This window comes from Choloepus didactylus, chromosome 5, assembly GCF_015220235.1.
Source record: "Choloepus didactylus isolate mChoDid1 chromosome 5, mChoDid1.pri, whole genome shotgun sequence".
Classification (NCBI taxonomy): Eukaryota; Metazoa; Chordata; class Mammalia; order Pilosa; family Megalonychidae; genus Choloepus; species Choloepus didactylus.
This window is the reverse complement of record NC_051311.1, coordinates 38,786,663-38,840,107: the sequence shown is the minus strand read 5'-3', so window position 1 is coordinate 38,840,107 and position 53,445 is coordinate 38,786,663. Positions and strand designations below refer to the sequence as shown.

Below are 53,445 nucleotides of genomic sequence, written 5' to 3'. Positions count from 1 at the left end.
AGTTTGAAACTGTTATGTACCCCAAGAAAGACTATGTTCTTTAATGCAATCTTGTGGGGGCAGACTTATTATGGATGGGAGCTTTTGATTAGGTTGTTTCCATGGAGATGTGACCCACCCAACTGTGGGTGAGACTTTTTAATTGGATTATTTCCATGGAGGTGTGAACCCACCCATTCATGGTTTACTGGAGTCCTTCAAGAGAGCTCACAGAGAGAAGGAGCTCAGAGAAGCTGAAAGAGACATTTTGGAGAAAAGCTAAGATTTGTAATCCAGAGTTTGCCCTCAGGAGAAGCTAAGTGCCAACATAGACCGAGACGTTGGAGACACTTGGAGGTGCAGACAGAAAGACATTTGGAGATGCTAAGGTAAGAGATGAAGGCCCAGAATTTGCCCTGGAGAAGCTAAGAGAGGACCCCCAAACACTTAGACAGAAATGCCCTGGGAGAACAAGCAAGGATGCACAGGAGCTGAGAGAGAAAAGCTAAGAGAGACAGAACCCAGAGACATTTTGGAGAAAGCCACTTTGAAACCAGAACCTGGTAACAAAGGACCAGCAGACACCAGCCATGTGCCTTCCCTTTCTTCAGTGAAGGTATCCTCTTGTTGATGCCTTAGTTTGGACACTTTTATGGCCTTAGAACTGTAAATTTGTAATTTAATAAATCTCCTTTATAAAAGCCAATCCATTTCTGGTATTTTGCATTCCAGCAGCTTTAGCAAACCAGAACAGGGCATATATGAAAAACCTACAGCTAATATCATACTTAATGGTGAAAGTCTAAAAGCTCAGGTCAAGAAAACCAAGATAAGGAAGCCTACTTTAAGAACTGCTAATTCAACTCGTACAGGAAGCCTTATATGGAGCAATTAAGAAAGAAAAATAAATAAAATGCATCTAAATTAGCAAGGAAGAAATGAAACTATCTCTATTCACAGATGGTATTATTCTATATACAGAAAATTGCGAAGAATCCACAAGAAAGCTACCAGAGCTAATAAATGAATTTGGTAAAGTGGCAGACTACAAGGTCAATGAATAAAAATCAGCTGTGTTTCTACACACCAGCAGTGAACAAGCCAAAAAATAAATCAGGAAAACAATTCCATTTAAAATAGCACCTAAAAGAATAAAATGGCCAGATTAAATTTAAGCAAGGATGTGAAAGATTTGTACCTGAAAACTACAAAAAAAAAAAAAAAATTGCTGAAGGAGATTAAAGAAGACCTAAGAAAATGGAAAGACATCCAATGTTCATGAATTGGAAGACTTAATATTGTTAAGATTTCTATACTACTCAAAGTGAGCTACAGATGCAATGCCATCCCAATCAAAATCCCGGCAGCAACTTGAAAGGTGAAATCACTGCCCTCCCCCCTACGTGGGATCAGACACCCAGGGAAGTGAATCTCCCTGGCAACGTGGAATATGACTCCCGGGGAGGAATGTAGACCTGGCATCGTGGGACGGAGAACATCTTCTTGACCAAAAGGGGGATGTGAAAGGAAATGAAATAAGCTTCAGTGGCAGAGAGATTCCAAAAGGAGCCGAGAGGTCACTCTAGTGGGCACTCTTACGCACACTTTAGACAACCCTTTTTAGGTTCTAAAGAATTGGGGTAGCTGGTGGTGGATACCTGAAACTATCAAACTACAACCCAGAACCCATGAATCTCGAAGACAGTTGTATAAAAATGTAGCTTATGAGGGGTGACAATGGGATTGGGAAAGCCATAAGGACCACACTCCACTTTGTCTAGTTTATGGATGGATGAGTAGAAAAATAGGGGAAGGAAACAAATAGACAAAGGTACCCAGTGTTCTTTTTTACTTCAATTGCTCTTTTTCACTCTAATTATTATTCTTGTTATTTTTGTGTGTGTGCTAATGAAGGTGCCAGGGATTGATTTGGGTGATGAATGTACCACTATGTAATGGTACTGTAAACAATTGAAAGTACGATTTGTTTTGTATGACTGCGTGGTATGTGAATATATCTCAATAAAATGAAGATTAAAAAAAAAAAAGATTAAATGACAAGTTCCATAGCTACTTGCTAAATTGTAATCTGAAAGTTATACCTTTTTGTATATATGTTAGATTTTATAATAAGGAAATAACTGAAACTATGGTACTATAACTCAATAACTTTGGAAGTTTCCTGTATATCTACTTGTTAAATCATACTTTGAAAGATATTACCTTTTTGCATATGTTATATTTCATAATAAGGAAATAACTGAAACTGTGGAATTGTAACCTATAGTATTCTTTGAAATTTGCTCTCTAACTACTTGTTAAATTGCACTTGGAAAGTTATTACTTTTATGTATATATGCTATATTCTACAATAAAAAATATGATAAAAAAAAAAAATCCCGGCAGCACTTTTGCAGAAATGGGAAATTCGATCCTCATATTCATATAGAATTGCAAGGGGGCCCAAATAGCCAAAATAGTCTTGAAAAAGAAGGAAAAAGTTGGAGGATTCATACTTCCTGACTTCAGAATTTGGTACAAATCAAAGCAGTGTGGTACTAGAATAAGGATAGACATATAGACTTATGGAATAGAATTGAGTGTCCTAGATAAACCTTCACATCTATGACCAATTCATTTTTGACAAGGTGCCAACTCCTATCAAAGGGGAAAGAATAGTCTCTTCAAAAAATTGTGGTGGGGACCAAAAGGGGGATGTGAAATGAAATGAAATAAGCTTCAGTGGCAGAGAGATTCCAAAAAGAGCCAAGAGGTCACTCTGACGGGCACTCTTATGCACAATATAGATAACCCTTTTTAGATTCCAGTGAATTGGAATAGCTAGCAGTAAATACCTGAAATTATCAAACTACAATTCAGAACCCTTGAATCTTGAAGATGACTGTATAAAAATGTAGCTTATGAGGGGTGACAATATGATTGGGGAAGCCATATGGACCACACTCCTCTATGTCCAGTGTATGGATGGATGAGTAGAAAAATGGGGACAAAAAAAAAAAGGCACCCAGTGTTCTTTTTTACTTTAATTGTTCTTTTTCACTTTAATTTTTATTCTTATTATTTTTGTGTGTGTGTTAATGAAAATGTTCAAAAATTAATTTTGGTAATGAACGCACAACTATATAATGGTACTGTGCACAACTGATTGTACACTTTGTACGACTACATGGTATGTGAACATATCTCAATAAAACTGAATTAAAAAAATTGTGGTGGGAAAACTGGATGCCCACATGCAAAAGAATAAAAGTGGATCCCACATCATTTACAAAAATTAACTCAAAACAAATCAATGAGCAAAATATAAGAGCTAAAACTAAACTCTTAGAAGAAAAAATAGGGGGACCTTGTATTTGGCATGGATTCTCAGATATGACACAAAGAATATAAGTAACAAGAGAAAAAATAGTTTTGGAGCTCTCATTAAAATTAAAATGTGCATGAAAGAACATTATCAAGACAGTGAAAAGACAACCAACAAAATATGAAAAAATAGTTAAAATCAAATATATGATAAGGGTTTAATATCCAGAATATATAAAGAACTACTACAACTCAACAAAAAAGACAAGCAACCCAATTTAAAAATGGTCAAAGGACTTAACAGACTTTTCTTCAGAAAAGATACACAAATGCCAATAAGCACATAAAAAGATGCTCAATATCATCAGCTGTTAGGGAAATTCAAATCAAAACCACAATGGGATACTACTTCACATGTCCTAGGATGGCTATTATTAAAAAAAAAAAAAGGAAAATAACAAGCGTTGATGAGAATGTTAAGAAAATGGAGCCTTCATGCATTGATGGTGGGAGTGTAATATGGTGCAGCTGCTGAAGAAAACAGTTTGGCAGATCCTCAAAAAGTTAAACATAGAATTACCATATGACCCAGCAATTCTACTCCTAGGTATATACCCAAAATACTGTAAGCAGGGACTCAAACAGATACTTTCATACCAATGTTATTATTCACAATATCCAAAATGTGGAAGCTATCCAAGTGTCCATCCACCAGCTTCATGGATTCAGATGTGAACAACCTCAGTCAGTTACTCTTTTACTTGCTGCTACCTTCAACATCCTCACCCCACCAAACAACAGTGATTTCTGTCCACCAAACCTCACTCATTAATGTAAGTAACCATTTTTAAAATTGCTTTATAATTTATATTAAAAATATGATTTATAATTTTCTGTTTTTGGCCTCTTGGAATTTGGTTATCTTGATAGGGTTCTTTTAGGATATGCAGGATTATTTAAACATTTATCTATAATTTGACAGAGCCTACAACTTGGTGGAGTCACTTTCCCTGACCTACCAGCAGATGGAGCACTTGAACCACCTCTTCCCCTCAAGCCAGTTCACCCCCAACTTTTTCTATGCACTGAGAAGGGGTCCAAACCATGTGGAAGTCCAACCAATGCACCAATTTTCCATGTGCACTGGGGACTGCCAGCCCTGTGGGTGAGGGGCATGCCCTGTGCAGTTGGCAGGTAGTCCGCTCCAGGACACAGTGGTCCTGGCCATTCCCTGGGCTGTGGGTGGAGTACTCTGGCTGCAGAGCTGTGCATCTCACCTTGCAGCTCAAATGCCCTACAGTCCGTCTGCTGTGTGCCCCCGAGGCACTTCCATGCAGCACCCTCACCGCTAGGCTGTGCACACCGTGGGCTTCCGTGGAGGAAGACTAGACACCATCACAAGCCCGCCGAATCCTGAATTCCCTCAAGGAAGCTCTTGGCAGCGGGGCTGTGAGGGGGTGTCTCTCCAGCCAACTGCAAAGATGGCTGCACAGGGCGTGGAAAACTGCCCCCTTCTGCACTCGTCTGCCTGCTCCAACCACCAGTCCCTGGCACGAGGGCTCCTGGCCACCGGTCTGCAAAGGGTTATCAACTGAGCCAAGTGCTGAGGAAGGTGCCTGGGGCGTGAAAGTCTGCTCACTTCTGCTCTTGTCAGCCAGTTCCAACTACCCATTCCCTGCGCAGGCAAAGACTCACCAGTCTTAAAGGCAGTCTCTTGGTTTCTCCAAGTCCATACTCACTCTGGGTGTAGAAGTCCCTGCCCAACCAGTGGAACTCTGCAACTGCTCTTCTGGAGCACTTTCTGTCCTTTATCTAGTGTTTTTCACGAAGGAGAGTTTTGCTCTCTCTCTCCTAATCTGCCATCTTCCCGGAAGCCCTGATAGGCTTTTCTTATCTTCTTGGGTTTTCTAAATTTAGCTTTTGTTAGCTTCGGAGTCATTTAAGGATCCACACAATGCAGCTACATGGAAACTTGAATGACTATGTAGTTCAGAGAATGGAGTCGACTGGAAGGCTGCCCCATTACCCTGAGGGGCTGGGAAACTTAAATTTTAGTTGGTCCTCCAAACGGGGTTGACTGAGAGGCTGTCCCATTGCCCCTAAGGGGCCCAAGACAAGCCTCAGTCGAACTTCCGATATGAGTCACGGCACCAGATGTTAGGTCGGAGTCATTCAAGAATCCACACAACGCAGTTGAGTCAGTTTTAAGTAGAAAGTTTAAGATTTATTAGAAGAAAGCAGGTGGGAGCCAGTGAAAAGAGAGAAAATGGCTCCGGCTCTCTTTCTGAGCGCTGAATTTTTAAAGAAAAAAACCACGTTGGGAGGGAAGAGTGTCAGCTGAGTGGTGGTCTGTGTCTGAGGGCTTATCATCTTTTAAGCTGATTGGTTGCTAGGGTTCTGATGCACTACTCTTCTTTGAAGTGTAGCTACATTATGTATTTGGAGGGAGCAGGCCTTTTGTGGGTTGAGGCGCCACCATGACTGGAGTTTCTAAAACAGCCTTCAACCGGTACTTTATGGCCCATCTGGTTTCTATGAGATAAGCTGCAGGGCCCCTGGGTCAGAAATTCCTTCTATATGGTAGATTCTTTTCTGGGATCTGACAGCTTTGTTTGCTTATTTTATTTTGTTAGGTACTATTTTCATTAAACATAATTCCTTAAAATATTATTTCATTATCTAATCACAATGTAATATATTTCACTACAGTACAGAAGCAAATCATAATCTGTATTTGGTTCTGTACAGTACCACTGCATACTACACACTAATATACCCACTAATAAATTCATGGTTGTTAACTAATTAGGTAACTGACGCCTTAACATGGTTTGTATTTTGCTGAAATCCTTGGTAGATTGTTATGTCAGTGTTCAAGTGTTTTAGAGGTATTTGAGGGAAATGGTTGAAACTTTTGGTTGTGAAAGGGACAACTTATTATTATTATTTCCATTTAAAATAACAGGTTCCCACTATCTGAAAATCTACTATCCAACATGTTGTTTTGAAATTCATTAAATTTGGATAACAAGGAATGTCTCTCCCTCTCTGTTTCTCTCCCTCCAAATATATATATATTTCCCATTTGCTGGCCAGAAGCAGTTCAGTTAACTAAACACAAACTTTTTTAAAACAACTGGTCAGCCAGACAAGAACCAAAGTTGCACAATTTGTAAAAATTCAAGGAAAACTTCAGCTATATGATGCAACAAATTGAGAGGGTCAATATGAATAAGCTCAGGTCACATGCCCTCTTCAGCCCCAGGGTAACAGAAGGAAAAATCTGGTGGGAAGACCCCACAGGGTTCTTTTTTTTCTTTTTCTTTTTGCCTTCTACAAGGGGAGGCAGGTACCTGGATTTACTTCTCCCACCAAAATTGCACATAATAGGAAATTAGGATGATTTCAAAAAGGATGATTGGATGCCCGATAGCCAAAAAATGAGAGTTAATTATACCACCATTCAATCCCTATCACATTACTTCATTTATTTCTTTCATAGCATTTTACCAAAATCTGTAGTTATTTTATTCACTTCTTGTTTGTGGGTGTCATCCCTACTAGTGTAGACAGTAACCTCTTTAAGAGCAGACACTATGTCAATTTCATTTGGAACAGTGCTTGGTGCTCAATAAATATTTACCAAATGAATGAATAAACTAATGTCACCACCATCCACCCAGTCATCACTAAGATAGAAACCTGGGAATCAATCTTGGCTCTTCCCTCTCTTTAGATGTCCACATAAAACCATCAAGTCCTGTCACTTTTTATTTCTAAATACAGTACCTTTCAATTCTCTCCCCTTCTCCCCTTATGAATGCTTCCATGATATTATTTCTCAGTCAGACAACTGCAAAAGTCTCCTCATTGGTCATCTTTCTTCTAGTCTTTTTTTGCCTTAAATTTATCCTCTACTCTGCAATAGGATGGATCCAATGAAAGTGCAAATTTGCCCACATCATTCACCACCTTAAAACTCATTTTAAACTCTTTAAGGTAGCATACAATGACTTCCACATCTAGCCTCTGTGTATCTCCCCCAGCGTCATTTCCCATCACTTCTTGCCTGCACACACAGTCCCCACACACCACTTTCTCACCTCCCCACCTCTGCTCATGCTATTTCATGCTATGCTCGATTGCCTTTCCTAGCAACACCCCTCTTCCCCTCCTTGTTTTAATTCAGCTCGGGAACCACCTCCTTAGGAAATCCTTGACCAAACACCCCAAATCCCACCACCTCCTCATTCTAAGGTGACAAACCGTGCTCTAATAGTTCTTTTTGCTTACTTCTGTCATTGCACTTGTCTCTTTGTTTCTGTGTCTTTTTCCCCCAACAGACTGTAATTCCCTTACGGGCAAGGGCTTTGACTCACTCAACTGTGCATTCCCAAAACCTAGCATAGTGCCTGGCACGTTGTAGGCAACCAACGATGCTTTTCGAATACATCTAAGAAAAAGTATTGTCTTCCTTGGTTAAATAAAATCTGGAACCTTCAAGTCCAAGATGGCTAGAAATGCGAGGGAGCAGGGACAAGGACAAGGAATCCCATATCCCAATATGAGAGCTAAGTTCAATTTGCCCATACTGCAGGTGTGGGAAAACGCCTGTGGGGATGTTACGTAGCAACCTTCGCCAGGGAAGAAGGCAAGAAGGGCACAAAGCAACCAGAACGCCACATTCCGGTAGCTAATAAAGACCTTGAGAGCCGCTTACCAGCACTACGCCTCCCGAGGGGCCCCGCCGTCTCGGAGCTAGGCGGCTGCCGTAAAGCTGTTCATTCGGCACGACGCTAGTCCCACTCCGCTCCTTTCAGGGCTCGACGAAAGCTCCCGCCTCCCGGGTCTGGGAGAGCGAAGCGAAGTTCCCGGGCCGCGCTCCCTCCCCGCCAGGACGCCCTCCCCGTCCCGGGACCCTAGTTTCCAAGGTGGTCGCGGTGGCGGCATCCTCAGACCAGGTCGCGGGGGGAGAGGGCGACCTGGAGGCAGTCGGGGTCAGCACAGGCCACCGAATGCGGGGTCATGGAGCCCAGGGAATCGGGGAAGGTAGGACTGGAAGGGCCCTCGGGTCGCCCATCCCCTCCCTTTGATCCCTGATCTGGGCTCTGGCGAGGCGGTGCCGGACAAGCGGAGTCCCCTCAGATGAGCCTTGCAGGAAGGGAGTCGCCCGTCCGTGCCCCTCTCTTCCTCCGTACTTTTGTGGCCGCCTTTAGGCCGGTGTCAAGGGGAGAAGCGGACGCACCAACTCCGACTCTCGCGCATCCTCCCGGGTCCCCTTCCTATCCGCGGTCCTCTGGCAAGTGGCCGCTCTGTTGATGCTGGGCTGGGTGACCCGCTAAGTGGAGTGATGCCAGAGTGCTTCCTGTTTCCTTGCCACCACCGTTGGTGTTTCGAAGAGGTCGGGACTGCTTTAAGGCTTTGAGGCTGAATGGGATGCCAGTGGGAACCAAAGGATAGGGATCGCCAAGAGACAAGGATGAGGGCTTGGATCTGCCTTTATCCAAGAAAGGGCCGAAACCAAAAAAAGAGGTCATCTGGCATGTTTTTTTGTTGTTGTTGTGTTTTTGTTTTTGTCGTCTTCTGTTTCTAGCTTATTTACAATTGTTTCTAGCCATATAGGCATTGCTAAGAAGCGTATTCCATAAATTTGCTTTAAGCCTTGGGCGTGAGGCTTTGAGTTGGAGGAAAATGTGGTGTGGAAGTGCTTGCGAGTAGTGTTAAATGGGTTTGACAGGACAGCTAGAGGCCTGAGGCAGTGTCAGCCAACCAACAGGGTTGTAGACACGTTGATTTGGATACAATGGCAGCCTCTTGGTACTAAGATCTTTCTGGATGTTTTTTGCTGCCAATTCTTGAGCAGTTGTTTCTTCTTTGGCACAGAAGGGATTCCCTCAACAAACACTTTTGAGTATTTGTGGAGTCCCTACTTTAAAAAAAATTGTTCATTTAATAAACGTGTGGCCTGTGATTTACATTGAACTGGATGCTGGAAGTACAAGGATAAATATGAACTGTCCACTTTCCTCATATAATTCACATGGAATTTTCGCTGCGACAACTTGGACAAATCTGGAAGCCACTAGCCCACAGGCAAAAGAGAAAAGATCATGAGTTTATTTTAATGCTGTAGTTTTTCATGGAAAAACAGGGAAAGTATCTGGATTACAAAAGAAGTTTTTACTTGCTTAAACATCTCTTCCATCCTCCCTCCCCTCCACAAGCTACAGCAATGTATTATCTAGATGAAACAACCTACAGAATACATAGTCCAAGCTCAAAAGAACCTAACTAAAGAAAGATTAAGGTGAACTATGCCCCATATTAGTTTCTACTGACCCTGATTTTGGAAAAGGGGGGACAAAATGTAGTCAAGAAGAAGGATTATTAAAAAAAAGAAAAAATAGCAACAAGAATTTGAATTAGATTTGCAAATTTGGGCCCTTCTACTTCTGAGAGTGATTTGAGGTTGATTTCTAAGCTGTTCTGCCTAGATCTAGGCTTTATTAGCCTTTAATAGGAGAAGAGAGAAGTACAAACATTTTGGGAGATCAAGGAGTAATTCAATGTCCTTTTCAGGCCCAACCATTAATTCCTGAGGAATTAAACCCTTAATACTGGAAATTTCACCCTTGATACTGCTAATCTTGACTGCAGAGTGTCTCAGAAGTCTCTCACCCATTCCAAGTGCATCCATTTTCTAACCTTGGAAATGAAAAATTTTTTCAAAGATAATGAAATAAAGTGATTGCAAAACAAACTGCTAGCGTAAGATGTATTGCAAACAAGTAACAATAATTAAAGCCTGAGTGGAATAGCTGTGCTATTCAGCTCCATTCTGATTATCGATTTTTGGATGAGAGACCAGGAGTCCAGTTAAGATGGTGGCTTTGTCTATTATTAAAGTTTTTCTTTGGTGGTATTTAGCAATATTTATTAACTAAAAGCAATCTTGGGCCATTGGGTTGGGTGTCATTGTCAGAATAATGGATAGAGGTCAAAGACTTCCCCATCATACTCTATCCCATTATCTAGTTTTATTTTCTTCCCAGCCCATATCACTATACAAAATTATCACATTAATTTATTTATTTACATATTTATTGCCTTTACTGTTCCCTATATTTCCAGCCAGTACAGTGTAGTAGTGCCTTGTATTTAATAGGTTCTCAGAAAGTATTTTTAGAATGAATGAGCCATAAAATAGCATCACCACAGAGGCCCTTATGCTACAGGGAGTGGGCTTTATGAAGGACACTGCAATCTAATACCTCATGTCCCCTCTTGAGAGACTGTACTGATGATGCTGCCAAAGAGGAGTCTGTATATGTATTTATTGCCTCAACGTTTCTGTTTCCTAGCCCTCTCTGTCTCCCATAGAAGTGGTCATGCCTCTTTTTTTTCCTTTGGACACAATTCTTTTATTGTACTTACGTAACAGTTGTCTGTCACCTCTTGATAGATTTTAACCTCCTTGAGAATAGAAAGTATCTTTCATATCTTTCTATCACCATGCACCAAGCACATAGAGACACTTAAATAATAAATGTATGTGAGTGAAAAAAGAAATTAATTGCCTAGAAATACCTTCTGTATAATATGGTGCCAAGGTGAGGAATGGTATTGGTGAGGGGAGCTGTAGTTATAAAATGAACCAATCATCATCTGCTTCCTAAGGGCCAGGCTTTGTGAGTAATAAAGTCTTCCTTGCTCGGGGAAAGGAGATGCTTGGGCAAAGTGTTTAGAATAAGCTCCATGAAAGAGGTGGAATGTGAATAGGAACTTGACTGGTGGGTAGACTGTAAGTAGGGGGAGGGAAATGGTTAGGGGATCTAAAGATTGGATGTATAGAGGTAGGAAAGGTGCAAGATATGTTGAATGACTGCAATTATACTAATCTGGCTGGAGTAGAGATTTTAGGTGGGTCAATAAGTAGAGCTAAGCTTGGGAAGGTGGGTTAGATTCTTATTGAGGGGACCTTGGTGCTGAACTGAGAAATCAGAACTTTACCCTGTAGACAGTAGGAACCATTAAAGTAGAACATCCACAGATATTCCTTGCATTAAGCATAGATAAGGAATTCCACTTATTCAAGCAGATTTGTGTTTTCTTTAGAGTGCAGTCAACTGCAGTTAGAAGGCTCTTGCCATAATGCTGGTTACAAGAGATACAAGTGTTAGTATAACCACTCTTTTAAGGAAGTCACTTCTTTATTATCTAACCATTCAGTTCTGACCATATTCATCATCATTGTGGAGCTCATCAGCCAAAGTAAGATGTCTCCTGGTTTTTGCTATGCCCACCTGTTCACTCTAGAGGAAAGGGTTGGTATAAATAGGGAGCCCTACATTGTACACATATTTTTTTTCCTGCCCCAATCTGAAGAGGTTGCACTCTAGGCCTGGTGTACAACAGTCACCCCAGGATTTCCCTTCAGGATCATCTTGAGGATTCTGTTCATCTCTTCCCAATGTTGGATCTCCTTTGGCTATATCCTGTGCACACTCCTTTCCTGTTTTCCTGCTTTGTTTTAGTGAAGCACACCCCCCAATAAGCTTTTGGAAATATAATTACATTTTTCTGTGGAAGACACTCTGAGGGCAAAATGTTGTTTAAAACATGCACTTTTGGCAGTACAATTCCATTTTTGTTTTTAAAACTGTTCATTGATTCATATTCATAAACAAAAGGCTAGAATATTAGATGCCAAATATTATTAGTAATTATTTTTGAGTGAGGGGATTGTGGGTGATCATAAAACATTTTTATGCTCGCTTCTATTGTCTAAATTTTCTGCAGTGAACATGTATTGATTCATCATAAGAAAAATACTCCAATTACTTTTTAAATTTACAATTCAATAGCCACTAACAGTTATCTATGTTATTCTTCTCAAGAAGCTTCTACTATTTAAGTTAAAATAGGTATTTCATGTGCTTGAAATTTGAGTGTAAAGTTACAGGCAATTTTAAAGAAATGTACTAGAATTTATAAATGGAAATGAATACCGCCTCCTTCAGATTTGTCACCTTGGAAAGATTTATACTTATTCCAGGGATGCTGCCATTTCCATAAATGTTGTTTTACTTAGGAATGGGGGAATTATTTATTTGTTTGTTTATAATTTATTTACTTTTTTTTCTAATTTTATTGAGATATATTCTCATACCATGCAGTCATACAAAGCATACAATCAGTTCACAGTACAACCATATAGTTGTGCATCCATCACCAAAATTAATTTTTGAACATTTTCATTACCACACACACAAAAGTAATAAGAATAAAAATTAAAATGAAAAAGAACAATTAAAGTGAAAAAGAACAATTAAAGTAAAAAAGAACACTGGATGCTTTTTTTTTTTTTTTTTGCCCCTGTTTTTCTACTCATCCATCCATACACTGGACAAAGGGGAGTGTTATCCACATGGCTTTCCCAATCACATTGTCACCTTTCATAGTCTACATTGTTATAATCGTCTTCAAGGTTCAGGGGTTCTGGGCTGTAGTTTGATACTTTCAGGTATTTACTGCTAGCTGTTCCAATTCATTAGAACCTAAAAAGGGTTGTCTATATTGTGCGTAAGAGTGCCCACCAGAGGGACCTCTCAGCTCCTTTTGGAATCTCTCAGCCACTGAAACTTATTTCGTTTCCTTTCAAATCCCCCTTTTGGTCAAGAAGATGTTCTCCATCCCATGATGCCAGGTCCAGATTCCTCCCCGGCAGTCATATTCCATGTTGCCAGGGGTATTTACACCCCTGGGTGTCAGATCCCATGTAGGGGGGAGGGCAGTGATTTCATCTGCCAAGCTGGCTTAGCTAGAGAGAGAGGGCCACATCTGAGCAACAAAGAGGCATTCAGGAGGAGACACTTAGGCACAATTATAGGCAGGCCTAGACTCTCCTTTGCAGTAACAGTCTTCCCAAGGGCAAGTCCTGTGATTGAGGACTCAGCCCATCAAACCACCAGTCCCCAGTGTCTGAGCACATCAGCAACAATCAAGGTGGGGAAGCCCAACACCCCTGCATTCTCCCCCAGCAATGTTCACATTAGTGGTAGCATATAATATTTCCCTTTTTGAGCCTGGCTTATTTAGCTCAGCATTATGTCTTCAAGGTTCATCCAAGTTGTCATATGTTTCACAACATCATTCCTTCTTATTGCTGCATAGTATTCGATTGTGTGTGTACACCACATTTTATTTAACCACTTATCTGTTGAAGGACATTTGGGTTGTTTCCATCTCTTGGCAATTGTGAATAATGCTGCTATGAATGTTGGCATGCAGATATCTGTTCGCGTCACTGCTTTCAGATCTTCCGGGTTTATACCCAGAAGTGCAATTGCTGGATCGAAGGGTAACTCTATATCTAGTTTTCTAAGGAAATGCCAGACTGTCTTCCAGAGTGGCTGAACCATTATACAGTCCCACCAACAAAGAATAAGAGTCCCAATTTCTCCACATCCTCTCCAGCATTTGTAGTTTTCTGTTTGTTTAATGGCAGCCATTCTAATTGGTGTGAGATGGTATCTTGTAGTCTTAATTTGCGTCTCTCTAATAGCTCGTGAAGCTGAACATTTTTTCATGTGTTTCTTGGCCATTTGTATTTCCTCTTCAGAGAACTGTCTCTTCATATCTTTTGCCCATTTTATAATTGGGCTGTCTGTACTATTGTCATTGAGTTGTAGGATTTCTTTATATATGCAAGATAGCAGTCTTTTGTCAGATACATGGTTTCCAAAAATTTTTTCCCATTGAGTTGGCTTCCTCTTCACCTTTTTGACAAATTTCTTTAAGGTACAGAAACTTCTAAGCTTGAGGATTTCCCTTTTATCTATTTTTTCCTTTGTTGCTTGAGCTTTGGGTGTAAGGTCTAGGAAGTGACCTCTTAATACAAGGTCTTGAAAATGTCTCCCTACATTATCTTCTAGGAGTTTTATGGTATTGTCTTTTATATTGAGGTCTTTGATCCACTTTGAGTTAATTTTTGTGTAGGGGTGAGGTAGCGGTCCTCTTTCATTCTTTTGGATATGGATATCCAACTCTCCCAGCCCCATTTGTTGAAAAGACTTATGCTTCAGTTCATTGGCTTTGGGGGCCTTATCAAAGATCAGTCAGCCATAGATCTGGGGGTCTATCTCTGAATTCTCAATTCGATTCCATTGATCGATAATATCTATCTTTGTGCCAGTACCATGCTGTTTTGACTACTGTGGCTTTATAGTAAGCGTCAAAGTCAGGGAGTGTAAGTCCTCCCACTTCATTTTTCTTTTTTAGAGTGTTTTCAGCAATTTGAGGCATCTTTTCTTTCCAAATAAATTTGGTAACTAGCTTTTCCAAGTCTGCAAAGTAGGTTGTTGGAATTTTGATTGGGATTGCATTATTGCATTGAATCTGTAGATGAGTTTGGGTAGAATTCACATCTTAATGACATTTAGCCTTCCTATCCATGAACATGGACTATTTTTCCATATTTTAAAGTCCCTTTCTATTTCTTAGTAGAGTTATGTAGTTTTCTTTGTATAGGTCTTTTACATCTTTGGTTAAGTTTATCCCTAGGTACTTGGTTTTTTTAGTTGCTGTTGAAAATGCTATCTTTTTCTTGAGTGTTTCTTCACTTCTTTCATTTCTAGCATATAGAAACATTACTGACTTATGTAGATTAATCTTGTATCCCACTACTTTGCTAAATTTGTTCATTAGCTCCAGTAGCTGTATCATCGATTTCTCAGGGTTTTCCAGATATAAGATCATATCATCTGCAAATAATGACAGTTTTACTTCTTCCTTTCCAATTTGGATGCCTTTTATTTCTTTGTCTTGCCGGATTGCCCTGGCTAGCACTTATAGCACAATGTTGAATAACAGTGGTGACAGTGGACATCCTTGTCTTGTTCCTGATCTTAGAGGGAAGGCTTTCAGTCTCTCACCATTGAGTACTATGCTGGCTGTGGGTTTTTCATATATGCTCTTTATCATATTGAGGAAGTTTCCTTCAATTCCTACCTTTTGAAGTGTTTTTATCAAAAAGCGATGTTGGATTTTGTCAAATGCTTTTTCAGCATCTATTGAGATGATCATTTGATTTTTCTCTTTTGATTTGTTAATGTGTTGTATTACCTTGATTGATTTTCTTATGGTGAACCATCCTTGTGTGCCTGGAATGAACCCCACTTGGTCATGGTGTATGATTTTTATAATGTGTCTTTGGATTTGATTTGCAAGTATTTTGTTCAGAATTTTTGCATCTATATTCATTAGGGAGATTGGCCTGTAGTTTTTCTTTTTTGAGGCATCTGTGCCTGGTTTTGGTATTAGATTGATGTTAGCTTCATAAAATGTGTTAGGTAGTGTTCCATTGTCTTCAGTGTTTTGAAATAATTAAGTATGATTGGTGTCAGTTCTTTTTGGAAAGTTTGGTAGAATTCCCCTATGAAGCCATCTGGCCCTGGGCATTTATTTGTGTGAAGTTTTTTGATGACTGACTGGATCTCTTTGCTTGTGATTGGTTGGTTGAGGTCTTCTATTTCTTCTCTGGTCAGTCTAGGTTGTTCATATGTTTCCAGGAAATTGTCCATTTCCTCTATATTATCCAGTTTGTTGGCATACAGTTGTTCATAGTAATCCTCTTATAATTTTTTTAATTTCTTTGGTATCTGTGGTAATGTCACCTTTCTCATTCATTATTTTGTTTATATGGGTCTTCTTTCTTTTTGATTTTGTCAGTCTAGCTAGGGGCTTGTCAATCTTGTTGATCTTCTCAAAGAACCAACTCTTGGTGTTATTTATTCTTTCTATTGTTTTTTTGTTCTCTATGTCATTTATTTCTGCTTTAGTCCTTGTTATTTCTTTTCTTCTACTTGGTTTGGATTAGTTTGCTGTTCATTTTCTAGCTTCTTCAGTTGCACCATTAGTTCTGTGATTTTAGGTGTTTCTTCCTTTTTGATGTATGCATTTAGTGCTATAAACTTCCCCCTCAGTACCGCTTTTGCTGCATCCCATAGGTTTTGATATGTTGTGTTCTCATTTTCATTTGTTTCTATATATTTAGCAATTTCTCTTGCTATTTCTTCTTTAACCCACTGATTGTTTAAGAGTGTGTTGTTTAACCTCTAGGTATTTTTTAATTTTCTAAGTCTCTGATGCTTATTGACTTCTAATTATATTCCATTGTGGTCAGAGAATGTGCTTTGAAAAATTCCAATTTTTTTTTTAATTTATTGAGGCTTGTTTCATGTCCCAGAATATGGTCTATTCTGGAGAAAGTTCCGTGGGCACTAGAGAAGAATGTGTATCCTGATGATTTGGGATGTAATGTTCTATATATGTCTTTTAAATCAAATTCATTTATCAGATTGTTTAGGTTTTCAATTTCCTTATTGGTCTTCTGTCTAGTTGTTCTATCTATAGGAGAGAGTGATGTGTTGAGGTCTCCCACAATTATTTTGGAAACATCAGTTGCTTCCTTTAGTTTTGCCAGTATTTGTCTCATGTATTTTGTGGCACCACGATTGGGTGCATAAACATTTATGATTGTTATTTCTTCTTGTTGAATTGCCCCTTTTATTAGTATGTGGTGGCTTTCTTTGTCCCTCTTAACGTCCTTGCATTTAAAGTCTATTTTATCTGAGGTTAATATTGCTACACCTGCTTTCTTTTGGCTGTAGCATGCATGAAATATTTTTTTCCATCCCTTCACTTTCAATTTCTTTGTGTCCCTGTGTCTAAGATGAGTCTCTTGTATGCAAGATATTGATGGTTCATATTTTTTGATCCATTCTGCCAATCTATATCTTTTAATTGGGGAGTTTAATCCATTTACATTCAACGTTATTACTGTGAAGGCATTTCTTGAATCAGCTATCCTATCCTTTGGTTTATGTTTGTCAGATATATTTTTCCCCTCTCTCTCTTATTGTCCTTTAATGAACCAATATTGAATCTCTTTGTGCTGAACCTTTCTCCATCTTTCTCTCTCCTTTCTTTGTTTCTCTGTCGGTAGGGCCCTCTTTAGTGTCTCAAGTAGGGCACATTTTAATAGCAAAGTCTCTCAGCATTTGTTTGTCTGTGAAAAATTTAAGCTCTCCCTCAAATTTGAAGGAGAGCTTTGCTGGATAAAGAATTCTTGGTTGGAAATTTTTCTCTCTCAGAATTTTAAATATGTCATGCCACTGCCTCCTCACCTCCATGGTGGCTGTTGAGTAGTCACTACTTAGTCTTATATTGTTTCCTTTGTATGTGGTGGATTGCTTTTCTCTTGCTGCTTTCTGAACTTGCTCCTTCTCTTCAGTATTTGACAGTCTAATCAGAATCTGTCTTGGAGTGGGTTTATTTGGATTTATTCTATTTGGAGTTCACTGGGCATTTATGCTTTGTGTATTTATGTTGTGTAGAAGGTTTGGGAAGTTTTCCCCAACAATTTCTTTGAATACTCTTTCTAGACCTTTACCCTTCTCTTCCCCTTCTGGGACACCAATGATTCTTCTATTTGGATGTTTTATTTTATCTATCATATCCCTGAGGTCCATTTCGATTTTTTTTATTTTTTTCTCCACTCTTTCTTTTGTTCTTTCATTTTCCATTTTGTTGTCCTCCAGGTCACTGATTTGTTGTTCAGCTTCCTCTAGTCTTATACTGTGAGTATCCAGAATCTTTTTAATTTGGTTGACAGTTTCTTTTATTTCCATAAGATCATCTATTTTTTTTTACTCTTGCAATTTCTTCTTTATGCTCTTCTGGGGTCTTCTTCATGTCCTTTATATCCTGTGCCATGCTCTCATTGTTTGTCTTTAGTTCTTTGATTAATTGCTACAAGTACTGCGTCTCTTCTGATCTTTTGATTTGGGTGTTTGGGTTTGGGTTATCCATATTATCTGCTTTTTTCATATGCTTTAAAATTGTCTGTTGTTTTTGGCCTCTTGGCATTTGCTTAACTTGATAGGGTTCTTTTAGGATATGTAGGCTAATTCAAAGTCTAATCTCTAATTTCTCAGATCTACAGCTTGGTGGCATACACTTTCTCTAACTAACCAGCAGGTGGCGTCCGTGAGCCACTGTTCTAGTTTGCTAATGCCAGAATGCAAAACACCAGAGATGGATTGGCTTTTGTAAAAGGGGTTTATTTGGTTACACAGTTAACAGTCTTAAGGCCATAAAGTGTCCAAGGTAACGCATCAACAATCGGGTACCTTCACTGGAGTATGGCCAATGGCGTCCGGAAAACCTCTGTTAGCTGGGAAGGCATGTGCCTGGCGTCTGCTCCAAGTTCTGGTTTCAAAATGGCTTTCTCCCAGGATGTTCCTCTCTAGGCTGCAGTTCCTCAAAAATGTCACTCTTAGTTGCACTTGGGGTATTTGTCCTCTCTTAGCTTCTCCAGAGCAAGAGGCTTTCAATGGCCATCTTCAAACTTTCTCTCATCTGCAGCTCCTGTGCTTTCTTCAAAGTGTCCCTCTTGTCTGTAGGTCCCCTTCAAAACATCCCTCACAGCTGCACTGAGTTCCCTCTGCCTGTCAGCTCATTTATATGGCTCCACTGATCAAGGCCCACCCAATGGGCAGGCCAGCACTCCATGGAAATTATCCAATTAGAGTCATCACCCACAGTTGGGTGGGGCACATCTCCACAGAAACACTCAAAGAATTACAATCTAATCAACACTGATAATGTCTGCCCACACAAGATTACATCAAAGATAATGGCGTTTGGGGGACACAATATATTCAAACTGGCACAGCCACCTATTCTCCTCAAGCCAGTTCTCCCCAACTTTGTCTTTGTGGTGTGTGGGGGTCTGATTCTTGTGGGAATCCAATTGTTGCACTAAGTTTGGGTGTGTTGTTGGTGCTGTCAGCCCTGAATGTGGGGTGTGTGTCTGAGCTGTTAGGGAGGGAGGGCAGCTTTAATAATCAATCCTCCCAGGTGTTTCTGGAGATTTGAGGCTGTTGTAAGAGTCTAAACCTTCAGTTCAGTCTCACCACAGATTGTCTCTGCCGCTGACCCACAAGTCCTTGGTATTGGCATATGGTCCCTGGGATTTCCGACTGGGTCCCTCTTCCAAGCCATGCCCTTCTAGGGCCTCTGCTGAGGGAAGGCTGTGCTACGTCACAAATGCATGCCATCCCTCAAGGGAAGTTCTGGGCTGCCGGGCCGCGTAGGGGCATTCCCAGCCTGCTGAAAGGATGGGGCGTGTTAATTTCTCCCTTTTCGCAGAGCTCCGCCTTCTTAGCTTCGGGACTATTAGCTGTGGATGCGCAACAGGCTGTTGTCCACTCCCGATGTTGTGGTGTGTGTGCGTGATGCTGGAAACACTTCCCATCACACTGGGTTTTTTGGTACGGCTCTGGGCTGTGGCGCCAGCGCCAGGTAGGAGCATTCCCAGCCCGCAGGGAAGATGGCTGTAAGAGGTGTGGTTTTTTTCCCCTTTTGGCTCACCTCTGCCTTCCTCACTCCGAGACAATTAGCAGTGGGTGTGTGAAAGGCTATCTTCCATGCCAGATATTGAGGAGAGCCCACAGCCCGTTCCTGCCCCGCTTCACTGTGCGATTCTCGCTGCCATATCCGCACCCGCTTTTGGGTTTCTTTTAAAAAAGGACTAGTCCAACTCCAAACACCAACCCACGGTTTCCCCACACCACAGTGTGGCTGCTGGATATTCAGTGGCTTACTCACTCGTTTCAGAATGCAGCCTCCCAGTTTCACCAAGTGCACGGTCCCTGTGGATTTAGCAGACTTTGTCCAGCTGGTGCATCACTGGAACTGGTGTTCTGGGTCACTTTCTAGCTTTTATCTAGTATTTTTCATGGAGGTGTTTTTTTGCCTGTCTCTCCTAACTGCCGTCTTCTGGAAGTCCCCTATTTACTTTTATTTCTTTGATGAGGTGATACATTTTCATAGTACAAAATTAAAAAGGATAAACAGAGAATAGTTTCTATTTCCTTTTGATTATTTCTTTTGTAACTCTTCTTGTTTTCCAGCTGCAATATCTTACCTATCTGACACTACTGATGATAGTTGCTTTTTAAAAATTTTCTTCTTCATGCTTCATCTCCATTTCTTCAGTTCTTCAGTTCCTTTTTTTTTTTTTTTAATTTTTATTTTCTCTGTCTGTTTTGAGCTCTGTCATCCCTGTTAGGGCCTTTCCTCATATGTCTGGAAGTCCAGTTGTTTACCAGTGAAGGACCAAAAATCTTAAGTGGGAGCTTTTTTGAGCACATGGAGAGCAGGGGGTGGGAGTGGGGGGTTGTCAACTTGGAGCCGCCATGGAAGGGAATCTAGGTAGGCACTTGTGGAGAACAGCTTTCCTCCAACTGATCATTTTAGCTTACCTGCCTTTACTCTCAGGACAGAGTTTTCTGGTGCTGCCAGATCCTGAGCCTTTTGAGGACTTAGCGGTATAAATTGGGTTTTTTTCTCAGCTGTGCCCACTGCCAGATGAGGATTCAGTTTTCTTGGATCTGCCCAGTTACTTTTTCATCTGCTTTCCAAGTTTCCGAAATTGTATTGCTACTGTCTCCCCTCTTGTGCTCCCCGTTCTTGAGGGTTTTGGGTTTTAGTCTTCTTTTAAATTCACAGAGAGGGAACAAGATTAAATATACCTTTTCAGTCCGCCATCTTAATCCAGAACTCCCCCAAAGGTTTTCTGAAACACCCTCCCCTTTTTGGTGGAATAGATCTACTTTACAGGCTCCACAGATTGTAGTTCTCAGCTCTAAAGCATTCCCTATTTTGATCATCGACTTCATTTAGTCACAGTTCTAAATAACTTGATTATTTCTGGAAATCAGATAAATCCTCCTAGATGAGGATTTACCATATTCAAAATCATGCAAAAGAATGTGCTATAAGTGGTTGTTTAGGGTACAGGCTGAGAAGTAATGGGTCATAAGATGAAGAGCATACAGGGAAAGGATCATGAAATTTTTGACACTAGTTGTCACCATTCTTTATGACTCTATTTTGTTCAATGTGTAGCAATTCCCAGAAGAAGGAGTCTCGTTCACACTGTCATTTGCATGAGAGAGATGGGGTGTGGAGGTCATGTATGTAGATTGGCTGTGCCCTCTTCCTTTGTCTGGTACAGTCCCAGTGTATGGGTGCCCCTCAGGTTGTCCTGAAAACTGGTATGGAAGATAACTCTATGGAAGAAGTTGGTGCTTAGAGGGTGTTATTTTTCCTTTCAGGCTCCTGTGACGTTTGACGACATCACAGTATACTTGCTTCAGGAGGAATGGATGCTGCTAAGTCAGCAACAGAAGGAGATCTGTGGTTCTGACAAGCTAGTGGCACCACTGGGTATGGATTCCTGTTGGCTTCCCCACCACCGTGAAAACAGATCAGGATTTCTAACCCTATCCAGGCCAGGACATACTTGAGAATTTTCTGGGATCTTACCATTTTTTTCAGCCATCTTTATACTACCCATTTGCTCAGTCCCATATCTTAGTAGCACATGAATTCACACACCACCCTTTCTCTTTTAATTGGTTAAGAGAGGTTGGAAATCCAACATGTCAAGGCTAGATCTTGAAGTCTGTTTCCTTGATGACTCAAGATATTCCAAGGAACCTTCCTGTGGATCTGGGAAGCTGCAAGGTGAACTTCATTTCAGGTTCCCATAGAACACTGGAGGTGGTTAAACTGTGGTAGAAAGAGCATCAGATTTGGCATTTGAAAGTCTGTTCTCAGTCCCAATTCTACCACTTAATACTTGTGTGACTTTGACCAAGTCCTTTAACCTTTTTTAAGTCTCAGTTTCCTTCCTCATAGGGTTGTTGTAGAGATTTGATGAGAAAAAATAATTAAAAACTTTTTTGCAGATGTGGGTATTTTTAATCCTTTCTATTTTCTGAATGTTGTCTTCCCTCTGCTGATATGGGTAGACTGTGAGGACAAAGGTATTGTATTTCAACATGTCTGTACATGCATGTGCACTATTTTCTGATTTCAAATTCATGGCTAACTACCATTCCTTTCTTTTCTTATTTTCATCTTGGTCCCTGGCTAAAGGTTATGGGAGCAACAGTTTGCTCTCTGTGGGTAAAGGATTGTAGCTGGGTTGGCTCTCCCGGTACCTGCTAAAAAAAAGGGTTTAAAAATCATTGGCTATGACTGCGTGGTATGTGAATATATCTCAATAAAATGAAGATTAAAAAAAAAAAATCATTGGCTCTTCTAAATCAGAAGTTGCAAAGTTGTAGCTCATGGGCCAGATTTGGCCCACACATTGTTTTGTTTTGTTTTGTTTTGTTTTTTTACTTTCACTGGTTTTGTTTGGCTTCTTAAAATATTTAAATAAGTTGCCAATATTAACCATTGGGAATTTCCACATAAATATATGGGTTTCTGGCTTCTCTTTAAAAATGGGAAAGTCTGGCAGTGCTGAGTCTGCATTACTGCCTGGCAGCCTGGGGTTGAGTAGCAGCTTCCCCTGCCCCCACCTCAAGGTCTGAGTCTTCTAGATTGCCATTTCCCCAACCCCGGCCTGATTTCCTCAGTTATCTGACTGGTATGACCCCTCTCAGCATTTCAGTTTGTGTGCCTCTGTTCTGACCAGTTTTTTCTATACCTCTTTAGTCTCAAAGAGGTGCACAGAGCCTTGCTTGTGCCCCTCATTGCTTTTACAGTCCCGCATTCTTGTAGGACCCTCACAAATATCTGAGTTCCTAAAACACTACCCTAAAGCATCAGGATTCATACTCTTCATCCTTAACCAGTTATCTTACATGCCTGGAGGATGCACAGACAGATCTTTCCTTAATGTTGAAATCTGGAGCCAGGACCTCATAGTGTTTTTCTCTGTTCCTGAATCAGGATCAACTATTGCCAGCCCAGACCTGTTCTATAAGTTTGAGCAAGGGGTGGAGCCATGGCTAGGAAATGTTCAAAGCCAGAGAAATCTCCTGAACCATCACCCAGGTAAATGTGGGCCTGCACTGGAAGGAGGGGTGCTTAGGTGGGGAGAGGGAACAGGAACCTGGGTACAGAACTCCTATCTCCTTCTCCACTTCTCTTTTCTACAAACTTACAAACTAATGCTACTCTTCCCCAATTGACACCTCATCTAAAATATACACACCTCTCCCACCATTGTTCTCCAACCTCTTATCTCCCTTTGTTTTGTTTCTACCTGAAAGTATATGTTTAATTATAATTATATATTATAATATAAGCTCCATGAGGACATGGCTTTGAATTATAGTTTATTTCTGTAACACAATCTAGCCCTAGACTTCTTTTTGATTCTATAAGTATTACAGATGCTGATTTGTTTTGTTTTGTTTTTCCTTGTTTGGCTCTTAATTTTCAACCTACTATCTGTTCATTAACAGCTTTATGCTCAGATTTAGCTACACTTTTGTAGACAGGTCTGTTGGCCCAGGACAAACAATGTTGATTCCTTTGCCACTGGGCATCTGAATTTATGTTAATACATAAGAAATGCTAATAGAGTTGTATAAGCTGACTTTCAACTAAGGAGTGAATAAAGAAACTCCAAGTTTAACTTGAAGAAGAAAACTTTTAGTGAGCTCATGAGAGTTTTCACCTCTTCGAAGGGTTGCAGTGTGAGAGAGGAATTAGACTTGTGTTCCTCTTGACAGATGGATCTGAATCACCGGATAGAAGATACTAAAGGATGGATTGCAGCTTAGGGAAATCTGGAGACCAAAACTGTCTACCCTGGGAGATAGATAGCTGTCTTCCCCTGAAAAGTACTTAAGTAAAATGCCCATGCCTCTCTGTCATGGTACTGCAGAAGGGGTTTCCTGTGGAGTATAGAGCTGTATTATCTGGCTTTAATTATCTTTTTTAAACTAAACTTCTATTGCTTCATTGTTCTTATCTGTAAATAAGTTTTTTGGATCCCTGAAGGTTGTGGATAAATCAAATTGTAAAGATTTCCTTTTTGGTATGTATATCTATCCTTTAAATTAAAGAAAGAAAGAAAGAAAAAGCTTGCTTAAAGCCCATTTAATTTTCTGCTGGATTAGGTAAAGTGAGCTGAGGAATTGTAGGGACTGAAAGGAGGGAATTCAAGTACAGGCCATGTCACTTTTGGCTAAATGTGTGCTTTACATCTTTCATATTTGATGTCTCTGAGTGCCTCTGTGAGTTGCAACAGCTCTAACTACAGGATTCTAAACAAATTCCATTTGTCTCTTTCCTCTAAAGGAAAAAACAAAATGGGCTACATGGAAGATATAGATGTGCAAGGTTCAGCCAGAGAAACTGGACTGTACTTGCCACCCCAGAAGAAAGCCTGTCTTTCTCACTTCAGTACAGAAAGTGAAAACATAGAAGAAGACTGTACAGAAAAAAGCAGAAAGCCTTTAAAACCCCGATCTATCCAGAAGTCATGGTTTGCACAGTTTCCATGGTTGATCATGAATGAGGAGCAGACAGCTCTATTTTGTTCTGCTTGCCGCGAATACTCATCTGTCAGGGACAAGCGATCAAGATTAATAGAAGGTTATACAGGACCATTCAAGGTGGAGACTCTCAAATATCATGCCAAAAGCAAAGCTCACATGTTCTGTGTCAGTGCCTTGGCTGCAAGGGATCCCGTCTGGGCAGCCCGTTTCCAGAGCATCAGAGGGACATCTGGAGATGTACTAACCAGCCCGGAACACCTCTTCAATACAGATTATCACATATTGTACCCTCCGGGTCCTCTGGGAGACTGTGATAACACAGCTGAGCTCTTGCCAAGCTCTGGAGCTGAACTGGAGGGTCCTGGGGGGAATGGAGCAATTTCTGCATTATATCTAGACTGCATTTCAGATTTGAGGCAGAAAGAAATTGCTGATGACATCCACAATTCCTCAGACATTAACATTTTATTTAATGACTTTCCTGATTCCTGCAGTCAGGTAATATGTTTATGATGAATGCTGTATCTTAAAGGGAAGGATTCCTTACTGAGAACAACATACGTTGCATCATGATGATGAAGAAATGATAATAGTGATACTTGCTACTAACATTTTGATGTTATAAGCTAACATGCTTATAATGTAGTAAGCATTGTTTTAAGTACCTTACATGTATTAACTCATTTGAATAAGACAACAGTCCTATTATCTCCTTTGGCAGATTAAAAAACCTAAGAATAGGACAGAGCATTCTAACTATTGTTTTAAAGGGAGTACTTGCCCTCAGAATAATACTCTATATCCAGAATCCAAAATAACCACAGTACTCAATAAGTAATCCACAACCATAGAACCACAGAGCTTTTAAATAATCAAAAATTAAAAAAAAATTTTAACAGTACCCTTGTAATCATTAGAACTTTAAATACTGCAGTTTTTCATATACCTTATTTTATGTAATGTGCTTCTATGAGGCTGGTAGAACAATTATATCACTGGTAGAGTTATTAACTCATCTTGTTAGGAGAAAACTGACGCTCACTGGAGGGAAATGACATATCCCGAGTTAAAAGAGCTATTATGGTACATCCAGGACCTACAACCCAGAGCTCTTGATTGCCAGTTCCATGCTTTCCTTCCATATCCTCAGCACTGTTGGATCCTAAAATACTCTAGTTTTCAACTTAGATTTATTTTGATATTATATAATTCTTTGAAAAGTTGGCCTGTAAGGAAACTATATTAACTGGAATCTTTGATTAACTAGAAACTTCCCCACTTCTCAGCTATTCCATATTAGTAGGATTTTACTACAAATCATTTTTAGTATCCCCTCCAGGATTTCAGTTAGAATAGCTAGATGTTCCTCAGAGCTAACATAGGGGACCAAGCTGAAGTTTAGTAAGTTTGAATTTTTTTTAGAATTGAGCAAAATAACAAAGCTCAATTCTCATCATATTCCCTACTATTCTATGGTATTAGAAACTAATAAACAGGTCTAATCTTTTATAATCTGAATTCATTTAGCAGGAAAGTGTATATAAACCAAGTCACTGAATATAAGCATCTTTAGTTCTTTTTGACTGCTTCTTCTTCTTTCTCATCCCATTGGGGAGTCTAAGGTGCTCCTAGAGGCAGCTGGTTACCTTTATCGTCATCGCTGAGTAGGAGAAACTCCTCTGAGGACTCTAAAAGAATGGGTGCAGTCATAAGGCTCTAGCCATACAGCTGTTTTTTCAATGAGCTTTTATTTTCTCCCAGGAGACTCCAGGTTCTAACTCTACGGTCGTTTGTTTTTTACTTACCAATTCTTACTAATTCAGAGAATTCTACAATTCTCTGAGTTTGTGTTTTGTTTTCATTTTTTTTTTTTTACTTTATATGGATTAATTAATTCCTCAGAGTATATCTGAGCCCTTTGGTGAACTTCCCAGGAGAAATGGGCCCTGAGAAGGACACTGGAAGTGTCACACTGGGTGTCTGACTTCAAAGGCGTGCTGAGTGACTGATGCTCTTCGTTGCAGGATCCTTCTGAAGAGGGGCTGTTTGAGGAGGTTCCTGTGGTGTTTGAGGAGCTCCCTGTGGTGTTTGAGGATGTGGCGGTATATTTCACCCGGGAGGAGTGGGGCATGCTAGACAAGCGGCAGAAGGAACTGTACAGAGACGTGATGCGGATGAATTATGAGCTCTTGGCATCACTGGGTAAAGATTCATGTAGACTTTTGTTCACCTCCATCATTTGACACGGAAACTCCACAAGGACAGCTGTGACTTGTGGTCATCTCATTTCCTATGCATGGCAAAGAATTATTATATTTCACACCTCAGAGCTCTTCCTGCTTTGGGATCTGTACTTATCAACCTATCATCATCCATCGTCATCCATCTTTCTCTCTACCAAACATGTATTAAGTACCTACTACATCCCAGATGAACATGAATGAGGCTTTCAGGGGACTAACAGGTTATGGGAGAGAAGAGACCTGTAATAAGAAACTATAAAATAACACATGTTCTATGAAGAAGTTCAGAAAGTACCCTGGAACTACTGAAGAAGAGTGATTTAATGTTGCTGGGCATTGGAGGGAGGGATCAGGGAAGTCTTTAGGGAGTATGAAATGTTTTACAGCCGGGGGACAAGAAGGAGGAAGGGCATGCTAGATGTGATAGGGTGGACAGCTGAGCAAAGGCATCATGGTAAGGAAGCTTGTCAAGGTGTATTCTGCCCTCTACTTTGTGCAGTTCAGTGCTCAGGCTACTCTGTCTTGCCCAGGTGCCAGCAAGGGTTGGCGGTCTTTGGCATAAATGTCACTTTGGGCATTGGAAAATTATCAAGTCAATCATTTTTATTACCTTCTCAGAATATTATTCTTATCTCCTGCATCTGCTTCCTTGTCTTTTTTTTGATTGTCCCCTTTTTCTATCAGACACCCACGGTTCTCATGCAGCATGGCCTCTTTTATAAAGATGTAAAAACTTCATCTTAGAAAGCTTTTATTTTTGTTTACTAACATATTATAACTGCAACCTTGCAGAACAGGCTGCTGTTTATAACTTAGGAATTTCAGCAGCTACCTGTGTCATGACTTTTGCAGAGTAAGAGTATTATGACTTAATTTATGCTATATCCCTTTATTTACGCTACCCTTTAGTGTGCAGCTAAGATATAGGTAATAGTTTAAACATTTTTTACTTATGTACTTGTTTTTATTGTTCATCATTTGTAAATGCCTCCCCAAACATTCAGAAATGACTTAAATAATGATTTATTTTGTGATGATAGAGATTTTGTAACTATGTCCTAGGTCCAGGATACTTTTATGTAGTATACATTCAAAGAGCATCAGTACCACCTACTGTAATGAGAAAGAGGGTGGGAAATACATATTTTAAAAATGCATGCACACTTGCATATAATCCCAAGTTTGTTATTCCTTTAAGGTGTTCAGTGTACTGATATACTTTGCTTTCCAGTGTCTTCTAGGATCCTCTGTGAAAAGTTGTGGTGAAAGTGATAAGTGATCAGTTATCAGTACTGAAAATCATGCTCCTCCTACGTATGTCTGACTTGGATTGTTTAGCTTGTAATTTGTTCCCTCAAGTTTTGTGTTTTCACAGAGCATGGTCTAAGCATTTTATCATTTTCTTTTTTAACTTATGAAAGTTAGGAAATGAGGAGATCTTAGCTGACTGGGAGAAATTAAAACACAATTCAGTATTAGTTAAGTTTTCTTTGCATGAACAAAAGTATAAACGAAAGAAAATGATTAATTTTGCTCTTGAGGGTTGGGGGAAGGAATAAGGGAAGGCTTTATAGAGGATGGAATTTGTCTTTTTCAGTTGTTTGTGAAATTAAAATGGGTACAGGGGTCTAGAAACTCAATTGCATGTATATGATTCTTTTTAGTTACTTTAATTAGGTCTCCAGTGATTGTCATTTAACTATCCCCCAATTTAAACCATTTTTTATGTTTGAGTTAAAAAAACATTTTAAGGAGCCTTGAGAATATATTCTGGGCTGAACATAAGTAATTGGTATGTTCAGTGACCTTTTAAAGGGCATCAAGTCAATAATGGGAATATAAAACAGTGTTGAAACATAGATTCCCTAATTATTATTTTTGCTTTGGCTAGTTTTTTTTAATCTCCCATTTACCCATTTACCCCCGCTGTGACAAATGCTTTAAGGGTTGAAAAACCAAATATCATTTTCATTATCTTTAATTATTTTTGTAAATTTGACCTTCTCTTTGCAGTGAACTCAATTTTTGAAAAAGAAAACCTTAGTCATAATTTTTGCAACCAAGAAAAGTTCTATTAGCCTTTTTAAAAAATTTCCCATCCATATATATATAATGATATAATGTATAATGTTTCTTACATTTTATCTTGATATACTGTGATCTTCTTATACTGGGTATTATAGGAATCTTCTATGTTTTTCTTTTGGTAGTTTTTTTTTTTCTTCTCATGTTTGAAAATAATAACGGTGACTTTTGCTATTTATTGAACATCTACCGAGTCCTGTGTCGTGTTGTACATGTATTCTCTCTAATCCTTAAACCAAATCTGTAAGGGAGATAGTAGTAGTATTCTCCGGGTAAGAAAATAGCCTTGAGAATCCAAGTGATTTCGCTGGTAAGTGGCTAAACTAAGATTCTTACTGTTCTGCCCATTGAGCATGCAGTGGGCTCAGATAAAATTCCTGCTTTATTTATGTTATTACCAATTGGAATCATCTTTGTTTCATTTCAAGATTTCATGCTAATTACATTGATGTTAAAATAATAATAAAAATAAGATTATTTAAAAATCCAAACAGTATAAGAATAAAGGAAAAGAGAGAAGAATCTTCACTCCCATCCCTCTTATTCCCCAATCTCATTTGCAAGGGGGTTAATAGTTTGGTCTGTGTTCTTTCAGACGTTCTCTTTAGGTCACTATCACTTCTCTCGCTTCAGTGAGAACAGCAGTGGAGAATGGTGACAGGACTGCCCAGAGGTATTCAGGTTGTACTGTCTAGAACTCAGGTTGGGTTGTCAGTTTTTGTGGTCCAGTGTTCATGATACCACATTGCAGTACTTTCTATGCCATTTATTTTCTTTTGCTCTTAGAATTTGAAGAAATCCAGTTAATTTTTACATTGCTTCTTATCAGAGTTTACAACTGGTAGGTTTGTTCTTTCTGATTTTATAATTGTACCTCTTTTTTTGAAAAGACTTTTAAAAGTCTCAATTTGATGCTGTTGAATTTAATATTAATTTCTGTTAGTTGTTTAGCAGTTAAATTGCATAATCACTGAAGCCTTTCAACAGATGTACTTTTCCAAATTATATCTGTTCTCATACTATAACCTCCTTAGCCTCACCAGCTGTCTTATCAATCAATATTGTTAAACTTGTAGAAGACAATCATTTTTATTATAGAGAAAGGAATGCTTTTTAATGCTTTCCTATCTCCTTTTGTGGACTTGCTCATTTAGAACAATTTTATTTATCACTCTGTAGAGTTTTTGGCTGTTCTTTTATTCTGATACTTTCACTCTGGCTTGTCTTTGGCCATATTTGATGAAGTTTCTTGCTTTCCCCCAAAAAGCATCTGGAAAACACAATTACATTCAGCTGTTAAGAAACTAATATTTTTCTGAAATGAAATAAAGCTTCAGTGGCTGAGAGATTTCAAATGGAGTCAACAGGTCACTCTGATGGACATTCTTATGCACTATATAGATAACACCTCTTAGGTTTTAATGTATTGGAATAGCTAGAAGTAAATACCTGAAACTATCAAACTCCAACCAGTAGTTTGGCCTCCTGAAGATGACTATATAACAATGTAGATTACAAGGAGTGACATTGTGATTGTGAAAACCTTGTGGATCATGCTCCCTTTATCTAGTGTATGGATGGATGAGTAGAAAAATGGGGACAGAAACTGAATGAAAAATGGAGTGGGATGGGGGGGATGGTTTGGGTGTTCTTTTTTACTTTTATTTTTTATTCTGATTCTGATTCTTTCTGATATAAGGAAAATGTTCAAAAATAGATTGGGGTGATGAATGCACAGCTATATGATGGTGCTGTGAACAGTTGATTGTACACCAGTACACCATGGATGATTGTATGGTATGTGAATATATTTCAATAAAACTGAATTTAATAAAAAAAAAAAAGAAACTAATATTTTTCACTAACAGAAACAGACATTCCATAAGGGGAATAAGTGGCTAGTTCTTGTTTTTATTAATGAAAGTGTTACCATATGCTAAGTGACCAGGTCATTCTTTTTAGGTAGGCAGTGCCTTGTCTACCAGTGAGGTCATTAATTACAGCTAGACCTCACATAGCTGGGGGAAGAAGTTTGTGTCATTAAGTGGAAACCAGAACTGAATAGGAGAGTCCTAAATGAGCTGGCGAGTTAGAATTGCCAGCTTCTCTATGACAGATCAAATGATTATGGCCTCCAAGTGAGGACACAACAGGAGCTAGAAAGAGAAAAACCATGGCTAGGTGCCAGAGTGGCCAATTCAGAACCTGTATCATGGGATAGAACCTGCACGCCCTTGGATGAAATTAGCCATGGAAGGATCAGAAGTCTGTATTTTTTTTTTTATTAAATTCAGTTTTATTGAAATACATTCACACACCATACAATCATCCATGATATACAATCCACTGTCCACAGTATGATAACATAGTTATGCGTTCATCACCACAATCTATCTCTGAACATTTTCCTTACATCAGAAAGAACCAGAACAAGAATAAAAAATAAAAGTGAAAAAAGAACACCCAAATCATCCCCCCATCCCACCCCATTTGTCCTTTAGTTTTTATTCCCATTCCTCCACTCATCCATACACTAGATAAAGGGGGTGTGATCCACAAGGTCTTCACAATCACACTGTCACCCCTTGTAATCTACATTATTATATAATTATCTTCAAGAGTCCAGACTGCTGGGTTAGAGTTTGGTAGTTTCAGATATTTACTTCTAGCTATTCCAATACATTAAAGCCTAAGAGGTGTTATCTATATAGTGCATAAGAATGTCCACCAGGGTGACCTCTCAACTCCATTTGGAATCTCTCAGCCACTGAAACTATTTTGTCTCATTTTGCATCCCCCTTTTGGTTAAGAAGATACTCTCAGTCCCACGATGCCAGGTCCACATTCATCCCCGGGAGTCATACTCTGCATTGCCAGGGAGATTTACACCCCTGGGAGTCGGGTCCCACGTAGTGGGGAGGGCAGCGAGTTCACCTGTCGAGATGGCTCAGTTAGAGAGAGAGGGCCACATCTGAGCAACAAAGAGGTACTCAGGGGGAGACTCTTAGGCACCATTACATACAAGTTTAGACTCTCCTTTGTGGTAATGAGCTTCATAAGGGCAAGTCCCATGCTCGAGGGCTCAGCACATCAAACCGCCAGTCCCAATGTTTGTGACAACATCAACACCGGTCCAGGTGAGGATGTCCAGCACATCCGCACCTTCCCCCAGATCCTCGGGGCTAGGGAGGGGGAGGCTGTAAATATATTTTTTATTATCTGCCCAAATTACTCTAGGATGTGTCACTATTTCACTCCAGCCTATACTAACCTGCCGTATCTCAAGAAGTCTGTATTTTTAAAGTCAAACTACTTTTATGGATTTTTATGGATTGTGAGTGTTGGTATGTGTGTGTGTGTGTTCATGTACTGGATAGAGATTTGGCCCCTTAATAATTTTCCATCACTAAGGTATAGAAAAAGAAGAGATTTTGAACATTTCAGCCACAACTTTAAAGAAGTATAATCTACATACAGTACTCCTGAGGCAAGTGTGGTTGTGTTTGGAGCAATCAAATTGGAAAATCTCCAAGGGGAATATAAACTGAGGCAAGCTGGTCTGCAGTATTTGGTCCCTGTTTGTTTTCAGTGGTTCTTTTAAAATATTTTTCTTAATGATGTGATTTTTTAAATCAAAGTAACCGAAATAAGACTTATAATAAAAAAATGACAGTCGCCTGCCCCACCTTGCTGCATCCCCAAAATCTTTGAACTGTTTCTTCTTGCAACTTATCTCCATATTTCTAAATAATATATGTAGATATTGTTTTTAAAAAGAGTGAAATTCAATACATTTCACTCATAAAACAGTTTTATTCTTTTCTATCTTCTTTGTTGAGATCAGCTCTGTGGGGCTTTTCTTTCTCACCCTTTGGGTAAAGTCTGGGGCAGGTCCTGTGACTTTTTCTGATCACACTTAGATAACAGGAAGTCCTTCAATCACTTTTTAATCACATTGATGGTCTAATTTCAATGAGCAAAATGTCCACTATAATACTCTATAAAAATGTCATGATCAAGAAAGATAAAGAAATGCTGACACTCTGTTCCAAAGTAAAGGAGACTAAAGAGGCATGACAACTAGGCACTGTGTAATCCTGGATTAGATCTTGGACTGGGAAAAATAGAGAGAGAGGTATAAATGACATGTTGGGGATAATTGAAGAAATTTAAATGTGGACTATGGATTAGATAATAGTATTGTATTGATGTTAAATTTTCTGATTTCGATCATTATACTTTGCTTATGTAAGATGTATTAGTTTTCTATTACTGCATAACAAATTAACACATACTTACTGGTTTAAAAAATACCCATTTATTTTCTCACAGTTCTGTAGGTCACTGGACCAGGTGGGCTCAACTGGGGTCTCTAGTTAGGGTCTTAAATGGCAGAAATCATGGTGTTGGCCAGACTGACCTCTTGTCTGGATGCTCTGGGGAAGAATCACTTCCAAGCTCATGTAGATTATTGGCAGAATCCAGCTCCTTGCAGTTGTAGAACTGAGGCCCCCTTTTTCTTGCTGCCTACCAACCAGCAGTCACTCTCAGCAATTCAAGGCCATTCTCAGGTCCTTTCTACCTGGCCCCCTTGACCTTCAAGCCAGCTACAGTGCATCAAAGGCTCTTCATGTGCCAGAAGTTCTGACTTCCTCTTCTGCTACCAGCTGAAGCAGCCCTCTCGCTTCTAAAGGGTTTGTGTAATTAGGTTAAGTCCATTTTGATAATCTCCCCTTTGCCACGTAACATCATATAATCATAGGAGTGATTTCTCACCATATTCACAGATTCCACCCGCACTCAAAGGAGAAGGGATTATACACGGTGAGGGTTGCTGGAGGTCATCTTAGAATTCTGCCTATTGAATAAGAGAATGTCCTTTTTCTTGGAATACACACAGCAGTATTTTGGTGTAAAGTGGTGGGAAAACAGTTTGCTCTCAAATGGTTCAGAAAATTTTTGTATATTTTTATATATATTTGTATTATGCACAGACAGTCAATCCTCATTATTCTCAGATTCTATATTTACAAATTCACGTGCTAACTAAAATTTATTTGTAATCCCCAAATGAGTACTCATGGTGCTTTCCTGATCATTCGTAAACGTGCAGAGCAGTGAAAAACTTGGGTTGCCCAATGCACCCCTTCCCAGCTGACATCAAACAAGGTGATATTCTGCCTTCTTGTTTCAACTCTCATACTGTTAACAAGTGTCCTTTTTGCAGTATATTTAGTGTTAAATCTTTTCCATTTTTGTGCTGCTTGTTGGTGATTTCACTGTTCAAAATGGCCCCCAATTGTGCTAAAGTGCTAGCTAGTGTTCCTAGGCAGAAGAGGCTGCGATGTGCCTTATGGAGAAAATACTTGTGGTTAGATAAGCTTCATTCTGGGAGGATTTATAGTGCTGTTGGCCAAGAGATCACTGTTAATAAATCAACAATGTATGTTAAACAAGGTGTCTTTAAACAGAAACACACCTAAAACATGGTTGATACTGACTAGTTGATGAAAATGTGACCAGAGGCTTGCAGGAACCTAACCCTGTATTTCCCCTAGGAGCAATGGTTCAGTGTTTGCAGCAACTTTACAGAACATAATAACTACTGTAAATAATGAGAATCGACTCTGCGTGTGTTTGTGTGTATAATAACTATAGGAATGTATGTGAGTATACATATGCATATATATATATAGAGAGAGAGAGAGAGAGAAAGTGCATGCATGAGAGCGCATACAAGTACATGAGCACAATAAAGCAAATAGGACAAAATGTAATTGGAGTTCCTTGTACTATTATTGAAACTTTTCTGTAAGTTTGAATTATGTCAAACGTTTGCCCCCAAAAAAACAAAATCTTGGGGGAAAAATGTCCAGTCCTTATGTCATAGTAAACAACAAAACAAAACAAAACAAAACAAAAACCCTAATGTTTCTTGCCTCTCTCACCTCAACCTACTTCAGGACCAGGATATAGAATCGTGTAGTAGGAAGAAGAAGGTGCTTTTCCTCCTACCTACCCCCAGCTTGTTCCAGGATTTCTGAGGCATCCTGGGTTGGAATGGAGTGATGAGTAGGAGAGTGGGAGAGGTACAAGAAGGGTTTTAATTGGCATCCATGTAATCTGATATCAGTTATTACTAGCCGTGATTTTTTCAAGCTGATTCTTAGAGTGTTTTTGTAGGTTCTCAGAGCCTCCTCCTGCTCCATTCCCTGGAGATCATTTACTTGCAGTTCCCTTCCCAAGGGTAAATGTCTTCTTTGGCAGTCTGTCCCATGTAGGCTCATTCTTGAGGACACACCACACCAATAGACAGCCATCAGGGGCAGAGCCCCTTTTAAGATGGCACCAGGCCTTCTCTTTCCCTGCATGGCCCACGTATAAATCTTGGAAACGCTGGGCTTTTCCCAACATAGCCACCTCAGAAGAGCCTGTCAGTCCATTTCTGTCTTTAGTTTTTTCCCAGGCCTGAATTCAAGACCAGCCCCATAGACTCCAGAGGCTACAGGTCAGGATGTCAGAGTGGTCTCCTTGAAGCCATTCACATTAACTTAAGGTTAGGGGAAAGTAACCCTCCCCACCCCTCCTCATGGTAGTTGTGAGGGGCTCACAATATACTTGGCAACTCTTTCCAAAAACATCTCTAATATTTCCAGCTTCCTAACCTTTTCAATTGCAGCTCTTTTATTCCCTTTAGTGGGTGAGGGGTGGGTTAGAGCACCAGCTTTTCAGCCGTTTTCTTTCCAAATTGTGCTTAGCTAGTCTAGCTTTGGAATGTGGGCTGGTTGGCATCTATTTGGGGAGGGGTTCTATAGGCAAAGCAGGCAGACAGAATCACACTTTAATATCCTGTTACATATGTTTATTGCTATTCCTGATTTATTGATTTTAGATAATATCTATTGATTCCTACTGTGGAAGATGAAGATATGGCCCTTTTACATCACCCCAGGCCCCCACTTCTCTTTTCTCCATCCTCTCAGAACAGGTATATCACACTTTTTTGGTTAAATCAATGTAAAGTATTTGCATAATTATGACTGTGTATTATTTACTGCTGAGCAAAGTGATATATTATGATGCTATTTCCTTCTTGGTAGGAAATTTTCCCCTGGAATTGAAAGTTTTCCTTATTTTTTATTTTGCTGATTTTCTTTACTATCACTAATTCTTCTCCAACTCCCTGATGGAATTATAAAAATCCTCTGAAGAGTAGTTTTCACATGGTCAAACATTCCATGATCTTTCAGTTTCATTCTTCTAGAGATTTCCCTCGTTGAGTCTTCCATTCTCCTGTATCTAAACTAGTTACTCTCTAGGTCTGTAGGTCTGTATCTAAACAGGTTACTCTCTAAGCCTGCTGCACATCTAGGGCCTTAGATCGTCTTTGTCTCTCCCCTATTTCCTGGATCCGTCTCTTCCTCTTTCATGGTTTATTATCTTCATTTTGGTGGAACACATCTGCCAGTAGCTTTCTAAACGGGAGTGCATAGGAAGAACTTTTTTTTTAAGACCCTATTCTCTCACAATTGATAATTCTATTGAATATAGAATTATAGATTAAAAATAATTTTCTTCAGAATTTGTAAAGCATTGATCCTTTAGTGTTCAGTGGTGCTGCTGAGAAGTCTAATGTCCTTTTTATTCCAGAATCTTTGAATACGACCTTTTTTTCCACGCTGAAAGCTTTTAAAATCTATTCCAGTGTTCTGAAGTTTTTAATGATGTGCTTTGATGTGTGTGTTTTTTATCTTTTGTGCTAGGCAAAAGATAGCAACTCATATTTTCCAGTTGTGGGAAATGTTCTTGTATTATTTCTTCTATGATTTCTTCTTCTTTTTTCTTTTCTTTCTTCCAGAACGTCCTCTAAGTTAAATATTGCACTTCCTAGATTGAGTCTCTGATTTTCTTTTCATTTTGTTTTTTTTTTCCTATTTTCTGCTTTCATATTTTTTGTTCTACTTTCTTAGAGATTTCCTCAATTATATTTTCTAACAATTCTATTTAATATTTTTAATTACGTCTATCATATTTTTAGATTTCTCAGAACTTCTGTTGCTCCTTTTATGGATGACTGCCATGATTTTCTTTCTAGGAATATTAATACTAGGTTTTTTGAAGTTTTATTTTGCTCCCTACAATATCTCTATTTCTTCCAATCCTTTTTCCTACTTATTTTAGTCTCTCTCTTTTATGTTGAAAGCTTTTCTTAAATAAATATGTTTGCGTTCATTCAAATTTAACAGGAAAGCCTTTTAAAAAATGAGTTTAAGTGCTATGTACATGGCTGGAATACATAAAGAGGAAGATTTCACTGAGGGTTATCAGTTGTGAACCTGGATGTTCCACTGAAGAGCCTGTAAAAGTCAGTATTCATAGATCTTTTGGGGGGATGGAAGAGGGAAGGAGAAATTCTGTTTCTCGAAAGAAAGCTTTTCCAGTCAAGGTGCTCGGATGATAAAAGCCTGGCTGCCAGTATTCTTAGAGCCTAATAACATACCTTTCAGTCGATACATTTTTACTTGCTCTCTGGTTTTAGTACAATACTTTTTTACCTTTCAGTAGTCCCAGTATTTCAGGATCTGGAATCTTCTGGTTAAGTTTTTTTGTGTTTTTGTTGTTGTTGTTGTTTTCTATAAATAACTTCTATTCTTCTCCTAGGGTGAGGGTGGTATTTTCTTCTTTCATGGAATAGATGAGAGGACCTGTGGGTCTAACTGATTTCTATGCAGACTTTGAATCAGTCCCCTCTTTCCAGCCCATTCCTTACCTACCATCTTCTCCAGTACCTGGTATCTCCATTTTCTGAATCTTTCTGGGATTCCGTGGTATAAATTAACTTGCTTCTCCTTGTTATCCCCTTCTGCCAGCATTTGGGATTCAGCTCTGTCAATTCTACTCTCTCTTTTATCTCTTTTCCTTCTTCTAAAAATGTATTAACATTTCTATTCCAGTGTTTCTCATGGGCTTATACTTCTTCTTATTATTATTCCTTTGCTCTCATTTTAGAGATGTTTTAGGAAGGATATGTGTTCAATCTGCCACACTTTAATAATTTACTTCTCAATATTTTTATTTGTAAATATGTGGACACACACACATACATATATGTATATAAATATAAATATGTTCAGGTTATCCGAAAGATGTAGAGTGACAAATAATCTCCCTTCTACCTTGTCCTTCAGTTCCTTCCCAGAATCACCCACAATTACCAGTATTTGTGTATGCTTCCAAAGAAAGTTTATACACACAGACATATATATATGAGCATAAAAGTAAATGTTAATGGATTTTATTTTAAATACATGAAGCAATTTCTTTTCATATCTCTGAAGTATATTCATATTTTAAATAAAGGTCAGTAGTTAACCCAAAGATATGAATCTCTTTTAGTCAGATTTCAGGTTTCATTGCAGGTGGTAGATATTTTAAGGGGACTTTCAGATAGCCTTTAAAATAACCCATGTAGTCAGCCACCTCCTCTAAGAAGCAGTTGTGGGTGTTGCTGAAGGACACGTGCATGGGACAGTTATTGGTGGCACTCTTCCACTTCTTGTGTGGCTTTCCTTTTCATCCCTATATTCTCCTTCCTTCTGTTTTATTTTCTGTGTTTCTTCCTATTTCTACCCTTTTCCCTCTAGATGTGATTAACTGGCTTATGGCTCCCATGACTGGCCTCTGGAGCTAAGGAAGTTGTTTATCTTGGCTAGTTATTTGTATACCCTAATCTGGGTGCCTTTTTGGCTTTTAAGAACAAATTGATACCCTAGCAGGGTATGCTTTCACCCTTCTCCTAGGTGAACAGATTTTATTAAATGATAGAACCCAGAGGCCATCCCCTGAATATTTTAGGTACCATGTCTAGCTTGAGGTGGGCTCCTTGGCATGACAGTTCATAGCAGTAATATCAGTGTGACTCTTCATCCCTACAATAGGGCCTGCTGCTGCCAAACCAGACTTGATCTCAAAACTGGAACGTAGAGCTGCTCCCTGGATCAAGGATCCAAATGGGCCAAAGTTGGGGAAAGGTCATCCTCCAGGTAAGCCTTGACACATCCAGTAGCCCCTAGGTAGCCATGGCAACTCACACATTAGTTCAGCCATCCTTATCCTGTACCTACTGTGCACCAAGCCCTGTATTAGGCCTTGGGTATACAAAGATGATGAAGACTCCAACCCTGCCCTCAGAGTAAAGAATAACCTAGAACAGAATAGAGAAAACAAGATCCTTTGATGAGCAGAAGTGCTAGGAGGTCCAAGGTAGAACTGATGGGAGGAGGTGTGTTAGACACTGTAGTTGTGGAGAACCATGTTAGCCATAGGTCTGTGAAGTTCTCTTCTCTTCTTCCCTTCTCCTTGGATTTTTAGTGACAACACTATTGGGTCAATGAAAATTAATTGTTTTGCATATCTCAATCAATAACATTGGCTAGTAGCTACTATGAATGCTCCCAGACATCCTTTCTTTCTAACGCTCATAGGAAGACTTAGATTTAAGCCACCTGCTTATTCAATAGTATCTGTGGCCAAGGGTGGTTAGTTAAGCTTAGTATCTGGGGTTATGTGATCCTAAGGTAGCTGTGAAAATGAGGAGGGAAGATGGCTGGCAAAAGAACCCACAAGGAGTAGCAAACAACTCCTGGGGAAACAGATTGACTGTCATAGATAATAATGGAGAAGAGTTTAAATAGAAAGCACGAGGAAGATGAATGGAATTATCTTCTCTGCTTTGGATAGGGGGTACTTACTGAATTGGGATGTCTTAGCTGATAGGAGACTGCAGAATTCTGGGCAGCAAAACCAACCACAGTTTAATTTTCTCCAAAGGGAAAAAGAAGATGGTGGCAGTAACAGGTATCAACCCACGAGCCTTGGCTGTAGAATCTGCATTGTTTCCAGTTCCTTCTGTGGAAACGTGTAACTCCTACTGCAGTTCCAACATTTGTGAAGTAGAAGTAAATGGACCGAGGAAAATCAAGAGGACTTACAGGCCCCGTTCAATTCAGAGATCTTGGTTTGGGCAATTCCCATGGTTGGTAATTGACCCAAAAGAGACCAAGCTTTTCTGCTCAGCTTGCAAAGAAAGACCTAATCTCCATGACAAATCATCCCGCTTGGTCAGAGGTTACACTGGGCCTTTTAAAGTGGAGACTTTAAAATACCATGAAGTCAGCAAAGCACACAAACTCTGTGCCAATACTGTAGAAATCAAAGAAGACACCCCTCAGACTGCCCTAGTCCCAGAAATCTCCAGTGATCTAATGGCAAACATGGAGCACTTTTTCAATGCTGCTTACTCCATTGCATACCACTCAAGGCCACTGAATGACTTTGAGAAGATCCTACAACTTCTCCAAAGCACTGGAACCATGATTTTAGGTAAATACCGAAATCGTACTGCATGTACTCAGTTCATCAAATACATCTCTGAAACTCTGAAGAAAGAAATCCTCGATGATATCCGAAACTCTCCTTGTGTGAGCATGTTATTGGACAGCTCCACAGACTCCTCTGACCAGGCGTGTGTGGGGATTTATATCCGGTACTTTAAAGAGTTGGAGGTGAAAGAGTCTTACATCACTTTGGCTCCTCTGTACAATGAGACAGTGGATGGATATTTTGAAACCATAATTTCTGCTCTGGATGAACTGGACATCCCTTTTCGGAAGCCTGGTTGGGTTGTAGGCTTGGGAACCGATGGCTCAACTATGTTAAGCTGTAAAGGAGGCCTTGTGGAAAAGTTCCAGGAGATCATCCCTCAGCTGCTGCCAGTCCACTGTGTGGCCCACCAGCTCCATCTGGCTGTTGTGGATGCTTGTGGGAGCATTGACCTGGTGAAGAAGTGTGACCGGCACATCCGAACTGTCTTCAAGTTTTACCAGTCCTCAAATAAAAGACTGAATGAGCTTCAGGAAGGTGCAGCCCCGCTGGAGCAGGAAATTATCCGCCTAAAGGACTTGAATGCTGTCAGGTGGGTGGCCAGTAAGAGGCGGACATTGAATGCCCTTATTGTGAGCTGGCCTGCCCTGGCTAGGCACCTGCAGAGCATGGCAGAAGCTGGGGGCCAGATTGGGCACAGGGCCAAAGGCATGCTGAAGCTAATGAAGAGCTTCCATTTCATCAAGTTCTGCCACTTCCTTTTGGACTTCCTGAACATCTACAGACCTTTGTCTGAGGTGTGCCAGAAAGAGATTGTGCTGATTACAGAGGTGAACTCCACACTGGAACAGGCTTATATAGCGCTAGAGACCCTTCTTCACCAGGCAGGGCCCAAAGAGGAAGAATTCACTGCCAGCTTCAAGGATGGGCGACTCCATGGCATCTTCTTGGACAGAATAGAGATGGCTGAACAGCGGTTTCAGGCAGACAGGGAAAAAATGATCCTGACTGGGATCAGATACCTTCAACAAAGGTTTGATGCAGACCGTTCCCCTCAGCTCAGGAACATGGAAGTGTTTGACACCTTGGCCTGGCCAAATGGGATTGAACTTGCCACTTTTGGGAATGATGATATTCTTGCCCTTGCCAGACATTTTGAACTCTCACTCCCCACAGGATACAGTGAGGAAGCACTACTGGAGGAGTGGCTGGGCCTGAAAACCATTGCCAAGAACCTCCCATTCTCCATGCTGTGCAAAAATGCCCTTGCTCAGCACTACCGCTTCCCCTTGCTGAGCAGGCTCATGGCAGTGGTGGTCTGTGTGCCCATCTCCACCTCCTGTTGTGAGCGGGGATTCAATGCCATGAACCGGATCAGGACTGATGAGAGAACCAAGCTCTCCAATGAGGTGATCAACATGCTCATGATGACAGCAGTGAATGGTGTGGCAGTTACAGAGTATGACCCACAACCTGCTATCCAGCACTGGTACCTGACTTCCTCAGGCCGTCGTTTCAGCCATGTCTACACCTGTGCTCAAGTGCCAACTCGCTCCTGTACAAGTAAGTGGACAGATAATGGGCACACATAGCAGAGTTCCTGGATGTGGAAGAAAAAGGAAAAGAATCTTATCCTCCCAATCCCATGCTGAGGTAGAAGTCCATAAAGACTGTGAGTCAGCCAGCAAAATAGGCTTGGTCTGCAAGTATTTGTTGAGCTTCTGTAGTGTGCCCAACCATTCACTAAGTCAATGGGTACATGGGTACAGAAGCTTTTATGATCCTGCTGGAAAGACAAGTCATACACATTTTACTTAGCAGAAGATAGTGATTTCAAGCATGAATTTCTAGAGCTAGTCTGCACAGGTTCAAATTCTAACTGTATCGCCTAACCCAGCTATGTGGCTGTGGGAAAGTCACTCTCTTTGTGCTTTGGTGTTTCATTTGTAAAATGAGTTAATATATGGAAAGCACTTAGAACAATGGCAAATAGTGCAAATAACACTCTTTAAGGATTATGAACTACAGGGGACTGGACAAGTTGGTAGAGTGACATCAAATTTTACAAGGGACTGTCTGGACTCTGAGTTGTGCAGGAAGAGATCAAAGCAGGTCAGAGTAGCTGAGAAGAATGTGATGTGAGGAGAAGGTTGAGGCATTTCAGGCAGGGGAAATGGCATGGAGCAGGGTGAGAATGAGCTGACCATGTAGAGGAGTCAGTGAGGAATGTAACCTAACTAGACTGGAGCACTTACATTGGGGATGAGATTTGAGGGAAAGTTATGTTAGAAAGGAGGGCAAGTTACTGAAAGTCTTAAACTGAAATTTTCTTCTTTTCAAGTAGTCACTGAAAACCAAGAAAACATGATAGCTATTTAGAGTTTCCAGGCCGCTCATGTTTTACCAAATAGTAACCAAGCAGTGATTTTTCTCTCTTTTGACTTCTTTGACTAGTTGGTCCCCTTCCTATTGCTTCCAGCTTTCATTTTTACCTGTGAGTCTGTGGTCATCAGCAGTGAGAATGGGTCTCAGGGTTGACAGAGGCTCTGTAGGAAGCAGGGTGGCACTAGAGCCAGAGCTCAGCAAGGGAAAGAAAAGTCCAGGTCAGAAGTGGAGAGAGGGAAAAAGAAAGGATCTCACCTGTTGGAGGCAGAGGAAGAACCAAGATGGAGGGTGAGGGGAACCCATCACTCAGTCTTTCGTTGAGTGAGTGTTCTCAGTGTCCACTCACGCTTGGTGGCATGAAGGAGAAGAAGATGATATCAGTTGTGGTCTTTTTCAGGTTATTCTTTCCATAAGGATAATGGGACTAGAACATGAAACTAATAGAGAACACTGCCACTACCAAGTTTTACACAATTAAGTCCTCCTTTTAGGGCAGGGGTTTCCAACCTCAGCACTCATGACATTTTGTGCCCCAATAATCGTGAGGGCTCATCTTACATATTGTAGGATCTTTAGCAGCATCTCTGGCCTTCACCCACTAGATACTAGTAGCACCTCCCCAGTTGTGAAAATCAAAAGTGACTCCAGTCTTTGCCAAATGCCCTTGAGGAATAAATACCGCCCCCCCTGCCCCCGTTGCGAACCACTGTTCTAAGGTAAAAAGAATCAAAATGATAGAGGTAGATAAGGGCCACAAAGAACAATTCTAGTTCTATCTTCAGTCTGTTCCATCATGTTATTTTTTTCACCAGACATACCTTGGGGCTAAACTGGAAGTGGGAAGGGAGGTTGTCCTTTAATCTGCTTTCCCCTCAGTCTAATTGTAGATTCTCTTTTCTCCTGCCCAAGGTGCTGGGTTCAGGAATGAGAAGATGGGCACACTCTATATGGAGAAGTCAGTGACCCAGAAGCCATCCATTCAGTCCTACAGGGAACCAGTGGAGATTCTGAAGGACTGCATCATTGACCCACCCAACAGATTCATGTACCCCCACACCAGCCAGGAGATCTCCCCAAAACTGTCCTGAAAGAGAGAGCCTCCTGTAGAAATAGGAATATTAGGGATTACTAGGGAGATCCCTCATCCTTCCCTCCTCTCTTGTGGCACAGGCCACTCTGAAGCAGGAATATGGTGACAGGCTTTCCGCTAAGATTCTAGGCAGGGGTAGGGTGGGGGTGGGGGACACTCTCACCAGGAAGTGGACTGTGAAAAGATGAAGTCCACACTCTAGAGAGGCAAGGTAATTAGGAGGCACACCTCTTTACCAAGGCCCCTCTCTAAGCATAGCAGGACCTCATAGCACTTAAATAGTTAAGTTCAGATCTCAAGTTCATTTTCAAGGTGCTTCAGGAAATAATCCCATCATGAAAGAGTTCACCCCATGTTCCCATGGCAGGAGGACTTCTCTGAAGTGGGAGTTACTGCTGGAGGTGAGGGCTTAAAGGAGCACTCAGCCCCTTGGATAGCTGGGAAATGTTCCAGGAGGCTACCCACAGCCTAAGTGGCCTGGGGGAAACTCCACTTTGTTAAGGCGAAGGATTCCCAGGATCTAGGGACAGCTGGCCTGGCCGGAAGCGCTTATAGGAGCCATTGTTCTGGGACCGCTCGTCCTGGCTCCTGTGGCAAAAGCAGTGGGGCCTTGACTCCCAGGAAGAGACTTGTATCAAAGAATTTCTCTACCTCCTCCCAGGGCATTCCTTTTCAGAATGAAACAAACAAAAAACCATTAGAACAGAGAGCTGAAGGAAAGCTATCCTCTTGCAGCTATGGGACAGTGGAGGAAAGTGTTTTCCCTGGAAGGGAACACTTGTGTCTGACCTGTGTCATGCTGAGCCCCATTTTCCTAAAGAGTGTACCAGACCAAGTTTGGAGTTGGGGACCTTGGGATCTGGCTCCACTTCTGCTGCAGGCAGTGATCATCCATGATTAATCCCTTCCTCTTTTCTCTGCCTCAGTTTCCCTCTCCATGAAGTGGCAGCAGAGAATCCAAGTGCCTTGAAAGAAATACATCAGGCCTGCACAATGAGGACTTAGCTGCCTACAGTCCTTCTCTTCATCCTTAGTTGTACAGGTATTAACTTTGACACCAAAGTCCTTAATGTGGGAAGAGGTGCTCTCTAAATGTACCGTCAGCATGACAGTCTAGTCCACTCTTTCTTTCTCAGAGTTGCTTTGGGAACTCTCTACATCAGAATTGCTAGGCATGCTAGTTAAATGTACTCCACTCCAGACACGGAATCAAAATCTCCAGCACTGGGGCTCAGTAATTGAATGTTTTCACCAGTTTCCCCAGGAAATTCCTGGGCACGTGCAAGCTTGAGGATCACTACCCTATAAACATAGACAGGCTTCCTGCACTACCATGTTCGCAATTCTCCTTAACCCTTTCTTCCCTTTCAATCTAAAGTAAAGCACTTTTCCTTCCAGGGGCAGCTTCCTTTTGGTAGGTTGAGTAAGGCTTCTTACCTGAATGGGCATAATTTTATGTCTAGGTTCAGCCTTCCCATTGTGGGACCTCTCCTATTTAACTTTCTTCCAAGGGGATAAGAGGAATAGTAAGAAGGAAGGCCTTCTTTACACTTGCCTGGCACTTGTTTTATTTATTTATTTTTTTTGTGTGTGTGTGTGTTTTCAAAAGCCTGTTTTAATTCATCCAGTGATATAGGATTCAGCCACAAAACTGATAATAAGGACTATTAACATGGTATATATGAGAATATATATTAATGCAGGTAAACAATTAGCATATATATTAATATAGAAAACGTTCACAGTAGATGTTAAATTAAAAAAAAAAACAGATTTTGAAATGGTATATATAGCACAATCCCAATTATTTTACAGAATTAAGTCTGGAAGCCCAGAGAGCAAAATGTTATCAGTAGCTCTCTCTTGGTGGTGGGATTATAGGGATTGACATTTTCTTCTATCAGCCTATCTGTATTTTTTAGTGTGTTTACAAACAACATGAAATAATTTCTAAAAAGATAAATTCAAAATGGAAGTTAATCTCAATCTCCACTCTCCCTCTTCCCCAATATACAAGTAATGAAAGAAAAATATTCTAAGCATCAGTTTAAAATGTTTTGGGAGAAGGCAAACTGGCCCTTTGTAAAAACTGATGCATCAGTGTGCAGAGGTTCTAGAGAAGAAGAATTCAACTAAGGTTAATAAAGAACTTTCTAACAGCGAAAAGGGCCAAACGTGGTGAGGCGGAGCGTTGGTGGGGTACAGGGAGACTGTGGAAGACATTCAGATGTCAAGGAGGGGCTGGACTCGGATCCTGTGCAAGCTTGAACTGCTTTGATCCTTTCATTGGGTCAGAAACAGTCTGTAAAAGGCTGTTGCTACGGGCAACTACAAGAAGCTCAGAGGAATTACAAGATACAGGTGCAAAAAAAAAAAAAAAAAAAAAAAATCAGTTGCCTGAAGGAGTAAGACCAGAATGGTCTTCCAAACAAAAAGCAACCCACATAGATGCAATTTGGGGAGAGAAATCCTGTGATTAGAGATAAGATACACAGGCATTTTATATTTTAGCGGCTCCTAACTGCCTCTTTCCCTTTTTGACAACCTTCTTCTCCCTCTCCCACTTCCTCCATCCCCTATATTCTCTAGATGTATAGAAGATTCATGGAAAACAGAGCACAAATCCTCTAGCTGATCTGAAATCTCAAATGACAAACTCGAAGGCCATCCCTTGAATTAGCGCTAACAACCTATAAGGATGAGAGGCAACTGGCAAAAGAGGGAAAACTCCCTAGAGGAGATTTCCTCATGAAAATGCCCAGAAGTTCCAGTCTGGAAGGCTAGGATATTGTGTGAATTAGAAAGAAGCTTTCCCTCAAGGTCTAGGAATAAGTCCCAGGATTTAACAATTATCTATTGAGGAAATAATATAAATGAGGCCCTATTCTTGACCCTGAGCTGGCTCCTTTTTTTTTTTTTTTTGCCTAATCCATGGGTATTGGCATTACTTCCCAAGTTTGTTTGCCCTTGACCCTTTACCCCTCTTATCACTTTAGCAGTGGTTGTTAAATGGCAAAAATGTTACGGGCTGTCCTCCCAGAAAAACGCACACAAGCTCACACATATATTTATATACAATTTCAGGGGGTTCAGTGTCCCCTGAAAATATATATGTGAACCCTTAGGGATCCATTCACGCAGAACCCACCCTTTCCCATACCACTGGCCTCCATCTGTAGCCTGCCGGCTCCTAAGTCTGTATCTGGGGTCAACCTAGAATTTCTCACTCCCTAAAGCCTATCAAGTTCACTTCTTAAATGTCTCTTAAATCCATCTCTCTGTCTCCATTCCCACTAGCACTGCCCTGGTGCAGGCCCTCATTTTTCACCAGTATCCATATTGCTGGGAGCTCTTCTTAATAAATAAATGTGACCTGCCTAGGAGCTTTCAGTGGCTCCCTATTACTGCAGGATAAAGTCCAACTTCCCTTGCTGGATCCTTTGTGGTCCAGCTGCTGCTTACCTCCTCACTCATTCCCACTTTGTCCCAGCCACACTCACCCACTAGGGTGGCCATCACTCCCTCTTTTGTGCCCCCTATCTACTCTATGACAGATAATATGTTTGTATATTTGTCTCCTCCACTTCTCTGTTTCTTTTATATATATATATATATATATATATATATATATATATGTATGTATGTATATATAAATATAAGTTCAAAGTTATGGGAACAGTTGCAAAAACAATACTAACCCCATACACAGAATTCCATCATACCCTGACCCCCCTCCCCCGATAGCTCAGTCCACCAACTTTAACATGCTGTCACATCGCTTTTTCTTTCCCTCCCTCCCTCCCTCCCTATCTATCATCCATCATCTGTTGCTCTGTCTTCTGAACATATGAGAGCTAGCTGCACACATCCTTGAACATACACTATAATTCACGTATACACTTCCCATGAACAAGAACATTCTTTTATGCAATCCCATTAAGTGCAGCCAAGAAGTACGAGAGATTCAACAATGATACGAAGCTTACATTCTGTATTTCCTTTTCCTTATGTCTTAACTGTGTCCCTTTGAGCCACCTGTCCTCTATCCTCCAATCTATCCAAGTTCATCCTTGGCATTCAATTGTCATCTATTTAGACTGTCTTTTTTTTTTTTTTTTTTTTTTTTCAATTGTGGAGACATATATACAGCCTAAATCTTCCCATTCCACCCCCTCCCTAGCCTTCCATTAGTGGGATTAATCACATTTAGAATATTGTAATGCTCTTTCCAATCATCCATTACTAGAAATTTCCCTTCACTTCAAACAGCAACCCTACACTCATTTCTTAACTCCCCATTGCCCCTTCCCCCATTTCTCTTAACCAGAACTCTACTCTTCATTTCTATGGTTATATTCTCTGATAATTTCTTTGTGTTTACTGTGGGGCTTAAAATTAACCTCTTAAATCCATGTCAATCCTGTTTTTCTTTGATAGCACCTTCACTTCAATAGGACACATAAACTATGTTCCTATACTCCTCCATTCCCCCACCTTTATATAGTTGTCTAAAATTACATATTTTACGTTGAGTTCAAAACCACTGATTTGTCATTAGAGTTTGTGTATTTTGTATCATGTAGGAAGTAAATAGTGGAGTTACAGTTCAAAAATTATTGACTTCTATTTGTATTCCATTGTGGTTGGAGAATGTGCTTTGAGTATATTCAATTTTTTTTTAATTTCTTGAGGCTTGTTTTATGTCCCAGCTTATGGTCCCTTCTGGAGAAAGATCTGTGGTCACTAGAGAAAAAATGAGTGTCCTGGTGATTTGGGATGTAAGGTACTATGTATGTCTGTTAAAATTCTCTTTATCTCTTTCTCCTTTCTTTGTTTCTCTGTTGGTAGGGTTCCCTTTAGAATCTGAAGTAGGGCAGGTCTTTTATTGGTAAAGTCTCTTAGCATTTGTTTGTCTGTGAAAAATTTAAGCTCTCCCTCACATTTGAAGGAGAGTTTTGCTGGATAAAGTATTCTTGGTTGGAAATTTTTCTCTCTCAGAATTTTAAATATGTCATGCCACTGCCTCTCGCCTCCATGGTGGCCACTGAGTAGTCACAACTTAGTCTTATGTTGTTTCCTTTGTATGTGGTGAATTGGTTTTCTCTTGCTGCTTTCAGAACTTGCTCCTTCTCTTCAGTATTTGAGAGTCTGATCAGAATATGTCTGGGAGTGGGTTTATTTGGATTTATTCTATTTGGAGTTCACTGGGCATTTATGCTTTGTGTATTTATATTGTGTATAAGGTTGGGGAAGTTTTCCCCAACAATTTCTTTGAATACTCTTTCTAGACCTTTACCCTTCTCTTCCCCTTCTGGGACACCAATGAGTCTTAAGTTTGGACGTTTTATTTTATCTATCGTATCCCTGAGATTCATTTTGATTTTTTCATTTTTTTTCTCCATTCTTTCTTTTGTTCTTTCATTTTCTGTTCTGTGGACTTCTGGGACACTGAGACATTGTTCAGCTTCCTCTAATCTTGTATTGTGAATATCCAGAGTCTTTTTAATTTGGCCAACAGTTTCTTTTATTTCCATAAGATCTTCTATTTTTTTATTTACTCTTGCAATGTCTTCTTTATGCTCTTCTAAAATCTTCTTTATGTTGCTTATATCCTGGGCCATGGTCTTCTTGATGTCCTTTAAATCCTTTGCCATGTTTTCATTCCTCAATTGTAGTTCTTTGATTAATTATGCAAGGTACTTTGTCTCTTCTGATATCTTGATTTGTGTGTTTGGAGTTGGATTCTCCATATCGTCTGGTTTTATCATATGCATTAAGATTTTCTGTCGTTTTTGGCCTCTTGGCATTTGCTTTGCTTGATAGGGTTCTTTCAAATTGTAAAACAAAAAATACCTGTCTAATTTTTCAGAAACACAGTTTGGTGGTGTACACTTTCTCTAACTACCCAGCAGATGGCATCTGTGAGTCTCCTATGCCCTTCAAGTCAGTTCTACACCTTGTCCCCGTGGTGTGTGGGGAAATGATTCTTGTTGGGTTCAATTGGAGAACTCAGTTTGGGTGTGTTGCTGGAGCCGTCTGCCCTGAATGTGGGGCATGTGTTCGGGTGGCCAGGGAGGAAGGACAGTTTTAATATTCAAATCCCCCAGGTTCCCGGGGATTCAAGGCCGCCGCAAGAGTCTAAGCCTTCATTTCATTTCAGCCCCAGACCTTCTCTCTCACTGTCCCACAAACCACCGGACTTGGCGTAGTGTCCCTGGGTTCTCCGAGCGGGTCCCCCTGCCCAGCCGCGATCCTCCAGGAGCTCAGCCGAGGGAATGCCATGCTACGTCACCAGTGCGTACCATCCCTCAAGGGAATCCCCGGGCTGTGCCGGGGTGCTTTCACCCTGATGCAAAGATGGCCGAACGGGGTGTCTCCACACCCTCCTCCTCGCACAGTTCCTCCTTCCCACTCCTGGACAACTGGCAGGGCTCTGGGCTGTGGGCACGGTCCTGGGCAGGAGTTTATCCAGCCCTCCAGGGAGCCAGCTGTGAGCCGTGGGGTTTCTTTCTGCTTCCGGCTCTCCCCTCCATTCCCCCGGTCCCAAGGGTATCTGCAGCGGACTATCTTCCAGGCCAGACACCAAGTGGCCGACCCAGCCCCCTCTTGCTGTGTTTTACTGCGTGGTTCCCACTATTGCAGCTGCAGCCGCTCCTGGGTTTTTCCCTTTTATTTATTTATTTTTTTTTTAAGAGCCCGTCGGTCTTCAAACGCCAAACCCTGGCTTTCCGAGACCGCCATGCAGCTGTGGGTCTTCCAGCCAGCTTACTCACTCATTTCAGAATGCAGACTCCTAGTTTCACCAAGCATATAGCCTCTGTGGAACTAGAAGCCCTCGTCCAGCTGGCGCATCACTGTAACTGGTATTCTGGGTCACTTTCTGGTTTTTATCTAGTGTTTTTCACGGAGGTGTATTTTTGCCCTGTCTCACCTAGCCGCCATCTTAGTTTCTTCCCTGTCACTTGTTTTGAATAGATAGGAAGTAGTACTCCATCCCAACCTTCCTTACTGTGCTCCTCCAGGCTGGGATCCCTTGTTCTGCCCAGTAACCAGCAGTCTACCACTTCCCATTCCTAGAAGATGCTGAAAGCTTACTGAGACACTATCATCCTAGTGTCTTATCATTATTGCAGACCCTGGTTTCCAGTGTTCCTGATATTCTGTTCTAGTCACCCCACACTTAGCACTTAGTCTCACCACCATCATTTTCATACACACACACACACACACACACACACACACATATATATATATATATATTTTTTTTAAGCTTCTAACCAGGAATTCCTGTCTCATTTTCTGCCTTTTAATCTTATGGAAATGTGTGCCCTCCAGCCCGTTGAGTCTGGAAGTCTGAGGTGTACCACATGCCCTCTGGAGCCAGAACTCAGATGGTGTCACTCACTGCGTGGCTGAGATGGAGCAGATTTCTCCCTCCCACAGTTCACATTAGTTTCTACTGGGAGTTCAGGGATTTGCCTTAGGTCAGGTACCATGGATGTAAGCTAGTGGAATGGAAAAAAAGAGAAAGGCCCTTTAAAGTGGGGGTTGTAGCCCTGCCCACACCATAGGGATTCCAAATTAAGGTGCCTATCTGGCAAGCACCCTTCCCATGGCATCTCCATCCATTAAGAATTCCTGAGAGCAAAAGGATAGTCCTGTCAACAATGCCCTGTGTTTCTGGGGAGAGATTCTCTAACATGGGTCTAGGAGCTGAGGGTAGAAGGTAGGTAGAGAAGCACACTCATCGCCAGATCATTGTCATGTTGACCTGGTGCCCTTTGCCTTTGAGGAAAACCTCCAACACCAGGTTTGTGAAAAAGTGGGTTCCTTTGGGCCAGCGTGGCTGAGAATGCTACTTAAAATAGATATTTGTACTCCCTGAATTTCTCAAGGGGATGGGACAGGCTTGTGGTTCTCCTTTGTTAGCTAAAGGCAATGAGGGCTAGTGACATTAGTGTGAGAGTCCAGGATTGAAATGTTGTGAAAGCCAATGTCCAGATTTGCCTCTTTGTTTTGTTTTGAGAGACTTACTTGTGTTTTAGTCTCCAGGGCCTGCAGACTCCCTTGGAGAGGTTTCCTATTTTTGCCTCACAAGAGAACAAGCCGAAGTGCATTGGGAGTCGAAAGAGTAAGCACTTTCCCTTTGGCCAGAGTTCTGGCTATTATCTCCTTCCCTATCTGTAATCTTTATAGCATCTCTTTGTACATATCCTGGTATTTCTCTCTCCCTTTTCCCTAATGACTGATGCCCACTGGGTCTGACATTCAGAGTAACCAGCATTAGAAGTGACAGTTTGACTTCAGTAGCCATAGAATTAGGAGATGAGGGTGGGAGCAAGGGATCTCAGCCCTCTGCCCTAGCGAGATAGCAGAAAGTGTAACCATACTCCAGACCTTCTGCTTCTCTCTCTCAGCCCTGCCATGCAAAGGGTACATTCCTAGAGTGATAAGTACTTCTTAGCACAGCGTGAGGATTGGCCAGATCCCACTTGCAAATGTGTCTGTTCAGCCAAGAACATTACTGGGGATTAGCCCCAGGCATGTGCTCTCCTCCTCTTCTTGCAAATATGTGCAAATGAGATTTAAAAAACATGTTTGATTTTTAACCTTTTGCTATCTGAATAAAACAGAGTTTATTTCAACACATGTCTGTGTTCTTTAAGTTCCATTAATAAGAACTAGGAAATTGGAGAAGCTGCTCAAAGCTAACCGGATCTTCAGTCTCAAGAGGCAACAGGGCTAAGGTGCAGAGGTGATCAGAGTAAGTGTGTGTTCACCTTCAGTTTTGTCTTTAGATTTCTTTCTTTTCTGATCCTTGAAAGTGAGCTAAATTGTCTTTGCAGCAGGAGTTAAGAAACAATAGAGAAAAGATGTATACAGTTTAGTGAGAGGTCTTCTAATTAAGTACTTGAATGTTTTACTTTTGCTTAGCACTTTATAGTTTACAAAGTACTTTCAAATACATTCTCTCATTTGATTTACTGGGAATTAAACGTCAGACTTCAAAGGAAAAACATCTCTTTGTGCCAGACCTTTTTTAAGAATGAAGCCTGACCCCATCACTAGGACAGAGTTTCTTAAGGAACTGCTCTTAGAATCACTTTCTGGAGCCACTGTTAAGCGGCTTGGTGCTGGGCCTTCTCTGAAAGAACCATAGCAATGTTTTATAGAGACTAAGGGTATAACTAAATATCTTTGGTTGAGGAGATCTCAACCATATTTATCCCTGACTTATTCTAATAGACTTGTTTCACCCCCACTCCCATGTACCACAGTCATATTCATAAGAGGGTTCATGGGGAGATTGTGAAGAGAGGAAAAATTAGATTTATGTTGTATGTAAACTCAGCATCTACTGATACCCTGCAGTATCAGTTTGAAGGACCAAAGGGCACCCTTTTGTCAAAACCTGCATTCAGTGGTTGTTCTAGTTTGCTAATGCTGCTGGAATGCAAAACACCAGAAGTGGATTGGCTTTTATAAAAGGGGGTTTATTTTGGTTACACATGTTAGATCCCAGAAGAAGAAACTAACATGTAGAAGGAGTTTCGAACCCGGGGGCCCCGCAGCTTATCTCACAGAA

The 53,445-nt window shown here is 40.5% G+C and overlaps 1 protein-coding gene across 1 annotated transcript; it reads left to right on the top strand.

The window, feature by feature from the left end:
- The first annotated feature begins 8,117 nt into the window (after positions 1 to 8,117).
- On the top strand, positions 8,118 to 52,968 carry ZNF862 (zinc finger protein 862). Its single transcript, XM_037835865.1, has 9 exons — positions 8,118 to 8,352; positions 21,486 to 21,597; positions 23,116 to 23,220; positions 24,475 to 25,172; positions 26,699 to 26,876; positions 38,941 to 39,045; positions 39,833 to 41,947; positions 43,679 to 44,901; positions 51,905 to 52,968. The coding sequence occupies exons 1-8, from the start codon at positions 8,329 to 8,331 to the stop codon at positions 43,855 to 43,857; spliced, it is 3,516 nt and encodes a 1,171-aa protein (XP_037691793.1). The 5' UTR covers positions 8,118 to 8,328; the 3' UTR covers positions 43,858 to 44,901; positions 51,905 to 52,968.
- The last annotated feature ends 477 nt before the right edge of the window (positions 52,969 to 53,445 follow it).

Excerpts from the sequence above, each read along its gene's own strand:
- ZNF862 (XM_037835865.1), top strand. The coding sequence starts at position 8,329 with ATGGAGCCCAGGGAATCGGGGAAG. Across the intron at positions 8,353-21,485 it reads AGCCCAGGGAATCGGGGAAG|GCTCCTGTGACGTTTGACGA; the intron begins GTAGGACTGGAA and ends TTTTCCTTTCAG. Across the intron at positions 23,221-24,474 it reads TCTCCTGAACCATCACCCAG|GAAAAAACAAAATGGGCTAC; the intron begins GTAAATGTGGGC and ends TTTCCTCTAAAG.